Raw genomic sequence first — 71,225 nt, forward strand, 5'->3', positions numbered from 1 at the left:
CATATCTGTCATAAGCCATTAGCACTAAAATAGAGTAGTCGGCTTTTGCATTTGAATATATAACAAAAACTTGCAAAAGGCATCCCACATATGAGATTACCTGAGTATCAGACAGTAAATCAAAGGCAAATTTGGGAAAAAAGCCTGCAGTACCATAAAGTCCATTGATGCACAAAGAACACAAAAATATGTACATGGGTTCATGTAAGTTTTGATCAGATATTATAGTTAAAATAAGAGACATGTTTATAACCAGAATTAGAAAATAACACAGCAAAGTGAGAGAGAAGAGAATGGCTCTGTAGTTCAGTATTGCCCTGAAACCTGTCAGAGAAAAGACAGCTATAGTAGAAGTATTCATTTTGCTGTCTAAGTACTTAAAAACATCCTTAACTGATATGTTGGCACCTTTACTCTATGTGCACTTGTTGTAGTGAGCTGCAAAATTTAAGACAGGATCTTTAAGGACCCCCCCCCCCCCCCCCCCCCCCCCCCCCCTTCTCTGTTGCAGCTGTGCCATTGGCTGAAAGTTCAAATGTTTTAAAATCAATGGAAGTGCAAACTCAACAGACTTGCAAAGAAGATGATGTGGAAAAAAACTCAACAATACCTTTGAAGGGACAATCTTAACAAAATGAATTAAGATAATTTTTCTGGGGAAAAAAAAATGTTCTCTTTTAAATGTGGGAAAAGGTGGCATTTAGATAATTTTTCATAAATGAATGGATTCTTGCATGGAAAAAATAGGTGTTTGATGGACACTGATGAAACACCAGTTTACACAACAAATGGTACAGAACTTGTTATGTGAGAAAAATATGCAACTGTAATAAGAAGCTTTTTTCCCCTCTACAATAACTCCAATTACACTTCTATGATGCTGTAAATGTTTGGCCACAGTGGCTTTATTGACAATTTGGAGTGATAGGAAAGCAGGAGGAGAGATGGGGGAAGCCACACAGTGAAGAATGACGGGTTGGGACTCGAACCTGCGCTGCTGGCTTCTTGCCTCATGGCATATACATATTCACCTGCTCTATATACCCCTGCTCTTATATACCCCTGTGATGCTGGTCGTATGGATGCTTTTTCTGCCCTTTGTGATCAGTTCTTGATACACTGTTAATAAAATCTCCTCTTTACGGTCTTCACACTCACAGACTGTTTTCAATCAAGACTCACCTTCTAAATGCTCAGCTGTTTTTTTAGCAGTTTGAGCAGGTGAATTTTTTAGTTTTAAAACAAATGGTGTCTCATCTAAGGCCTTCTCATTCCCCTCTAGATATTGTCCCCTCTTGCTTGCTCAAAGAAACTCTTCACATTATTGGGCCTAGTATTTTGCTTATACTAATTGCCTCACTTTTATCAGGCTGTGTACCAGTTGCCTTCAAGCATGCTGTTGTGCAGCCTATTATTAAAAAGAAAAATCTTGAGCCAAATGTTCTTTCCAATTATAGGCCAATTTCTAAACTACCTTTTATGTCCAAAATTTTGGAAAGGGTTGTTTTTAATCAACTTCAAACCTTTTTAAATACTCGTGGTATTTGTGAAGAGTTTTAGTCTGGTTTTAGATCCCATCACAGCACCGAGACAGCACTTTTAAGATTTTTTAATGACCTCCTTTTAACTGTTGACTCGGGTTGTACTGCTGTTTTGGTTCTTTTAGACTTGACTGCTGTCTTTGACACGGTGAATCACAACATTCTCTTGTTGAGACTTGAACATGTTGTTGGTCTTAAAGGCACAGTTTTGTCATGGTTTAGATCATATATGTGTGAGAGGTCTTTTTCTGTAGCCCTGGGGGAATATTCCTCCTCCTCAGCCCCTATTTGTTGTGGTGTGCCTCAGGGGTCCATTTTGGGTCCAGTCTTGTTTTCATTATACAGTATATGCTGCCTTAGGGAGAGATTTTTAGGACGTACAATATTCCCTTTCATTGTTATGCAGACGACATCCAAATTTATCTCCCCATTAAATTGGATGCTTCTGTCCCGCTGCAGCCTCTGTTTAACTGTCTTCATAATGTCAAAAACTGGTTAACACAGAATTTTCTTACTTTAAATGAAAACAAGACAGAAACTATTGTTTGGAAGTCATATTCCTGTGGACAAGTTAGCTGATATCCTTGGCCCTCCTGCTTCTTACTGCTCCTCGACTGTCAGAAACCTTGGAGTGTTTTTTGATAATTCCTTTAAATTAGAGAAGCAAGTGAACACAGTTGTAAAGACCAGTTTCTATCAGTTACGAATAACTGCCAAAGCTAAATCCTATCTTCCTCCCAAGGAAGGACCTTGAAAAACTTATTCATGCTTTCATCACCTCTAGATTGGACTACTGTAGTTCTCTGTATTTGAGTCTCGAATGATCATCTCTCCATCATTTGCAGGTAGTCCAAAATGCTGCTGCATGTCTTTCAACAGGTACTAGAAAGCATGAACACATCACTCCAGTTTTAGCAGGTTTACACTGGCTCCCTGTCCAGTCTCGTATCGATTTTAAGATTCTTTTACTTACTTTTAAAGTCTTAAATGGAATGGCACCCAGCTATTTGGCTAAGCTGCTCAAACTACACTGCTCAAAAAAATAAAGGGAACACTTAAACAACACAATATAACTCCAAGTAAATCAAACTTCTGTGAAATGAAACTGTCCATTTTGGAAGCAACACTGACTGACAATCAATTTCACATGCTGTTGTGCAAATGTAATAGACAACAGGTGGAAATTATTGGCAATTAGTAAGACACACTCAATAAAGGAGTGGTTCTGCAGGTGGGGACTACAGACCACTTCTCAGTACCTATGCTTTATGGCTGATGTTTTGGTCACTTTTGAATGTTGGTGGTGCTTTCACACTTGTGGTAGTATGAGACGGACTCTACAACGCACACAAGTGGCTCAGGTAGTGCAGCTCATCCAGGATGGCACATGAATGCGAGCTGTGGCAAGAAGGTTTGCTGTGTCTGTCAGCGTAGTGTCCAGAGGCTGGAGAGGCTCTACCAGGCGGCAGAGGCGCTACCAGGAGACAGGCCAGTACACCAGGAGACGTGGAGGAGGCTGTAGGAGGGCAACAACTCAGCAGCAGGACCGCTACCTCCGCCTTTGTGCAAGGAGGAACAGGAGGAGCACTGCCAGAGCCCTGCAAAATGACCTCCAGCAGGCCACAAATGTGCATGTGTCTGCACAAACGGTTAGAAACCGACTCCATGAGGATGGTATGAGAGCCCGACGTCCACAGATGGGGGTTGTGCTCACAGCCCAACACCGTGCAGGATGCTTGGCATTTGCCAGAGAACACCAGGATTGGCAAATTAGCCACTGGCGCCCTGTGCTCTTCACAGATGAAAGCAGGTTCACACTGAGCACATGTGACAGACGTGACAGAGTCTGGAGATGCCATGGAGAGCGATCTACTGCCTGCAACATCCTTCAGCATGACCAGTTTGGCAGTGGGTCAGTAATGTGTGGGGTGGCATTTCTTTGGAGGGCCGCACAGCCCTCCATGTGCTCGCCAGACGGAGCATGGCTGCCATTAGGTACCGAGATGAGATCCTCAGACCCCTTGTGAGACCATATGCTGGTGCGGTTGGCCCTGGGTTCCTCCTAATGCAGGACAATGCTAGACCTCATGTGGCTGGACTGTGTGTGAAGTTCCTGCAAGATGAAGGCATTGAAGCTATGGACTGGCCCGCCCGTTTCCCAGACCTGAATCCGATTGAGCACATCTGGGACATCATGTCTCGCTCCATCCACCAATGTCACGTTGCACCACAGACTGTCCAGGAGTTGGCGGATGCTTTAGTCCACGTCTGGGAGGAGATCCCTCAGGAGACCATCCGCCACTTGTGTGTGACTCCAAATCCAGGCCGCCATTGGTTAATAAATTTGATTTCCATTGATGATTTTTGTGTGATTTTGTTGTCAGCACATTCAACTTTGTACAGAACAAAGTATTCTATGAGAATATTTCATTCATTCAGATCTAGGATATGTTATTTAAGTGTTCCTTTTATTTTTTTGAGCAGTGTATATGACCCCAAAAGAGCACTGAGATCATCTAGCCAGATGTGCAACTGAGGTCTTGTTTTAAACATAGAGGGGATTGGGCTTTTGCAGTCACAGCCCCTAGACTGTGAGTCCATACAGTCATTTAAATCCTTACTTAAAACTTACCTTTTTACCTTGGCTTTTAATTCAAGTTCAGTTGAGTCCCATCAGGTTTTATGTTGTGGTGTCTCTTGTTTTACATTGTTAGTTTTTATTGCATCATATTTATTGTATTTCTTTGTTTTTATGTTCTATGTTTTTGTTCACCTATGGAGTTATCTTGCTTATTTTTGTAGTTGATTTTGTAAAGCACTTTGTAAAGCAACAATGTTTTTTTTAAATGTGCTCTAGAAATCAAGAATCAAGAAGACTTTATTGTCATATATATGTAAACATATAATGAAAACATATAATGAAATTTGCGTTCCAGAACACCCATCCAAGAGAAATACAAACAACAGAAGCAAACAGGGGGGACAGGTGTCTGAGGTCGTGCAGCCGTTGCCGGCGCTACCTTTATCAGTCCCAGAAAAGGAAACAACACACATCATGGGGTAGTTAGGTTAAAAAAAGAGTCATCTGGTATGGTGCTCGACATCGACCAGGGTCCAAAAAACCACCTTAGCAAAGCATATTTGCACATTTAAAGCCAGGATAGCAATATGGTCGGGGAAGGGAGGGGGCAGGAGGGGATGCAGACGGAGACGAAAGGGTCAGGGCATTGTGGAGCCAGATGCCAGCTCCTAGCCAAAACAGTTCACTGATAGTGATGGAAGTTCATCAGCGGCCAATGTACACCAGATCCAGCTTCACAAATCACAAAGAGGGCTGAGGGGGAGAGCGACCGTCACACATAGCCCTGGAGAGATATGATTGCCAGCCCAAGGCCGGCTAGGGAGCCGAATTCCTGATAATGCAGATGTTGTTTTTGGAACAGGCTGCTTGTTTTTTTCCAACAGCCTTCAGTCTCACTGGGGAACCCATTGAGTAATCCAATATTCCAAATTCGTTAGTTACCGTCCTCACCGTGCAGAACCGAACCTTATCTCCAGATCGAACCCCTCTCGCCTGCGAGCACGTTCTCAGCTGGGCTACTCGCCCGCTTTACAGCTCAGGTCCAACAGGCTTTGAGTCTGAGTTTGTACGGCCCTGGACAGCCCATCCACCTGGGTCGGCAGCCTCTGCAGATGTCGAACTGCTGCCCAGATTTTCTTGATTTCCTGGTAAATCAGGTATCCTCCGAGCCCAAACAGAAAAGATACCGCTACCAAATAGCTGAATATGTAGACATCTTCCACGTCTTCCACCTCGAGGGCTGAGAAGCACACAGGTCTCCACGAGCTCCAAGAATCGATTACGTATCCAACCGGATCTGTTCCACTTGGACACGCAAGCTCCCCTTTCCCCAATCTCATAGTGGAAAAAATTTGATCAATGGTGTTTAGGGCCCAGTTTGGCAGATCCATGTTGCTCTCAATCTTATTCTCATTCGGACAGTGTGTAAGAGACGCTCTCACAGCAAGCAGCAAGCAGGAGAGATAGGGAGGGCAAGGAGAGAGAGATAGAATGCGACCGTCTCTGTCAAGAGCAGGATAGGAATTAAATAAAATTGACTGTGTTCTAGTGTCTGTTTTGTCCCTCCATGTCATGTCCCTTGCCTTGTGTTTGTATTTCATTTAAGATTCAAGATTCAAGATTCAAGATTCAAGAAGTTTATTGTCATGTACACTGCAAAACACTGTGGTTATGCTGAGCAATGAAATTCTTACTTGCGACTGCTTTACAAACAATTGAAATAAGCAACTAAGTTAAAATAAAATTTAAGAACTAGTATATTAGGAAAGTAAAAGTAGAAAATAAAAATAAATAAATAATAAAGCAAGTGCAATATATACAGATATATACAGATGAAAGCAAGGCAGGTAATCACAGTTTGGTAATCAGTCAGTGGTTCAGTAGCCTGATGGCCTGTGGATAGAAACTGTTTTTTAGTCTGGTTGTTCTTGCTTTTACACTCCTGTAACGTCTGCCAGACGGCAGGAGTGTGAACAGTGTGTGCTGTGGGTGGGTACGGTCCTTGATGATGTTGTGTGCCCTCTTTATTACCCGGGTATTATAAGTGTCCTGTAGTGATGGGAAGGCAGCTCCACAGATGAATTGTGCTGTTTTGCTGACACGCTGGAGAGCCTTCCTGTCCTGACTGGTGCAGTTTCCATACCACACCGTGATGGAGTTTGTCAGGATGCTCTCCACAGTGCATCTGTAAAAGTTGCTGAGGAGCTTGGGGTATAATCCGAATTTCCTCAGTTTCCTTAAGAAGAAGAGTCTCTGCTGAGCTTTCTTGACAGTCTGTGCTGTGTTGTAGGTCCAGGTGAGGTCTTCACTGATGTGGGTGCCAAGGAATTTGAAGGTCTTCACTCTCTCCACCTGAGTCCCGTTGATGAATAATGGAGCATGCTGGTCTCTTCTCTTCCTCGGGTCAATAATCATCTCCTTAGTCTTCTCTGTATTTAAGGAGAGATTATTTTCCTGGCACCAGGACACCAGCTGGGCCACCTCTTCCCTGTAAGCTGCTTCCTCTCCCCCAGTAATCAGCCCAATGACGGTGGTGTCGTCAGCAAACTTGACGATGGAGGTGTTGCTTTGGGAGGGGATGCAGTCGTAGGTGAAGAGGGTGTACAGGAGAGGACTGAGCACACAGCCTTGTGGGGTCCCAGTGCTCACTGTCTTTGTTTCTGATGTCCTGGTACCAACTCTGACTGCCTGAGGTCTGTCTGTAAGGAAGTCCAAGACCCAGCGGCAGAGGGAGGGTGGTATTCCGAGGGTGAACAGCTTTTCAACCAGCCTGCTTGGGATGACGGTGTTGAAAGCTGAACTGTAGTCTATAAACAGCATTCGAACATAAGTGTCCTTATTTTCAAGGTGTGAGAGGGCTGTATGGATGGCTGCATTAACAGCATCATCAGTTGAACGGTTCTGACGGTATGCAAATTGCAGGGGATCTAATGTGTCCGGAATGGATCCTTTAATATGGGACATGACCATCCTCTCAAAGCACTTCATTACAAGTGAAGTGAGTGCAATGGGACGATAGTCATTCAAAGAGGTTGTGTTGGTTTTCTTGGGGAGGGGCACTATAGTGGTGGACTTGAAGCATGTGGGCACAGATGATTGGGAGAGGGACAAATTAAAAATATCTGTAAAAACCTCGGCCAGCTCTGAAGAGCAGACCCTCAGAGCACGGCCAGGGATGTTGTCGGGGCCAGGTGCTTTTCGGGGGTTGGTCCTCCTCAGGGCCTTGCACACCTCAGTCGATGTTACAGTGGGTGAAGAGCTCTGTGTTGCCTCCGGTAGTAGAATCTCTCTACGTTGGATGGAGTTGAGGGTGTCAAAGCGAGCATAGAACTGGTTCAACTCATCTGGTAGGGCGTTGTTGCAGGCTGTGATCCTGCTGTTCCTCTGCTGAAAGTCAGTGATGTGTTGCAAGCCCTGCCACATGCGTCGGGAATCAGAGTGTTTGTAATATCCCTCCAGCTTCAGTCTGTACTGCCTCTTGGCTTCCCTGATGGATCTACGTAGGTCATATCTGGTCTTTCTGTGGCCCTCCGTGTCACCAGAGGCAAATGCAGTTGAGCGTGCATGCAGCATGGAGCGTACCTCACAGTTCATCCATGGTTTCTGGTTGGGATATATCTTGCAGCATTTGGTGGGGACAATATCATCAACGCTGATATAACTGGTAACCACTGATGCATATTCCTCTAAATCCACAGAACTGTCCTCTCTCAGAGCAGCATTCTTAAACACATCCCAGTTTGTGGCATTAAAGCAGTTCTGAAGCAGCAGATCAGTCTCTTCACTCCAAACTTTAATGCTTTTAATTGCTGGGGGGGCTTGTTTGAGGAGCTGCCTGTACTTTGGATAGAGGAACACAGAAATATGGTCGGACTGTCCAAAATGTGGGCGGGGCACAGCCTTGTATGCATCCTTCACATTGCTGTACACGTGATCCAGAATGTTGTTATTCCTTGTGGGAAAGCTCACATGTTGATGGAACTTAGGGAGAACAGTCCTGAGGCTGCAATTGTTAAAATCCCCGGCAACAACAAACACAGCATCTGGGTGGGCGGTCTCATGTTTGCTGATGATGTCGTGCAGTACTCCTAGCGCTGTGGTCCGATCGGCTCGCGGCGGGATATAAACAGCCAGCATTAACACAGCACTGAACTCCCTCGGTAAATAAAAGGGTCTGCACTTCACCATCAACACTTCGATGTCAGTACAACAGTGTTTCTCCACCACCTGAACATCCACACACCATCGCTTGTTGACATAAACACATACACCGCCACCTTTGTTTTTACCCGAGGCAGATGTGCGGTCTCCGCGGTGCACTGAGTGGGTCTGTAGTTGAATGGCCGAGTCCGGCGTAGTTGCAGTGATCCAGGTTTCCGTGAAGATCAGAGCACAGCACTCCCTGATCTCCCGCTGAGCTATTGTCCTAGCTCTCAGCTCGTCCATCTTGTTTTCGAGAGAGCGGACATTAGCTACCAAAAGGCTAGGCAATGGTGGTCGTGTGGCTCTAGCCTTTAGTTTAGCATGTAGCCCTCCTCTCTTGCCACGCTTCCGTCTTGGATGCGCTCCTTGTCGGCTGCTCTGCCTGCCTGAGCGTGATCGTGGTGTTACGGCCTGCTGGCTGGAGCTGGCATGATCCAAACACAGAAGAAGGCTATGGTCCAAAAGGTCTAAGCTAAGCCCATGGGAAACTTTTCCAATATCCAATAGTGTTTCTCTGCTGTACGTGATCCTTGAGTACAAGCACTGAATATTAGCCACACAAACTAGCACTAGAATAAACAACAAATACAATTGGTGTAGGGAGCGCGTCGCAAACACGTCTGCCACGGAGGGCGCCATGTTAGAAATGTTTAATTCCCAGTGTTGTGACAAGTTGGCCTCTCTGTCCCATGCCTACTCGTTTCCTGTTTTACTTTAACAGTCTTAGTCTCATCCACCTTGTATTTAGTTTTATTTTCTGGTCTTGTCTTTGTTTAATTAATCCCAGCTCTTTCTCCACCTGCTCTCGATCCTCTCATTTTCCTGTGTTTGTGTATATTGTCTGTGTTTTCAATAGTCCTTTGTGGTGTTGCCATCACTGTGTATATTGTTGTGTGTCACCCCACTCCATACAGTAGTTTTATGTTTAGTTCAGACACCTGTCCAGCCCCAGTTTAGCTGTGTTTATTCTTTCTTGTCCCCTTTCTAATAAACCATGTTTAAGTTAAGTTTTGTCTGATTCTGGGTCCAACCTCGCCTGCCACACAGATCCCTATGACACGGCCTCCATCTTGGATCTATAAGTTGGAGTTGGTGGTGTAGCTCCGACCTTCCGGGTTGGAAGTCTGAATTAAGGGGGCGTTCCAGTTGACAATTCTGGCTGGGAACTTGGAACAAGAGTGTATAGACATAGACATTATATAGACGCTTCCTGGTCTGAAAAGTGAAGTTCCTTTTGAAGGCCATCAGGAGGCAATATTTGTGGTTGTAAAAAGAGTGAATGCTCCATATGAGAAATCAGTGCTTGGATTTGACCTATGTCTGTGGTCTGCTGGGGAGGAAGTCCAGGACCCAGCTGTGTGTTGAGACCCAGGAGAACCAGCTTGGTGGTGAGTCTTTGGGGGAAGATAGTGTTGAAGGAATAGCTATAATCAGTGAATAGCATCTGCACATAGCTATCCCACTGGTCTAAGTGGGTCAGGGCACAGTGGAGAGCCAGTAACACATCCTCAAAGGTCAACACTGTAGCAGTTTGCCCTGTAGGCAAACTGGTGCTGGTCTAAGGAGAAGGGGATGCTGTCCTTCAAGTGTCCCAGGATGAGTCGCTCGAAGCACTTCATCACCACCAGTGTCAGGGCCACTGGCCAAAAGTCATTGAGAGACCTGATGGCTGATTGTTTTGGCAGAGGGATGATTGGCGCTGACTTGAGGCACATGGGGACAAAGCCTGCTCCAGGGAGATGTTAAACAGGTATGTGAGCACTGCTGTCAGCGCCACTGCAAAGTGCTTCAGAACCTGTCCTGATATTCCGTCAGGTCCAGTAGCCTTTTTGGGGTTGATGTGCTGCAGGGTCCGTCTCACCTCATGGGGGCTCTGCACCAGTGGTGAGAGTCCCTGCTGTTCCCATGTGTTTTGTAGATTGTGCTGACAATCAAACCTGGTAAAGAAGCAGTTGAGGTTGTGTGGGAGGATAGAGTGGGTGGAGCTGGTGTGGGTGCTGTTGTAGCCAGTGATGTTTTTGATGCCCTGCCACACGTTTCAGGAGTCAGCGCTGTTGAAGTGTTCCTCTATGCACTTCTTATAGCAGTGCTTTGCTTCCTCAGTTTGGACCGAGCTGTTCTGTGGGCCTTTTGATTGCCTGAGCGGAAAGCAGCATCTCAGGCCCTCTAGAGACTGATAACAGCACCATTCATGGCTTATGGTTGGGGAGTGTCTGTACTTTCCTCTGTGTGGTCACACTGTCCATGCAGAAGGTGATGCAATTCAGTACAGATGAGGTGTAGCTGTTAATTCAATTCAATTCAATTCAATTTTATTTATATAGCGCCAAATCACAACAAACTGTCGCCTCAAGGCGCTGTTTTATTGTGGGTAAAGACCCTACAATAATAAAGAGAAAACCCAACAGTCAAAAACGACCCCCTATGAGCAAGCACTTGGCAACAGTGGAAAGGAAAAACTCCCTTTTAACAGGAAGAAACCTCCAGCAGAACCAGGCTCAGGGAGGGGCAGTCATCTGCCGCGACCAGTTGGGCTGAGGGGAGAGAAAGACATGCTGTGGAAGAGAGCCAGAGATTAATATCAATTAATGATTAAATGCAGAGTGGAGTATAAACAAAGTAAATAAGGTGAATGAGAAGAAACAGTGCATTATGTGAACTAGGGTTTAATATTTTTCCCGAAAATGACATGAATCAAATCCCGGGAAATGGCTCGTCATTTCCCGGGAATCCCGGGAAAAAGTTTATTTATTTTTTTATTTTAATTAGGCCTTCTGTAGCCTGTGTCGGCCTTAACCTATTGTGATATTGTAGAGGTAGCTTTCCAGCTATGTCCTGTTATGCCCAGTAGGGGGTAACGTCGGCTTGATTAACGCAATAAAACCTACATCTGGACATTTGAGTGCTCGAGCTATGCGGTGTTGTGTCGTTCCTCAACACTCCCTTAACAAATATAATTCGAATATTCCTCCATTGTACATGGAATTATACCAAGATATTTTACAACTGCTGGTGCAAAACAATACGGTTCATCTCCACACAGCATTGATAAAGGCTCAGCCACGCTGTCGTGGCGACATCTGTTGCGCTATATCTCCACCAGTGGAACGCTGTAATAGTCATTGAAAAGTTAACTACCGTACTACACTATAATATGACATAACACAGGGCCTCGAGTAATGCACTACGACTTGGTCATTGCCATTCTGGCAACAGCAAATTTATAACACCGTGTCTGAGGGTTAAAGTAGGTTCGCTGTGAATCGTCTATTGAAAAACTGGCCAATCCTTATAGCCTAAAAAATATACATTTTACTCAACTCCATTTAAAAAGCAAAATATGTTAAAGCAATCTATTTCATGATAATTTCTTCACACATTAGGCCCGTATCCTAATTCATGATTGTTAGTAAGCGGCTGCAAACGAGGAAAAGAAACACTCGAAGTTAAACAGATATTTCTTTATTGTTCAGGGCAGGCATATTTTATAGGCTATATAATGCAATATAACAATATATAATAATATAAAATTATATAATACAAAATACCTTAGGGTAAACACATTGCCTACGATTTCAACAAATTAAAGAGGAAAAAAGTACAACTGTGTAATACCTCTATTAAAACGCTTGAGATGAATTATCCGTTAGAGACCTTGCCTTTTAAGATTGTCAAGCATAGTTTCCTCTATTTAGGTATTCTTGTAACCTCCAAATTTAGGGACCTTTATGCAGCAAACTTTGCCACCCTTTTGACTCGTACAAAGATGGACTTTGAACGCTGGTCTTTACTAAATTTATCTATCGCAGCCCGTATCAACACTGTTAAAATGATTATTCTCCCCAAATTTTTGTATCTCTTTCAATGTGTTCCTATTTTCTTACCACAAACTTTCTTCTTAAATCTGGATGGCTGCATATGTGACTTTATTTGGAGTAAAAAGCCTCCACGGATGCGTAAGCAGCTATTGCAAAGACCTAAATCCTTAGGTGGTATGGCTCTTCCTAACCTTAGATACTACTATTGGGCAGCTAATCTTAAAATATTACAGTTTTGGCTTCACCCAAATTTAGGTGCTTCCATCCCAATATGGCTATCAATGGAGGCCAGTACTTGCCGACCAGTATCTCTGTCGGCTCTGGTTCACTCCCCTATTAAATCTGCCACTGACCTGTATACGAAGAATATAATTGTTAAGACATCTTTGAAGATTTGGAAACAATTCAGACGTTTTTTTGGGCTTCAGTCATATTCGTTGCAGGCCCCAATAACATCAAACCACATCTTTTCCCCATCTCTAGTAGATGGCGCTTTCACCGTTTGGTCCAACTTAGGCATCAGATCATTTAATGATTTATATATGAATAATGTCTTTGCTTCCTTTGAGCAATTATCCCAAAAATTTCTCCTCCCAAAGCAACATTTTTTTAGATACTTGCAGATTCGTAGCTTCGTCAATAACAGATTTCCTGGTTTTCCTGCTGAGCCCCCAGTTTCTTCTTTAGATTTTTTTTTTAGACCAGTCCCATCTTTGAAGGGTATGATCTCATACATTTATATTCAGATTTACTCTTTGGATCTGACTCCTGTGACTCCTCTCAGGAGGCTGTGGGAGGAAGACCTGAAGGAGCAGATAACTGACGATATGTGGAATAAAGCGCTTAGAAAAGTGCATGAATCTTCTATTTGTGCTAAGCATGCATTTGTTCAATGTAAAATAGTACATCGTGCACACCTAACGAAAGCCAGGTTGTCAAAAATGTTTCCAGATGTGGACTCTGCCTGTGACCGCTGTGGTCTGACGCCCGCAACCCATGCTCACATGATGTGGTCTTGTCCTAACCTGAGATCATACTGGGGAGAGATATTTGACTCGCTAACTAAGACTGCCGGAAAACAAATTATGCCTGCTGCTAGTATCGCAGTATTTGGGGTACCACCTCCTTACATACACCTGTCTCCTCAGGAAGAAGCTTTTGCAGCCTTTGTCTGCTTATTGGCCCGACGCCTAATTCTAACAAAATGGAAATCTTCATCACCACCATCACATACCCACTGGGTCAGAGAAGTCCTTTACTTTGCTAAATTGGAGAAAATAAGATTTATGCTAATGGGCAGAGAGAATAAATTGAGTGCAATGTGGGATCGTTTCTATGATCATGTAGGGAGACTTGTTCTCCCTGATGTCCCGGATTGATGCATCTCACACTGTAATGTTGAAACGACAGGCAACCTGAAAAAGTATTTTATTTGTTTGTCTTTTGTTTTGTTGAGGGTATTTGCTTTGTTCCTGAGTTTGTTCTATTTGTTTTATGTTATGTTTTGGGTTTTCTTTCTGTTTGTTAGGCCAGGTTTGAATCTTTATGACACTTATTCTGTTATGCTTACATGTTGGCTATTTTCTTGTAAAAAACAATAAAAGTTGTTGGAAAAAAAAAAAAAAAAAAAAAAAAAAAAAAAACGCTTGAGATGAAGGGTGAAGCCTTAAACGGAGGCTGAACGTGCCTGAAATGAAGAGTAATGCTTTTCGCATTAAACGAACCCTTCTCTCAATATTTCCTTAAATTTAACATTCTGAAGCTTTCTTTTCTTTCTGAAAGTCAAATCGACGCGCGCGACTTTTTTCCCGGTTTCCCGTCTAACGTTTCCCGGGAAACGGGAAATGGTTCTGATCGCATTTCCCGGGAATCCCGGATCCCGGGATTAAACCCTAATGTGAACCCCCCAGCAGACTAGGCCTATAGCAGCATAACTAAGGGATGGTTCAGGGTCACCTGATCCAGCCCTAACTATAAGCTTTATCATAAAGGAAAGTTTTAAGCCTAATCTTAAAAATAGAGAGGGTGTCTGTCTCCTGAATCCAAGCTGGAAGCTGGTTCCACAGAAGAGGCGCCTGAAAGCTGAAGGCTCTGCCTCCCATTCTACTCTTAAGTATCCTAGGAACCACAAGTAAGCCAGCAGTCTGAGAGCGAAGTGCTCTATTGGGGTGATATGGGACTATGAGGTCTTTGAGATAAGATGGTGCCTGATTATTCAAGACCTTGTATGTGAGGAGAAGAATTTTAAATTCTATTCTAGATTTAACAGGGAGCCAATGAAGAGAAGCCAATATGGGAGAAATCTGCTCTCTCTTTCTAGTCCCTGTCAGTACTCTAGCTGCAGCATTTTGGATCAGCTGAAGGCTTTTCAGGGAGCTTTTAGGACAGCCTGATAATAATGAATTACAATAGTCCAGCCTAGAAGTAATAAATGCATGAATTAGCTTTTCAGCATCACTCTGAGAAAGGATGTTTCTAATTTTAGAAATATTGCGCAAATGCAAAAAAGCGGTCCTACATATTTGTTTAATATGTGCATTGAAGGACATATCCTGGTCAAAAATGACTCCAAGATTTCTCACAGTGTTACTGGAGGCCAAAGTAATGCCATCCAGAGTAAGTATCTGGTTAGACACCATGTTTCTAAGATTTGTGGGGCCGAGAACAAGAATTTCAGTTTTATCTGAATTTAGAAGCAGGAAATTAGAGGTCATCCAGGCCTTAATGTCTTTAAGACATTCCTGCAGTTTAACTAATTGATGTGTGTCATCTGGCTTCATTGATAGGTAAAGCTGAGTATCATCTGTGTAACAATGAAAATTGATGCAGTGCTTTCTAATAATACTGCCTAAGGGAAGCATGTATAATGTAAATAAAATTGGTCCTAGCACAGAACCCTGTGGAACTCCATAATTAACCTTAGTGTGTGAAGAAGACTCCCCATTTACATGAACAAATTGGAGTCTATGAAATAAATATGATTCAAACCACTGCAGTGCAGTACCTTTAATACCTATAGCAAGCTCTAATCTCTGTAATAAAATGTTATGGTCAACAGTATCAAAAGCTGCACTGAGGTCCAACAGGACAAGAACAGAGATGAGTCCACTGTCAGAGGCTCTAAGAAGATCATTTGTAACCTTCACTAATGCTGTTTCTGTACTGTGATGAATTCTGAAACCTGACTGAAACTCTTCAAATAAACCATTCCTCTGCAGATGATCAGTTAGCTGTTTTACAACTACTCTTTCAAGAATCTTTGAGAGAAAAGGAAGGTTGGAGATTGGCCTATAATTAGCTAAGACAGCTGGGTCAAGTGATGGCTTTTTAAGTAGAGGTTTAATTACAGCCACCTTGAAGGTCTGTGGTACATAGCCAACTAATAAAGACTGATTGATCATTTTTAAGGTTAAGGTCTGTGTGGTTGTTGTGAGTGGTACAGTATTTAAAATTCACATAGCATATGTGAAAGGTGAAATGAGTCCTTTAGGATGGCACACGTGCAGGCAGCATTTATAAGGTCAAAGCAGCTGTAGCAAACATGTCTGTCTAAACCACCAGTTCCCTTCTCCTGGTTTATATTTGTATGATTTCCTCAAACAATAAAACAGTGAAAAAAACACTTGTGCCAACATTACAACAATATAATGATGGGTCCAATAATGTTAATCACTGTTATTTAGCTTGAAAGGTTGGCCAAAAAATCAGGTTGCTTTTATCTTAAGAACAAGCTCTGTGAATTTTTTAAATTTCTACTCCTTTGATTTGCACTTCATAAATATGAGTTCTGTCAGGTCTTTTTTCTGTGTGATGCTTTTTTAAATCCAAAGGTTGTTTTCTTCCTGTTACAGTAGCTGATAGTCATATTTGAGAAAGACACCAACATTATCTGGGTAGATATCAGACTTTGCTTTTTAATCCTTGACATGCTAGTCTACACAAATATGTCATTCGCTTTCGAATTTTAGTCAGGATCAATCCGTAACAAACAGGATTTAAAATAGGTGGGATAATGAGGAACTGAATGGACATGAAGTTCTTTAAGTGCTGTGATACAGATGCTGATCCATACCTCGAGTACATAACATCAAAAAGCAAAGCAGTTGAGACATTAAGGAGACAAAATAAATGTGGCACACATGTCTGTGTGAACTTTCTCCTGCCTTCTCTGGATTTTAAAGCTGACTTTACAAGCTGCACATATGAACATGCAATACAGAGAGCATGACAACAATAAAAAGAGATGCCAATCAGCCCGACAACATCGTTTGCTTTTGTTGAACCACAAGCTAGTTTGACAATTGACCAGTTCTCACAGTAAAGTTTGTTTATGTTGGAGCCACATAACTTCAGTGTTGATGTTAAGATCAAAACAATAGTCTGACAGCAGACAGGAACAAGCCAGGACAGAGTAACTAACACAGCAGTCCTTCGCACAGACATTACAGTGTGATACTCCAGTGGCCTACATATGGCCACATATCTGTCATAAGCCATTAGGACTAAAATAGAGTAGTCGGCTTTTGCATTTGAATATATAACAAAAACTTGCAAAAGGCATCCCACATATGAGATTACCTGAGTATCAGACAGTAAATCAAAGGCAAATTTGGGAAAAAAGCCTGCAGTACCATAAAGTCCATTGATGCACAAAGAACACAAAAATATGTACATGGGTTCATGTAAGTTTTGATCAGATATTATAGTTAAAATAAGAGACATGTTTATAACCAGAATTAGAAAATAACACAGCAAAGTGAGAGAGAAGAGAATGGCTCTGTAGTTCAGTATTGCACTGAAACCTGTCAGAGAAAAGACAACTATACTAGAAGTATTCATTTTGCTGTCTAAGTACTTAAAAACATCCTTAACTGATATGTTGGCACCTTTATTCTATGTGCACTTGTTGTAGTGAGCTGCAAAATTTAAGACAGGATCTTGGAGGAGGCTCCCTCTTCTCTGTTGCAGCTGTGCCATTGGCTGAAAGTTAAAATGTTTTGTAAAATCAATTTAAGTCCAAAATCAACAGAATTACAAAGAAGACTCTGTTCAAAAAAAAAATCCATCCTTTTTTGTTAGACCACATTATTTTTGTCAGGACCAGGGGTATAATAGTTTTGGATTTTACATTATAGTTTAGTTTTAGTTAGTTTTTACTTTTTTTTCTCTAATTCAGTTAGTTTTAATTAGTTTTCAGAGTGGTTTTGCTCGTTTTTATTAGTTTTTATTTTTGGTTTTATGCTTAGTTTTAGTTAGTTTCAGTATTAGTTTTAGTATTTTCATACTTAATCAGGTACGCTTTAAAGATACCCTTTAAAGAAATATATTCAGCAACCAACTGTTCACAGACAGCAGAACTACATGCTAAATGTGTGTAATATTAAGGACACACATGAACATCAACAGGGAGAAACAAAGAACAATATGAACTCCAAAACTCGATAAATTCTACAATAAACTCCCAATAAAGTTCAGCCTCAGGGCAGCAGATTAATAACAGCTACATGTGGTGTTTGACAAAAACAAACTCCTTGAAGGAGTCAAAGCTCAAATCCAGCTGCATCCTGATGTTCTCTCCACCTGATGCTGCTTCTGTTTTGGAGCTAGCTTGGTTAGATGCTCGCTGATTAGACTTGCAGGGTCTTTGCGGCCTCTGTAGCCTACGGAAGTGTCCGACCTCATGTCCGCATTTATGCATGTATAGCTGGATTGCGTGTGTTAATTACCTTGTGGTTGTGTGCTGGGGGTTTTTTGGTCCTTGCTCTTTGTGCTCAGTTTTTAGGGTGCAAACATATTTGTCCCTGTTTTTTCACTTTCTTCATTTCTTCACGTCCATTCCCATAGTTTCAGCAGCTCCCTCCAGGAATTTGCTGACATTTGTGAGTCCTTATATTGATGCTTTGATTATTAGTCCTGATTGTTATTATCTGACTGATAAAGTTGCCGGAAACGCACAAGGACTAAACACAACGTTGTGGCTGCGTTGACCCGACGAGTAGTCACGTTTCTCTGGAGGTGGAGGCCAGGTTGCCTTGTAGGATGAGAGCGGTTTCCGTAGCTGCCTTGTGTGCGCTTCTCAGGTCTACTTTGATGTTGGTGTTTTTTTTCCTGACTAAGAAGTGTTCCGTACATCATCCACAACATCATCCACAACAAGACACTCGCTGCTATCTGTGCTATCATAGTAAAAAAAAACAAAAAAAAACACTCCACATGGGACTCTCTGAGGAGCAGCGCGGTGTGCGCACGCACGCACATGCGCACCCATTTGCCCGACGGCGTTCCGCGCTTAAACTCGGAGAGAGGAAAAAAATGATTTCATATCAATCCACAAGACTTTTGAAAAAATAACAATATCTATAATTTCAGTTAGTTTTAGTTAGTTTTGTAAACTCACAATTCAGTTTTAGTTAGTTGTCGTTTCTTCCTTTTAATTTTAGTTTTTATTTATTTCAGTTAACGACAATGTTTTTTCAATTTCAGTTTTCGTTATTTCGTTCGTTTTCGTTAACTATAATAACCCTGGTCAGGACAAACCTGATGTTTGTATATGTAGCAGAAGGGACTTTAATTGGTTGGCTGCTATGATTGGGAGGCTGTGGTATAAAAGGGTGGCGTGCAACAGTATATTGCGATCTTGCTTCCGGTGACGCACACACTTCCGGGTTCTCATTCATGCTTTCTCCTAGCTGTAGCAGAGTACGCTGGTGGTAATCCTGTTGGGAGCCCTCCCTCCATAAGCTTCGGGTAGTAGCTGGGGAAGCCCCGTACCAGCCAATTTGGTTCCCGCAGGCATTGACTGACTGGGTGTTTGGGCCTGGGTCGGCGGCGTGTTGCTTACCGCGGCGCCGCCATCGCTTCCTCAGGATAAAGCTACAGCGTGCTGCTGTTTTGCCTTTCCCCTTTTTTTATATAAGTGTTTTATGTTTGGTTATTTATGCCCGCTGCCTTGTTTTATTATTAGTGTGATAACTTCGATGTTGTGCCGGCAGGAAGACTGCACATTGGAGAGTTTTAGCACTATTGTTATGCGCAGGCGTGTTTTGATTTTGTTTTATTGCACGCCTGCCGGTTTTTGGACAGCGGGTTGTGGGGATTTTATTTGAGAACCTGGGTTTTTAACAATGTGCATGTGTGGTGAGTCACCCCTCACCCACACTGCTTTATTATTTTAATACATGTTGTTTTATTTAGTTGGTGATTTTTTTTAATTAAATTTGATTGAATTGTAATTTGTTTTGTTTTCTTTTATTTAGGAGCTGACGGCTGCCATGAACGTATCTGGGTGCCCCCTGGTGGTGGGATATATTTTTGTGTGCCGTGACTGACTGCATAATACTCCGTGTGGCACTTAGGTTTTGTGTGTGCATGCTGGTGAGGGGTACCAAGTATTCACGTGTGCGTTGTGTCATGGTCATGGTCCTGGGCCAGTGGCCCAGCGTTTTGAGTTTCTGTTGTGTAGCTTTCTTTTGTTGTATTTTCAAGTTGTTTCTTATAGTTTGTTGTTTGAGTGTGTGGTTTTCCTTTGTTGTTTCTTTGTGTAATGCTCAGTTTGTCAGGTTTTCTGTGTTTAGGTCGGTGTCTGTTATGTTTAGTCACTTCCTGCTTTATTCTGTAGTCTCATGTTCCCTGTGTTTTGTGTTTAGTTTTGCTTCCCCTTTGTCATTAGGTTCATTTGGTTCACCTGTTGTCCCCTGTTGTTTCCACTCTCCCTAATTTCCTTGTGTGTATTTAAGCCCTTAGTTTTCCCTCTGTTCCTTGTTCGAGTCCTCGTCATTGTTTATGTCTGTGTGACATTCCTGCTGTTGCTTTTGTGTTTTCGAGTTTTTCTAGTTTGCTGTTTCAAGTTTCGAGTTTTCCAGTTTGTATTTCTAGTTTCAGGTTTTCTTTGTATGGCTGCCTTCGGTTCAGCCTTCTCAGTTTATGACTTATTAAATAAAATCCCAAGTTTCAATCCTGCACTCTCCTGTGTCCTGCTTTGAGGTCCCTCCTGCTTAGTTTGCTGCAGCAGTCGTGACACGTTGGTGATTTTCAGCCTTTCTTCAAGCACCCCATTCACAACGGGTAAGCCGCAGCTCCAAGTTCATTTTACACTTTTATGCGATCGTTGTTTTATTGTCTATTATAAAAATTATTTTTTTATATCTTACAACGTCTCTGTCTTAAGTGAAACGAACCTGAGTGTCCTTCTTGTTTTGGTGAATTGGTATCTGCTGAAGGTATATTTCCCTGGGTGAAATTCCCAGGGTGGCGTTGTCGGTCTTTCCAGGTGACTCAAATTTTAATTGGCATATTTTCTTTTATCGTCACCTGAGTATTATGTACTATATTTGATGTGAGATACAGATAGATCCACCCTACCATCGCCACATATACAGATTATGAAATGAGTTAGTTATTTTTAAGTGTTTAAAAATATGTTTTATATCTACTTATTTCATATTGTAATTCATTGTTAATTCAGGCACTTAATAGTTGTTAGTTATTTTATATGATGGCATCTGCAGTGAGGACCATCTATGCCTTACAAAACATTTACAAATGAAACTGAAAGTTCAGCAGGAGCTCGAGAGTCAAAGTCTCAGCTAGCTTCACACCAGAAAAAGAAAACAGACAAAACACACAGTTATACAGAACTTACAAATGTTTATTGCAAGATATAAACAAAACTCTTAATGTTTGCAAAATACTGAAATGTATGTCAAACAGAGGACTGCTGATGACAGGTTTCCCATGGGAGACAAGGAATATGTTATGGATGCGCATGTTATGAGGCAACTTGAGGCAAACAGAGACGGGATTGACCACGGAGTTGATCTCTATTGGGCTGATAAAGGTGGGAGACAGCTTCTTAGACCTTCCACTTCCAGAAATAGCAGTGGTTGAAAACCCAAAGAGGCCTCAAATGGAGACATTTCTGTAGCCCCGGAGGTCAAGACATTATGCACATTTTCCACCCAAGCTAGCTGGGAGCTCCAAGTGGATTGATTTAATGAAACCACACAGCGAAGAGCGGCCTCCAGTTCCTGATTGGCTCTTTCAGCTGTGAGGTCTCAGATGAAAGCCAGAACAAAGGCTGACCTGTGCTCCAAGCAAGGTACAAAACTACTTTCAGACATGAGAGGTAAACTAGGGACCCCAGTCGGAAACGATGTCCTCAGGGATTCCGTGCAAATGAAAAACATGGTCAATTAATGACTGGGTGGTTTCTAAGGCAGAGGGTAATTTAGGTATCAGTGATAAAGTGGGCAACCTTGGAGAAACAGTCAATTATGGTGAGAATAACTGTGTGTCCATTTGATGGTGGGAGGCTAGCTGCAAAATCCAAGGCGATGTGGAACCAGTGACGGCTTGGAGTGGGCAGTGGTCTCAGTTGTCCTGAGGGAGGTGAGTTGGAGAACTTATCCGTACCCTGGGCTGTAAAGAGACTCAATCTCCCAAGATATTGCCCCAATGACGCAGGAGGCAGGCAGAATGGGGTCTGAGTGAGTGGGAGAACTGGTAAGAGAGAACATCTGGCTTGATATTATGGGACCCCGATCTGTAGGAAATCGAAAAGACAAAATGAGCAAAGAACAGAGCCCACCTAGCCTGTCAAACATTGAGATATTTGTGATCTGTCTACACGATGAACAGATGTTCTGCTCCCTCTAGCCAGTGCCTCCACTCCTCAAGTGCCAGCTTGATGGCCAACAGCTCCCAGTCTCCCACATCATAATTACGTTCAGCATGAGACAACGGGGGGAAAAAGCACAAGGTTGCAGTTTACCTCCTGATTGCTCGGAGAGGACATCACCAACTCCAGAATCCGAGGCATCCACCTCTATGATGAACTGCTTGGAGAGGGCTGGTTGGATGAAAACAGGACCTTAAGCGAAGCAGTCCTTGAGTGTCCAGAAGGCCCTCTCAGCTGTCTGGTTCTACTGAAAGGGGAGCTTAGGAAAAGTCAGAGGAGCAGCAGCAGCAGGCTTGGGGAGCTTGGCTGTGGCTTGGGACATGCTGCTGCTGCAGGCAGTTTGGAGCATTGCTGAAGAGACACTGCAGGCAGTTTGGAGTGTTGCTGAAGAGGCACTGCAGGCAATGGAGACAGAGGCTGAAGAGGCACTGCAGGCTGCATAAGCTGAATCTGGGACAGAGGCTCTGACTGAAGAGAAGCTAAAGACACAAAAGACTGGCGTGAAGGCTTGGACCTGGCTGCCCCCACCCGAGGAACAGGAACGGGTGCAAAGGTCTTTGCAGGAACAAAGCCAACAGTCTTCAAAGCATTGACAGTCTCTGAATTCCCAGTCCTTTCTGTGGCTGATTCCTTAGCAGCCATTTCAGGGGTGTCAGAGTGAATGACTTCTATGATAAAGGCCTTAACTAAAGCAGGAAGAGAGTCCAAAAGCCAGGGATGTACTGACAACAATTTACGTAGCCTCTGTGCTATTGCTTCCCTTTGCCTCTCACAGGGAAGTTTAAGCCACAAATCACACAGCTTATAAACAGAATTACACACATCTGACCGGGACTCCTCAGCAGGGAAGACAGTCTTCGAAGATGAACATGAAATGTCTTTATCCTTGGCTGGCAGTGAAACAGGAACTGTGGGGCCTGATTTTACAGCTGGCTTGAAAAACTCATGTCCTTTAGTGGCCACTTTGTTAGGCACAATGTCAAAAAACTCAGTCTTATTCACAAGTTCTGTGAGTTACTCACAGAACCTGTTGACTGAGTATGAAGCGGTAACGGCTGTGTGGAATCCGGAAGCCGGGGTGACAAAATCTGCGGTGTTAAACCGCTCGGTTCCTGAGGAGATTCCCTCCGCTGCTGCTGGGAGCTTGGCCTCCCTCCCTCAGAAGCAGGCAGCGGTGAAGCGGAAACACTGGACCACCGGCCCAGGACCATGACACCCTGATTATTGAGACTGGTTATCAGGACATGGAGAAGGAGCCTGAGCTGGTGCGTGAGGTTGAGATATAACGGCAAGATATAGTCGGGCTCACCTCAACTCTTGGCCTGGGCTCTGGAACCAGTCTCCTGGAGAAGGGATGGACTCTGTTCCAGTCTGGAGTTGCCGTCAGTGAGAGGTGGTGAACTGGGGAGTGTTTTCTTGTATCCCTTTGGCTTGCTGCCTATATTTTGGAGTTTTCACTGGTGAATAAATGGGTTGCTTCCCTGCACCTTCAAGCTGGAGACCAGGTCCTGACTGTTGTTTGCACTCAATTCAATTCAATTTTATTTATACAGCGCCAAATCACAACCAACAGTCACCTCAAGGCGCATTGTATTGTGTGTAAAGACCCTACAATAATACAGAGAAAACTCAACAGTCAAAATGACCCCCTATGAGCAAGCACTTGGCGACAGTGGGAAGGAAAAAGTCCCCTTTAACAGGAAGAAACCTCCAGCAGAACCAGGCAGGGAGGGGCAGTCATCTGCCGCAACTCCAAATGTTCAGAATACCCACCCTATTTGGAGTTGCTGGGTTGGGGTGCTCAAAGGCACTCCAGCTGGTGACTCCATCTTCCTACTAGGAGAATTCAACATTCACGTTGGCAATGACAATGAGACCTGGAGGAATGGCCTGCCTGATCTGTACCCGAATATGTCATGATCCTGGGCTGGTGGCTCAATGCGCCTTGTGTTCTTTGAGTTGTGTTGTTAGTTATGTATTAGGATTTTAGTTATCATAGTTGTCTGTTTAGTTATATGTGGTTAGTTCCTGTTTCCCTCATGTTGTCTTCAAGAATCAAGAATGCCTTTATTAGTCCCACAAATGGGGAAATTGCAGTTAACAGAACATCCATCCAAAACAAGCATAAACATAACACAGACAGGGGGGGGCAGATGTCTGAGGTCATGCAACAGTTTCTCAACGGCGCTACCTTTAGCAGAAAGACAGAAAGAGATACACTGGGATAGTTAGGTTCAAAAAATCATCTCATACTGTGTTCATAAAGAACACCTTACGAGGTTCCAAAAAACACCTCAGCAAAAGCATATTTGCACATTTAAAGCCGGGATAGCAGTATGGTGGGTAGGGTCAGGGTCAGGAGGGGATGCAGACGGAGACGAGAGGGTGGGGGGTGGGGGGGCATTGTGGAGCCCAGATGCCAGCTCCTAGCCAAAACAGTTTGCTGATAGTGATGGAAGTTCATCAGCGGCCGTGGTACACCAGATACAGCTTCACAAATCACAGAGAGGGCTGAGGGGGAGAGCAGCCGTCACACATAGCTCTGGAGAGATATGATTGCCAGCCAAGGCCAGCTAGGGAGCCGAATTCTGATAATGCAGATGTTGTTTTGGAACAGGCTGCTTGTTTTTTTCCAACAGCCTTCAGTCTCACTGGGAAACCATTCAATTAATCCAATAATCCAAATTCATTAGTTACCGTCCTCACTGTGCAGAACCGTACCTTATCTCCAGACCGAATCCCCTCTCACCTGCTACTCCCCAAGTCTACGGCTCAGGTTCATCAGGCTTTGAGTCTGAGTCTGTACGGTTCTGGTCAGCCCATCCACCTGGGTCGGCAGCCTCTGCAGATGTCGAACTGCCGTCCAGGTTTTCTTGATTTCTCGGTAAATCAGGTATCCTCCAAGCCCAAACAGAAAAGATACCGCTACCAGATAGCCAAATATGTAAGCGTCTTCCACGTCTTCCACCTCGAGGGCCAAGAAGCACACAGGTCTCCACGAGCTCCAAGAATCGATGACGTATCCAACCGGGTCTGTTCCACTCAGACACGCAGGCTCCCCTTTCCCAGATCTCATAGTGGAAAAAATTCGATCAATGGTCGTGAAGGCCCAGTTTGCCAAATCCATATTGCTCTCAATCTTATTCTTATTCGAACAGTATGCAAGAGATGCTCTCACAGCAAGCAGCAAGCAGGAAAGATAGGGAGAGCAGGGAGAGAGATAGAATGTGACCGTCCCCGTCAGAGGCTGGAGCAAGAGCAACATGATCTGTGTTCAGGTGTTTGTGTTATCCCTCTGGTGTCAGGTCTGGTTTGCTTCCCATGTCCTCCTATTCTGTCATTGTTCCTATGTATGTTTTGTTCTCATGTCTTGGTCCCTTGTCGCATGTCTTGTGTTTAGTTTGATGTCCCAGTGTTCTCTGTGTGTTGTATTTAGGTTTCTGTTTAGGTCAAGTTTAGGTTCCCTCTGTGTTAAGTTTACATATGTGTCATGGTTAGTCACTTCCTGTTTTAGTTTGACAGTCTTGTGTTCCTTGTGCTTTGTGTTTAGTTTTGCTTCCCCGTGTCTCCTCACTGTATTGTGTTCAGCTGTATGTTCATGTTTATGTCTAAGTTCTTAGTTCATACTACGTTCAGAACTGATAGTTCTTAGTTCTGTTCTTGCTATGCTTCAAGTCCATGTTACTAGGTTATGCTATGTCTTGCCAAGTCTAAGTTGCTATTAAAAGCTTTAAATTAAAAGAAGCTCCTCGCTTTGAGTCCTGCATTGGGGTCCTCTGCTGGCCACAGCTACAAACCTGATAGAATATTGCTTTGTTATTGGACTTCTGTGCAAAACACAGTTTGTCCATAGCGAACACCATGTTCAAACATAAGGTTATCCATAAGTGTACCTGGCACAGGACACCCTAGGTCACAAGTCAATGATCAATTTTGTAATCATGTCATCAGGTCTGCGGCCATATGTTCTCATATGTTCTGGAAACTCAGGTGAAGAGAGGAAATGAGCTGTCAGCTGTTCACCACCTGGTGGTGAATTCGATCAGTTGGCAGAGGATGCTGGACAGACTTGGCGCACCTAAACGTATTGTGATGGTGCGCTGGAAATGCCTGGTAAAGGCCCCAATGTCCATGAGATCTTCAACTCCCACCTTTGACAGAAATTTGACAGCATTCTGAGGGAGGCTGAGGACAAGTATCTCGGTGTCTTGTTCACGAGCAATAGGAGAAGAGAGCAGGAGATTGAAAGATGGATTGGGGCTGTGATGCAGACGCTGCACCAGTCTGTCATGGTAAAGAGGGAGCTGAGCATGAAAACAAAGCTGTCGATTTACCAGTCAATCTATGTCCCTACCCTCACCTATGGTCATGAGCTTTGAGCGATAGGGTGAGGAGTGCAGCCATTCAGGAGAGGCTCAGAGTAGAGCCACTGCTCCTCCACATTGAAAGGAGCCAGTTGAGGTGGTTCTGGCATTTGACTAGGATGCCTCCTCGGCGCTTCTTGGGTGAGGTGTTCCGGGCATGTCCTACCATGAGGAGGCCCTGGGTCAGACATGTTGGAGAGATTAACTCTCTCAGCTGGCCTGGGAATGCCTTGGGGTCCCTCCAGATGACTTTCTTTGCTTTGTGGCCCACTTTACACTGCAGCAGAGTAAGATTACATAAGACTGGAAACACCAACACAGTTAATATTATCTTTCATTTCTCCATTAAAGACTATTAGCTCTACTGGATTCCTCAAAACACTGCACTGTAGCAAGGTTTTGTAATTAGTCAGACAATAAGTTTCAAGGTGAAAGAAGTTTTCTACACTTTATTTCACTGCAACCTGCTGTTCACACAGAGAATATTTTCATTTATGCAATAAATTCTAGTATATATTATTTCTGACTGTTAAATTTCAATAAAGGTGATTCTTGTGAACAATAGCCTGTGGTTTTTTTAATACAACTCTAAATATAAAAATAGAAATGCCCACAGAAAATATTTTTCTTTGTTCCTTAGTGGCTAAGATTAGTGGACCCAAAGAGTTTGCACACAGTTACATCAGCCTGGAGACTGCTGCTCCCTGGGCATAACATCTATGACAAATTGATGTCCTGGGGATAAAGGAATACACTGGACTAATGACCCTGAGGCTTAATCATCATGTTTACTTGTTAATCTTTTATTATGTTTTTATCTTCTGTTAGCAATAACATGATGATCGCATGTGTATGGAGCTGTCTCATTAGAAAGGTCTCCAGAGATTTTTTTTTCTACATGAACACACAATCATGATTGATGGTTTACTTTATGTTTAATGTATGCTTGCTATTATATTCACTTTAATATAAAGTAACTAAGCAAATTTTTCAGCCATACTTTGTCTAAAATATTTATCTCAAACAAGTTTTCTTTAGTCTACCCTCAAATAATTGATTGTACCTTTATTTTGCAAAATTTTCAGAATTGTGACACACAATGTATATTGTGCATTTGGATTTTGGGGCTGGAAACCACAAGCTTCTTTCATAGAATCGAGACAAAATCATATTGTAATATATCAGTAGAATTTGAAAGTATAACTAGTTTTCCTTATTTTCCTGTCATGCTCATATTAACTTTGGCTAAAGTTTAAAATAATGAAATCAGAATATATACAAGTAAAACCCCGTGAGCCTAAATGTAGTTTTCAACCGGCTGTTACTGCTGTTTTGCACAGCATGTTTTGGGAGGAAGTGACTGGGAGGAAGGGCCTGCCTTATCTGAACCCGAATGGTCTTTTGTTGTTGGACTTGTATGCAAACCACAGTTTGTCCATAACGAACACCATGTTCAAACACAAGGATGCCCATAAGTGCATGTGGCACCAGGACACCCTAGGTCGCAGGTTGATGATCAATTTTGTAATTGTATCGTCAGATCTGCAGCTGTATGTTCTGGAGGAGTGATGAGAGGAGCTGAGCTGTCAACTGATCACGACCTGGTGGTGAGTTGGATCAGGTGACAGAAGAAGAAGAAGAAGAAGAAGAAGAAGAAACAGCCTTTATTGTCCCACAGAGGGAAATTTGGGTGTAACAGCAGCCGCAGTTATTATAAATATAAATAAAGATATAATAATTCACACTATTAAGAAAAGAATATATATAAAATCAACAAACAATATTAACCTTAATAGGCGTAGCCAACAGGAAAGGATGCTGACAGACACATATCCTCACAATACATTTAGGTACAATGGGAACGCCTGGCAGAAGCCCCAGTCCACGAGACTGGGGGTTCTGCCAGGCTTCTGCCAGTTTTCTTCAACTCCCACCTCCGGCAGAATGTCGACAGCATTCCAGGGTGCTGTACGGGAGGGTCCGTCCATTAGTCGAACCTCAGATTAAAGAGGAACAACGCGGTTTTTGTCCTGGTTGTGGAACGCTGGACCAGCTCTTCATCCTCTCGAGGATATTCGAGTGTGTGTGGGAGCTTGCCCATCCAGTCTGCATGTGTTTTGTGGACTTGGAGAAGGCATTCAACCGCGTCCCTCAGGGTGTCTTGTGGGAGGTCGAGTGCAAGTGTAACCCTTCGAGAATGCAGCAGTCCAGGCTGCAAGAATCTATTAGTCTGATTTGTTGGAATAGCCAAAGCATACACAATCAGTTACTTCTCTTAGATCCGCAGGAGATTGGTGATGGCAGCTGTATAAATTTCAAAGGAAAACCCTTTAACCACAATAAACACACTCAATGTTCTTAGATAAGAAAACAGTCTATTTTTAGAACAACAAAACAATAATTAAATTTTTTCAGTTTTTTTCCTTGATTCCATTCCTATACTGTCCTCTGGACACACTGTCCATGCCAGTTTATACGCTTAAAGTTCACTTGTGCCAGAGTGTTTGTAGAGTTCAGTTACTCCCAGTTTTCTGATGCATCAGTTAGTTATGGAATAAGTTCTGACCCAAAGAAAAGTAGTAAATAAAATTTCTGAGATCTCAGGTAAAATAAAGGAAAATTAACAAATCCTCTGAGGAAGGGGGGGGAAAAAAGAAAATCCTTTCAGGTCCTACCACCCTCCTGGGAACAGGTGGCCTTGGTATGAAACGTCCCGGGTAGATATCTCCAGCATCCAGTCCTCAGGCTTCTCAGCTCAGTCCTTAGAAGTGGATTCTTTCAGCAAAAAAACCCAGCCAGGAAATTCTTCATAACTTAATCCACCCTTGGTGGCATTTACGCATCACTGGACCAACTATATGGTTTCTGTGCTTACAAAATGACAACTAAATTCCTCAAATCACTAAGTTTCACAGCTGTTCTGCTGTCCCGACCATGAGAAAAAAAAAGTTGTTTTTTTTTCCTCTGTTGACCAGAGGTACCGTGGCAACGAAAATGGTGCATTCATGGAACATGGGAAAACAAAACTTATCAAGCAATGATACATTCACTGGAAGGACCTATACAATGGCAAAAAAACAACCCGGGTTACACAAGTATGGGGTGTCTGGCCCGTTGTTGCGGGCCATTCAGTTCCTGTACAACCGCAATGAGAGCTTGGTCCGTATTGCCAGCAGTAAGTCGGACTTGTTTCCTGTGGGTGTTGGACTTCGCCAGGGCTGCTATGTGTAATTGATTCTGTTCATAATTTTTATGGATAGAATTTCTAGGCGTAGCCAAGTGATGAAAGGCTTCTGCATTGGTGGCCTCAGAATCTCAACTCTGCTCTTTGTGGATGATGCAGTCCTGTTGGCTTCATCAGGTGGTAGCCTCCAGCTCGCAGTGGAATGGTTCGCAGCAGAGTGTGAAGTGGCTGGCATGACAATTAGCACATCTAAATCTGAGGCCATGGTCTTCAGCCGGAAAAGGTTGGCGTTCCCACTCTACCTCAAGGACAAGTTGCTGCCCCGGATGGAGGAGTTCAAGTATCTTGGGGTCTTGATCACAAGTGATGGGAGACGGCAACAGGAGATCGGGGCTGTGTCTGCAGTGATGTGGACACTCCACCGGTCTAAGCGTGAAATCAAAGCTGTTAGTGTATGTCCTTACTTTCACCTATGGTCACGAGGTTTAGGTAGTGACTGAAAGAATGAGATCGCAAGTAAAAGCGACAGAAATGAGCTTCCTTTGAGGGGCGGCTGGCCTCTCTCTTAGAGATAGGGTGAGGAGTGCAGCCATGCAGGAGAGGGTCAGAGTAGAGCTGCTGCTCCTCCACATCGAAAGCAGCCAGTTGAGGTAGTTCAGGCATCTTACTAGGAAGCCTCCTCGGCTCCTCTTTGGTGAGGTGTTCCGGGCATGTCCTACTGGTAGGAGGCCCCAGGGGCAGACCCAGGACATACTGGAGATATTATATCTTTCGGCTTGCCTGGGAAACCCTTGGGGTCCCCCTGGATGAGCTGGTGGAGGTGGCTGGGGAGAGGGAGGTCTGGACTTTTCTGCTTAGGCTGCTGCTCCCATGACCACGCCCCGGATAAGCATAAGAAAATGGATGGATGGAAAATTAGTTTCAGCTTCATCTGATGAAAATTCCAGTTGGGTAAATGATGATAGCAGACATTATACAATAAATTACATATTTTATGACTTTTATTCTGTCTATGATGATGAAGGATTAAAATGACTTGTCATGCACCACACTGACATGTATATTCCTCGATCTACTGAGTTAAAACGGAGGCTCAGCTCTTTATTTACCATGGTGAATCCTGATCTCGAAGGTCCATTGATGTTTGCTTTCTTTCCTTATTCACGCACGCACTCAGGGTGAATATACTCAGAATTGATTGACCCAACTTAGATCAGCTGTTCTGGAGCAGGAAACTCGGAGTTGCTGATTTCAGACTTGATCAACTCAGAGTATGTTTTTAAACTAAGATTTTGTTGAACCTGCTTCCTGGACAGGACCTGGCATCGAATTGGTTAGGGAAATGTGTAATCCAATACACTTTTGTGTTACTAAACAAAGGGTTAATATCATTTTGCAAATGATTGCATTTTTAGAAATGTACATCTTACATTGCATCCCATCTTAAAATAGTTGGGATGCAGTGTAAACAGGGTTGAAATCAATTATACCACTAATAAATACATAAAACCTGCAGATCAAATTCAGCTATGTTTGGTATTTTGCCATTCCAAAATTGAGTTTCTCTGAATTCAAATTCAGTTCTTAACCACTAAAGGAACATTTTTAGAGAAAAGCTGGGTTAGCTATTTTAAGTATACAGCATTATAAAATTATAAAATCAACTCAGGTTGCATCAAACAAAAGTCACAGGAAAAGAATGTCTCTAATCTTGGCCCTCAAGTTTAGCCCAGCCCACGTCATTTCTTCTCTGTGCTGTAGTTATAAATGTTAACAAAGGCTTCTGTCTTGTTCAGTGGGGGAATCAGCTGAGCTGTTGTGTTCTTGATGTGATGAATTTCTGAGCTTAAACCTTGTAAAGTATGAAAAATGTCTGCTGTTTTTTTTTTTTTTTTTATTACTGATGGTCACATTTTATTACAGGTGTCACAGCTGGTGGGAAGGAATATGTCATAATGTGGTAACGTGTTTGTAAAATAGCATTTGAATAATATAAACCGACACTGGGATGTGGCGCTTTCATTAATTTCTAAAAGGACCATTCATAAAATTATAACTGATCTCTCCTGTTCACTGTGGGATATTACACAGAAAATGGAAAACTCAAGTGAGATTGTGTCATTTGTGCTGGCTGCTTATGGAAACATTGGAGAGTTAAAATACCTGTATTTTAGCATAATACTGTTGTGGTACCTCTCTATATGTGTGGCCAACACACTTCTTATTGTGGTCATACATGTGGACAGAAGGCTGCATGAGCCAATGTATATACTGCTTTGCAATTTATGTGTGAATGAAATAAATGTCAGCACATCGCTGTATCCTCTTCTGCTCTCACAGATGTTTTCAGACAGCCATGAAGTGACCCTGCCGTGGTGTTTTCTGCAGATGTGTTGTATGTATACAAGTGCTTCTGCTGGGTTTTGTAGTTTAGCAGCCATGGCCTATGACAGATATATCGCCATCTGTCATCCATTACACTATGATGTGATTATGAACACAGAGAGAGTGTTTGTGATGATTCTGCTTGTGTGGATTTATTCTTTTCTTAGTTTTATTCTCTCATTTTCATTTATCTTCAGTTTGAAGTTTTGTGCAAATATTATTGACAATGTGTATTGTGACCACCAATTATTGATAAAACTTTCATGTTCAGTTTCAGTCCATAGCTATGTAGCTGACATATTCTTTGCCACTGTGAGTATTTTCATACCGTTCAGTCTCATTTCAGTCTCTTACAAGAAGATTTTGAAAGTTTGTCAAAAAACATCAAAAGAAAACAAGCAGAAAGCCGTGACTACTTGCACACCTCAGATCGTCTCTGTGTCAAACCTGTTTGTTGGCTGCATTTTTCACTCTATTGACTCCAGCTTTTTAGTTGCTCACGTACCAGATGAAGTACGTATAATTTTATCTGTATATCTCGTCATCTTTCAACCAGTGCTCACCCCATTTATGTATGGATTTAATTTGCCAATGATAAGGCAATCATATAAAAGGTTTCTGTTTAACAGAAAATAAATTGTTTTGTTCAGCAAGAGACTGTATTAGAGCATCTCTGCCCTTTGGGAGAGTAACATTCAACAATCTTATGGTCTGTAGACATGAAGAAAATAAAATTTACATTTAAAATTTTAAAAGGGCTGTGCCATTAAAGCAGTTCATATTTATTTTTTATTTTATTTTATTTTTTGCAAAATCTATTTTGCAACACCTAATTTCCTCCTGGGATCATCAGCGAAAGGCAAAGGGTATTATTCCGCCAAGCAAAACAATGTATAAAGCATACAAGTATGAATACAATGTTTTCTTTTAATAAGGAAAAACTACATTTCTGGATATTAAATTGTTCTTAAAATTGTTGTTAAGGTGCTTCTCTGCTACAACAAACTTGATTCAATTGATCACCTAGTGATCAGGCAGCTGCAGCATGAAATACTCAACTGATCATTTGACTCAGGGATGTTTGAACAAGGACTGGGCTCCTCAGGAGAACCTCTCTGCTAACATTTTGAGAGCACTGAGTTGGGATATGTAAGCAGTTAAATTAATCACTAACTTGAACCAACTTACAGAAAATGGGCACAAGAACTTTTTATTAGAGAAAGGAATGCCATTGACATTTAGGAAAGTGAACTTGATAAGAGTGACAGTGAGTAAGAGCAGACCCCAGAATCAGGTTTGAGGAACAATTGAGAGATCAGGGGTGGGTAATCAATTGTGTGTGTGTCCTATGTGTGTCAGAAGCTTGGTGAGCACTTTGTGCAGAGAGATGTAAGGCAGGGGTCTAGCCAGTGGTTGATCACCTTGCTCAGGTGCCGTCGTGCCGTGCTGAGAATTTCAGCAGTTAGCTACCAGAACGGATTGCTGTTGTAACAGTTAGGTAGCAATGCGGCCATTAGCATTAGCAAGCGATGGTTTGCAGCCCAATCGGTGATATCCACCTTTTTTTCGTTAAGTCCCACACAGAATAGTCTGTGTCATACACATTCAGACACGGAGAAACACAGGCTGACATTTGCACGTACAGACTAACCCATGCATGCATGAATACACACACACACACACACACACACACACACACACACACACACACACACACACACACACACACACACACAGATAAAGCTTGTACAACAAGCTGTCCATACCTGAGGCCTCACAAACTGCCAATCAAAGACTGACAACCTTGGCTACCACTTAAAGAGGTATGCTAGAGACATTGAAGCAAGGAGAATAAGCCAGATGTTTTCCACTGAACCCTCCAATGTGTATGCTTAGTGGCAGGGGAACAATATAAAAACAGCCCCGCCCTCCAGACTGTTTAACCTACTGACTACCTGAATTGATTAAAAGAAAGCCTAAGACTCAGTGGCACACACACGGCTCCTGAAATGTCTAGAACAAGATCAACAGGATCCTAAGAGCCTTCATCTGGAATTCAGTGGGCATGTGGAGAAGAACACTAGAGGCCAACTTAAAGCCAATTGCACAAGTCACCATCAAGTGTGGGATGTTCCAAGGAGATGCTCTGTCCCTTCTGCTGTTCTGCATAGGCCTGAACACCTTCAGCCAGATAATGAACAATACTAGCTACAGTTTCTGACTATGGATTGGAGCAAACATTAGCCACCTCCTCTACATGGATGACATTGAGCTGTATGTCAGGAGTAAATGAGACATTTATTCCTTTCATCTCAAAAATTCTTGAAAGAGTAGTGGTAAAACAGCTACTGTAACTGATTATATCCAGAGGAATGGTTTATTTGAAGACTTTTTCAGGTTTCAGAATGCATCACAGTACAGAAACAGAATTAGTGAACATTACAAATGATCTTCATATGGCCACTGACAGTGGACTAATATCTGTGCTTGTCCTGCTAGACCTCAGTGCAGCATTCAATACTGTTGACCATAATATTTCATTACAGAGATTAGAGCATGCCATAGATATTAAATGTACTGCACTGCAGGTTAATTATGGAGTTCCACAGGGTTCTGTGCTAGGAGCAATTTTGTTTATAATATGCGTGCACCTCTTAGGCAGTATTATTAGGAAGCATTGCATACATTTTCATTGTTATGCAGATGATACCCAGCTTTATCTGTTCATGAAGCCAGATGACACACGTCAGTTAATTAAACTGCAGGAATATCTTAAAGACGTAAAGGCTTGGATGAACTATACTTTCCTGTTTCTAAATTCAGGTAAAACTGAAGTTATTGTACTCGACCCCGCAGGTCTTAGAGGCATGGTGAATAACCAGATACTTACTTTTGATGACATTACCTTGGCCTCCAGTAACACTGTGAGGAATCTTGGAGTCATTTTTGACAGGATATGTCCTTCAGTGCACATATTAAATAAATATGTGGGACTGCTTTTTTGCATTTATACAGTAGCTATCAAATTAGAAACATCCTGTCTTAGCGTGATCATGAACAGCTAATTCATGCTTTTATTAATTCTAGGCTGGACTATTGTAATTCATTACTATCAGACTGTCCTAAAAGCTTCCTGAAAAGCCTTCAGCTGATCCAAAATGCTGCAGTTAGAGGACTGACAGGGACTAGAAAGAGAGAGCAGATTTCTCCCATATTGGCTTCTCTTCATTGGCTCCGTGTTAAATCCAGAACTGAATTTAAAATCCTTTTTCTCACATAGAAGGTCTTGAATAATCAGGCCCCACCTTATCTTAATGACCTCATAGTACCATATCACCCCAACAGAGCACTTCACTGTAGGACTGCTGGCTTACTTGTGGTTCCTAGGATACTTAAGAGTAGAATGGGAGGAGGGCCTTCAGCTTTCAGGCCCCTCTTCTGTGGAACCAGCTCCCAGCTTGGATTTGAGAGACAGACACCTTCTCTAATTTTAACATTAGGCTTAAAACTGTTTGATAAAGTTAGGGCTGGATCAGGTGACCCTGGACCATCCCTCAGCACTGAGCATTTCATTTTCATTCACCTCTTTTTTTTTCTATTTATACATCACTCTGCATTTAGTCACTAGTTATTATTAATCTCTGTGTTTAGGCTGTCATTTTCAGCATTTAAATGGATGTTAAAATCACCCATTCTAATTATTTTATTTGACTTGAGCACTAAATCAGATGACCTGATCTGTCAAAGGAAAAGAAGACCAGTGTCTCAAAGTTTAGCCTTAAAGTTCAGCCCAGCCCACCTCATTTCTCCTCTGTGCTGCAGCTATAAATGTTAACAGAGGCTTTAGTCTTGTTCAACTGGGAGGAAAGCAGCTGAGTTTAATGTTATGCGTTCTTGACATCTGATGAATCTCTGGGCTTGAATCTTGAATCTTGTTAAGTATAAAACTGTTTGCAGTTTGTTTGTTGATTGCTGACGTGCACATTTTATCACAGGTGTCACTGCAGCAGAGAAGGAATTTGTCATAATGAGATAACATGAATTTGTAAAACAGCATTTGAACAAATATAATATAATATATCTAAAGGACCATTTATCTTGTTCACTGTGGGATATTACACAGAAAATGGAAAACTCAAGTGTGATTGTGTCATTTGTGCTGGCTGCTTATGGAAACACTGGAGAGTTAAAATACTTGTACTTTAGCATAATACTGTTTTGGTACCTCTCTATATGTGTGGCCAATGCAGTTCTTGTTATGATCATACATGTGGACAGAAGGCTGCATGAGCCAATGTATATACTGCTTTGCAATTTATGTGTGAATGAAATAAATGTCAGCACATCTCTCTATCCTCTTCTGCTCTCACAGATGTTTTCAGACAGCCATGAAGTGACCCTGCCGTGGTGTTTTCTGCAGATGTGTTGTATGTATACAAGTGCTCCTGCTGAGTTTTGTAGTTTAGCAGCCATGGCCTATGACAGATATATCGCCATCTGTCATCCATTACACTATGATGTGATTATGAACACAGAGAGGGTGTTTGTGATGATTCTGCTTGTGTGGATTTATTCATTTCTTAGTTTTATTCTCTCATTTTCATTTATCTTCAGTTTGAAGTTTTGTGCAAATATTATTGACAATGTGTATTGTGACCACCAATTATTGATAAAACTTTCATGTTCAGTTTCAGTCCATAGCTATGTAGCTGACATATTCTTTGCCACTGTGAGTATTTTCATACCGTTCAGTCTCATTTCAGTCTCTTACAAGAAGATTTTGAAAGTTTGTCAAAAAACATCAAAAGAAAACAAGCAGAAAGCCGTGACTACTTGCACACCTCAGATCGTCTCTGTGTCAAACCTGTTTGTTGGCTGCATTTTTCACTCTATTGACTCCAGCTTTTTAGTTGCTCACGTACCAGATGAAGTACGTATAATTTTATCTGTATATCTCGTCATCTTTCAACCAGTGCTCACCCCATTTATGTATGGATTTAATTTGCCAATGATAAGGCAATCATATAAAAGGTTTCTGTTTAACAGAAAATAAATTGTTTTGTTCAGCAAGAGACTGTATTAGAGCATCTCTGCCCTTTGGGAGAGTGACATTCAACAATCTTATGGTCTGTAGACATGAAGAAAATAAAATTTACATTTAAAATTTTAAAAGGGCTGTGCCATTAAAGCAGTTCATATTTATTTTTTATTTTATTTTATTTTTTGCAAAATCTATTTTGCAACACCTAATTTCCTCCTGGGATCATCAGCGAAAGGCAAAGGGTATTATTCTGGCAAGCAAAACAATGTATAAAGCATACAAGTATGAATACAGTGTTTTCTTTTAATAAGGAAAAACTACATTTCTGGATATTAAATTGTTCTTAAAATTGTTGTTAAGGTGCTTCTCTGCTACAACAAACTTGATTCAATTGATCACCTAGTGATCAGGCAGCTGCAGCATGAAATACTCAACTGATCATTTGACTCAGGGATGTTTGAACAAGGACTGGGCTCCTCAGGAGAACCTCTCTGCTAACATTTTGAGAGCACTGAGTTGGGATATGTAAGCAGTTAAATTAATCACTAACTTGAACCAACTTACAGAAAATGGGCACAAGAACTTTTTATTGGAGGAAGGAATGCCATTGACATTTAGGAAAGTGAACTTGATAAGAGTGACAGTGAGTAAGAGCAGACCCCAGAATCAGGTTTGAGGAACAATTAAGAGATCAGGGGTGGGTAATCAATTGTGTGTGTGTCCTATGTGTGTCAGAAGCTTGGTGAGCACTTTGTGAAGAGGGATGTAAGGCAGGGGTCTAGCCAGCGGTTGATCACCTTGCTCAGGTGCCGTCGTGCCGTGCTGAGAATTTCAGCAGTTAGCTACCAGAACGGATTGCTGTTGTAACAGTTAGGTAGCAATGCGGCCATTAGCATTAGCAAGCGATGGTTTGCAGCCCAATCGGTGATATCCACCTTTTTTTCGTTAAGTCCCACACAGAATAGTCTGTGTCATACACATTCAGACACAGAGAAACACAGGCTGACATTTGCACGTACAGACTAACCCATGCATGCATGAATACACACACACACACACACACACACACACACACACACACACACACACACACACACACACACACACACACACACACACACACACACACACACACACACACACACACACAGATAAAGCTTGTACAACAAGCTGTCCATACCTGACGCCTCACAAACTGCCAATCAAAGACTGACAACCTTGGCTACCACTTAAAGAGGTATGCTAGAGACATCGAAGCAAGGAGAATAAGCCAGATGTTTTCCACTGAACCCTCCAATGTGTATGCTTAGTGGCAGGGGAACAATATAAAAACAGCCCCGCCCTCCAGACTGTTTAACCTACTGACTACCTGAATTGATTAAAAGAAAGCCTAAGACTCAGTGGCACACACACGGCTCCTGAAATGTCTAGAACAAGATCAACAGGATCCTAAGAGCCTTCATCTGGAATTCAGTGGGCATGTGGAGAAGAACACTAGAGGCCAACTTAAAGCCAATTGCACAAGTCACCATCAAGTGTGGGATGTTCCAAGGAGATGCTCTGTCCCTTCTGCTGTTCTGCATAGGCCTGAACACCTTCAGCCAGATAATGAACAATACTAGCTACAGTTTCTGACTATGGATTGGAGCAAACATTAGCCACCTCCTCTACATGGATGACATTGAGCTGTATGTCAGGAGTAAATGAGACATTTATTCATTTCATCTCAAAAATTCTTGAAAGAGTAGTGGTAAAACAGCTACTGTAACTGATTATATCCAGAGGAATGGTTTATTTGAAGACTTTTTCAGGTTTCAGAATGCATCACAGTACAGAAACAGAATTAGTGAACATTACAAATGATCTTCATATGGCCACTGACAGTGGACTAATATCTGTGCTTGTCCTGCTAGACCTCAGTGCAGCATTCAATACTGTTGACCATAATATTTTATTACAGAGATTAGAGCATGCCATAGATATTAAATGTAAAGCACTGCAGGTTAATTATGGAGTTCCACAGGGTTCTGTGCTAGGAGCAATTTTGTTTACAATATGCGTGCACCTCTTAGGCAGTATTATTAGGAAGCATTGCATACATTTTCATTGTTATGCAGATGATACCCAGCTTTATCTGTTCATGAAGCCAGATGACACACGTCAGTTAATTAAACTGCAGGAATATCTTAAAGACGTAAAGGCTTGGATGAACTATACTTTCCTGTTTCTAAATTCAGGTAAAACTGAAGTTATTGTACTCGACCCCGCAGGTCTTAGAGGCATGGTGAATAACCAGATACTTACTTTTGATGACATTACCTTGGCCTCCAGTAACACTGTGAGGAATCTTGGAGTCATTTTTGACAGGATATGTCCTTCAGTGCACATATTAAATAAATATGTGGGACTGCTTTTTTGCATTTATACAGTAGCTATCAAATTAGAAACATCCTGTCTTAGCGTGATCATGAACAGCTAATTCATGCTTTTATTAATTCTAGGCTGGACTATTGTAATTCATTACTATCAGACTGTCCTAAAAGCTTCCCGAAAAGCCTTCAGCTGATCCAAAATGCTGCAGTTAGAGGACTGACAGGGACTAGAAAGAGAGAGCAGATTTCTCCCATATTGGCTTCTCTTCATTGGCTCCGTGTTAAATCCAGAACTGAATTTAAAATCCTTTTTCTCACATAGAAGGTCTTGAATAATCAAGCCCCACCTTATCTTAATGACCTCATAGTACCATATCACCCCAACAGAGCACTTCACTGTAGGACTGCTGGCTTACTTGTGGTTCCTAGGATACTTAAGAGTAGAATGGGAGGAGGGCCTTCAGCTTTCAGGCCCCTCTTCTGTGGAACCAGCTCCCAGCTTGGATTTGAGAGACAGACACCTTCTCTAATTTTAACATTAGGCTTAAAACTGTTTGATAAAGTTAGGGCTGGATCAGGTGACCCTGGACCATCCCTCAGCACTGAGCATTTCATTTTCATTCACCTCTTTTTTTTTCTGTTTATACATCACTCTGCATTTAGTCACTAGTTATTATTAATCTCTGTGTTTATGCTGTCATTTTCAGCATTTAAATGGATGTTAAAATCACCCATTCAAATTATTTTATTTGACTTGAGCACTAAATCAGATGACCTGATCTGTCAAAGGAAAAGAAGACCAGTGTCTCAAAGTTTAGCCTTAAAGTTCAGCCCAGCCCACCTCATTTCTCCTCTGTGCTGCAGCTATAAATGTTAACAGAGGCTTTGGTCTTGTTCAACTGGGAGGAAAGCAGCTGAGTTTAATGTTATGCGTTCTTGACATCTGATGAATCTCTGGGCTTGAATCTTGAATCTTGTTAAGTATAAAACTGTTTGCAGTTTGTTTGTTGATTGCTGACGTGCACATTTTATCACAGGTGTCACTGCAGCAGAGAAGGAATTTGTCATAATGAGATAACATGAATTTGTAAAACAGCATTTGAACAAATATAATATAATATAATATATCTAAAGGACCATTTATCTTGTTCACTGTGGGATATTACACAGAAAATGGAAAACTCAAGTGTGATTGTGTCATTTGTGCTGGCTGCTTATGGAAACACTGGAGAGTTAAAATACTTGTACTTTAGCATAATACTGTTGTGGTACCTCTCTATATGTGTGGCAAATGCAGTTCTTATTGTGGTCATACATGTGGACAGAAGGCTGCATGAGCCAATGTATATACTGCTTTGCAATTTATGTGTGAATGAAATAAATGTCAGCACATCTCTGTATCCTCTTCTGCTCTCACAGATGTTTTCAGACAGCCATGAAGTGACCCTGCCGTGGTGTTTTCTGCAGATGTGTTTTATGTATACAAGTGCTCCTGCTGAGTTTTGTAGTTTAGCAGCCATGGCCTATGACAGATATATCGCCATCTGTCATCCATTACACTATGATGTCATTATGAACACAGAGAGAGTGTTTGTGATGATTCTGCTTGTGTGGACTTATTCAGTTCTTGTTTTTATTCTCTCGTTTTCATTTATCTTCAGTTTGAAATTTTGTGCAAATATTATTGACAATGTGTATTGTGACCACCAATTAATGATTAAACTTTCATGTTCAGTTTCAGTCCATAGCTATGTAGCTGACATATTCTTTGCCATGATGAGTGTTTTCATACCATTCAGTCTCATTTCACTCTCTTACATGAAAATTTTGTCAGTTTGTCAGAAAACATCAAAAGAAAACAAGCAGAAAGCCGTGACTACTTGCACACCTCAGATCGTCTCTGTGTCAAACTTGTTTGTTGGCTGCATTTTTTACTTTACTGACTTCAGGATTTTAGTCACTCATGTACCAGATGAAATCCGCATAATTTTACCTATGTATCTTGTCATTTGTCAACCAATGCTCACACCATTTATGTATGGATTTAATTTTCCAAAGATAATACAATCATGTAAAAGGTTTCTGTTTAACAGAAAATAAATAGCTTTGTTCAGCAAGAGACTGTTTTAGAGCAGATGATTTTGTCCTGGTTGTGGAAACCTGCTTTTCTCCTAACCTTGGTGTAGCTGGAGGACGTAGCTGGGGAGAAGAAAGTCTGGGTTTCTCTGCTTAAGCTGCTGGCCCCAGGACCTGCCCCTGGATAAATGGCTGAAAATGGATGGAACATTTTACTTGATGTTTATCAAAATAAAAATGAAAATTTTGAATAAATTGCTTGCTTCCTCATAAATCTACTACATGTCTATATCGAGAAAATTGTTGCCCTGAGACAACAAACCAATTTCTGGTGAGGTGGGGGGACAGATTTGTAGATTGTGATATCAAGAGGGACTCCCAAGCTCCCAAAAAGTAGGGTGAATTTTTTTTCCTCCAAAAATTTTAATTGATGCCATACAGGGTTTACATAATCCTCGCCACTGAAAACATTCACCAGTATATCATGCAATCGTGTCGAAAATCTAACTTTTTGCTATTTTGTAAGTATAAACATTTTTTAAAAAAAGTTTTATTTGGTTTTTGAACATAAGTATTCTGGCACTTCCATAATGATTAGAGATTCATGAGTCACTGGCAAGTTCAAAACAATAGTCTGCCTGGAAAGATGTTAAGACTTTTTTTTTCAGATCTCTGAAAAAAAATTCTTCCCTCTCTTTAGATTTCAAGATGTTGTCAGTTTTAGCACCAGCCCTCAATGATTTTGAAATACTTATTGCCCTTTCATTACTGTGTAAAGTACTGCTGTTGCAATGCTCTCATTTGTCATTTTCATGTCCAAAGTGAAGGACCTACCAAAGAGAATCTGTCAAAAAAAAAAAAAAAAATTTCACATGTGAAACTGACTAAAAAAAGGTGTCATGTTTGCGGCATAAACTGGATCCAAAAGCAGATCCAGACAACCAGTAGTTTAGAAATTTTGAGGATCAGGGAGAATGATCTCAACAGATGTGGAGCAGTAGTAGCTGTAATCCATTCAGAACTGGTGAATGAGAATGGCTGTGTTCCTCAGACTCCTCGGGGTGTCTCGGGCACCTGAGGCCCTAGGGCCCTGCTGCCAGGCTGACCTCTGGGGAGGTGGGGATGGCTTCCCATTGCCTCGGGTTCTCTGGGGGCTTACCCCTCAGCTGGAGGAGCTCCATCTGGGGCCTCCCTCTCCCCTCTGCTGTGGTGGGCATGCGGTTGTCGTTGAAATGTGTGGCCATGGGTCTTCAATGCTCTTGGTGGGCTGTGGGTGGCCAGGGTCTCATCGGTCTTTATCTGTCTCTGGGTGTTGGTGGGCACAGCTGCTGCTTTCCACCCTCATTAGTAAGTACATTTCATGACATAGACAGTTATTCACGGTCTTACTCATGCAGACACAACACAACAAAACTGTAGGTTTGTGTAGCTATGCTTTGTTTTTGTTTTGTTTTTCCAAGTACTGTTTGTTTATTGTATGTTTTTTTGTTTTTTTTTACACAGGTGCAGCAGTTGATGAACCATTGTGGTTTTTCACCTGTGCTCTGTCCTCTCTGTCCCCTTTTTCTATTTTCTCCCCTTTCTCTTTTTTCTTTCTTGCTTTTTTCTCAGCCTGTCAACTTTGGCATTACTACAACACATATATGTATGTGAAAAATAACACAAATAAATAAATAAAATAAAAGGACAAACTCTAACAAGAGGAGCCTATAGAGAACCTATAGAGCTCATCTTGGAAGAGCAAATATGTTTGGCACAACAGTGCATTCAGATCACACTTCTGCTTGCAAAATCTGCCAGATAAAGCGGGCGTAAAAAATAAATAAATAAAAAGAACAAATCAATGAGAGTGACAACAATCTAACAGAGAACAGCACTGGCCAGTCCTTAAATAGCACACACTGATTAGGCAATGCACAACAGGTGTGTAAGTGCAAGCCAAGAAAACTGTCAGCCCACTTCTCCACCTGAGAACAAAGAGACAGAAAGCAGGACACAGGCTTAAAGCTTTGTGTACCACCTAGAATGAAATCTACAAACACTGTTATAAAGCATCACTGAGCTTATTGCCTGCTTTTATAAAGGTCTATATAATATTACATAGAGGGTACTGGATGAGACTGGCTTTATTTGAGAGACTTGGAAGGTTGGGTGAATTTTCACTGATGAAGGTAACTTAAAGCACATTGTAGATGATCATTTTATCTATTTCAAAAGGACCGAGGATTTGAGTAGTGAGTTTCCCTGACCAACACTTCAAAGGACTGTCTTAATGAAAGACAAACTTTTTGCCCTGAACACACTGGGGGGCCCAGGGTCCTCCTCCCATCTGCAAGGCCACAATTTTGCTCAACAGTCCACAAAAGGTGGATGCTCATGATCTTCGGTGCCTCAAGTAGTACTGCATTAGAAACAAAGAAACTTATTGTGCAGTTTTTATAATTAAAAACAACAGTTTAGAAAACTCCCACAAAACTACAACAGGACCAGCGACATGATTTTGACAAAACAAAAACAAAAAAAAGGATGTCTCTCATTTGCCATAATGCGTCTGGCAGTTCTGAGATTACAGTGTTCATGGAGTATCTTGTTTGTTTCACAACATTCTGTAACCTTTGCCTGACTCTGAAATCTCCCTTAATTATGTTGCAATACGCCTAGGTTGCTGGGGGTTTCCCACAATCCACTGAGTGTTTTGCCTTCACTCTGTCTATGTTTACACACCACTCCTGAACCAACTCAATAACTATTTTGGACGGTTTGAGGCCCTTAACAACATGCCTGCGGTGAAGGCCACTCCACATGACGAGGAACAGGTACGTTGTCTTGACCCAGCTGAAGTTCTCCGGACCCTAAAGGGAGTCGATCCAAGAAAAGCTGCTGGTCCTGACCAGATTGCAGGCCTTGTCCTGAGGAGGTGTGCAGAACAACTGATGCATGTCCTGACAGACATATTCAACATCTCCCTGCATCAAGCAGTTGTACCATCTTGCTACAAAGCCTCAGCAATCATCCTGGTTCCTAAGAAACCCACAGTAACATCTCTGAATGACTATCACCCAGTAGCACTAACACCCGTAATTATGAAGTGCTTTGAAAGGCTGGTCAAAGGTCACATCATCTCCAGCCTTCCCCCTTCACTTGATCCATTTCAATTTGCATACCGCCCAAACCGCTCAAATGAAGATGCCATATCCACTGCACTCCATCTGACCCTGAGACACCTGGCAAAGAAGAATGCATTGGTCCGGATGCTGTTCGTGGATTTTAGCTCAGCATTTAATACTATAATTCCACAGCATCTGATTAACAAACTGGGCCAACTTGGATTGTCCACTCCCCTGCGAAACTGGATACTGGACTTTTTAACAGACAGGCCCCAATTCGTACAGGGAGGAAATAACAGGTTGGACACAATTATGCTGAGCACAGGCTCCCCTCAGGGATGTGTTCTCAGTCCCCTACTTTACACCTTGATGACCTACGACTGCTGTGCCAAGTACAATACAAATTACATTATTAAGTATGCGAATGACACATCAGTGGTGGGAAGTGAAGAGAAGTACTACAGAGAGGAGGTGAAACTTTTTGTAGACTGGAGCAGCAACAACAACTTGTTTCTGAATGTGGAAAAAAACAAAAGAACTGATAATCGACTTCAGGAGGAAATGGTATGTGCATACCCCACTCTACATCAAGAACACTGCTGTGGAGATAGTCCCACACATCAAATTCCTTGGGGTCCACATGGCAGACTCTCTCACCTGGTCGCTGCACATCAACTCCACTGTCAAAAAGGCCCAACAGCACCTGCACTTCCTGCACAGGCTAAAGAGAGCACACCTTAGCCCATCAATCCTCGCTGCCTTCTACAGGGGTACCATTGAGAGTGTGCTCACCACTAGCATCTCTCTGTGGCCTGAAAGCAGCAGTACCTCAGACAGGAAGGCACTGAGAAGAGTGGTTAGATCAGCGGAAAAAATTACTGGGGTCACGCTGCCACCCATTGGAGACCTGGCAAATCAACGCCACCTATCGAGAGCAACAGGAATTATCAGAGACCCCCACTCATCCCTGCCATGAACTGTTCTCTCTCCTACCCTCAGGCAGAAGATAGTGCAGCCTGTCATGTAAAACAGTGAGGTTTGGTTACAGCTTCTACCCATTAGCCATCAGACTCTTGAATACTGCAAATAATATCAGACTATAACTTAATATTATGTCTGCCTGTTTCCGATTATTCTTTACATCCCATTCTATTTCTATACATTTCTGCACAAATTGCAAAAGTTGCACTTATATTTATATGGCCATCCCTCTTTTTTGACTTGGTTTTATTCTATTTTATTTTATGATATTTTTATGCTTTATATTTTATCTGGTTTATCCAGCTGTTTTATGTTGCAACCTAACATGCATCATAATTTCGTTCTGCAGTGCATCATTGATGTTGTGTGAAAAGGCAATAAAAATTATCTATCTATCTATCTATCTATCTATCTATCTATCTATCTATCTATCTATCTATCTATCTATCTATCTATCTATCTATCTATCTATCTATCTAAAAGTCTTCTCTGTGATATATGGGGGTGCACTACTGTTTATGGAATTGGCAGCTCGCACGTCTGAAAGGGCACAATTACTGTTGAGAGCTAAATTCAGGTTTATGCTCCCATTCAGATGAGTTTTTTTTTTCAGGGAAGGCCAGGACTGATGAGCAGTTAAAAGCCAATATTAGACCTAATATTTTTCTAAAGAAATTGTACATTTTCAGCCACACAACAACAAACTCGGCCCTAAAGTTCAGCCCATCCCACTTCAGTTTTCCTCCTTTGTGCTGCAACTATAAATGTTAACAGAGGCTTTGGTCTTGTTCAGCTGGGCGGTAAGCAGCTGAATTTAATGTTGTGTTTTTGACTTCTGATGAATCTCTGGTCTCAAATCTTGAAATTTGTTAAGTACAACACTGTGTGCTGTTTGTTCAATTGGCACATTTTATTACAGGTGTCACAGCTGCAGAGAAGGATATGTCATAATGAAGTAACAAGTTTGTAAAACAGCATTTGAAAAGTATAATAGAAACTTTGTTCGGGCATTGGTATCTGGTACTCATATCTAAATGGATCGTTCTTAATGTTATTACTGATCTCTCTCGTTCACTGTGGGATATTACACAGAAAATGGAAAACTCAAGCCAGATTGTGTCATTTGTGTTGGCTGCTTATGGAAACATTGGAGAGCTAAAATACCTGTATTTTAGCATAATACTGTTGTGGTACCTCTCTATATGTGTGGCCAACACACTTCTTATTGTGGTCATACATGTGGACAGAAGGCTGCATGAGCCAATGTATATACTGCTTTGCAATTTATGTGTGAATGAAATAAATGTCAACACATCGCTGTATCCTCTTCTGCTCTCACAGATGTTTTCAGACAGCCATGAAGTGACCCTGCCGTGGTGTTTTCTGCAGATGTGTTGTATGTATACAAGTGCTCCTGCTGAGTTTTGTAGTTTAGCAGCCATGGCCTATGACAGATATATCGCCATCTGTCATCCATTACACTATGATGTCTTTATGAACACAGAGAGAGTGTTTGTGATGATTCTGCTTCTGTGGATTTATTCATTTCTTAGTTTTATTCTCTCATATTCATTTATCTTCAGTTTGAAGTTTTGTGCAAATATTATTGACAATGTGTATTGTAACCACCAATTCATGATAAAACTTTCATGTTCAGTTTCAGTCCATAGCTATATACCTATCATATTCTTTGTCATAATGAGTATTTTCATACCGTTCAGTCTCATTTCAACCTCTTACATGAAGATTTTGAAAGTTTGTCGAAAAACATCAAAAGAAAACAAGCAGAAAGCCGTGACTACTTGCACACCTCAGATCGTTTCTGTGTCAAACCTGTTTGTTGGCTGCATCTTTTACTCTATTGACTTCAGGTTGTTTGTTGCTCATGTACCAGATGAAGTCCGCATAATTTTACCTGTATATCTCGTCATTTGTCAACCAGTGCTCACCCCATTTGTGTATGGCTTTAATTTGCCAATGATAAGGCAATCATGTAAAAGGTTTCTGTTTAACAGAAAATAAATAGCTTTGTTCAGCAAGAGACTCTCTGTGGGACAGTAACATTCAGCAATGATCTTATGGTTTGTAGACATAAAGAAAATAAAATCTGCTCATCATATTTACAATTACAAAAGGCCCATGTCATTGATGCATTTCAGATTTTGTTTTATTTATTTATTCATCTAAGTGTAAAATGGAAGTGTACGGCCCCCTTCAGCCAATGTCTCCACTCTTCTGGTGCCAATTTTACAGCTGGCGGCACGTGGTTAACATCATCTTAGTCGATCATAGTTCTCAGCAGGTGTCAAGGGTCAAGAAAAGAAGGCACAGGGTTAGAGGTTTCCATCTGGCTTACACATTGTACATCCTGTATAATGACAATAAAGGCATTCTATTCTATTCTATTCTACATTGTGACAGGATGGCCCCCACCTCAGATGTGTCTGTGTCTGTTTGTTAAATTAAAAAAAAAAAAACTGAAAAACATTTTGAGAATCTGAAGAAATTTCTGTGCAACAGGGAAAAGGCAAAAATATCCATATAGGATGTCCACGATTTTCAGGGCCATAGGTGGCACTGCATTAAAAACAGGCCTGATTCTGTCATGGAAATCACTTGATTTCTACTTTATTGTTTCAAGTAGAGAAAACTGTTACACAGCAGCTTTTATAAATCAAGACAATAATACAAAAAAATAAACATTAAACATAAAATAAAGACATTGGAATGATGCTAGGTCCACCTACAGGATTTTGAAAGAAAAAATATACATCTGTCTATAATTTAAATTCCAGTTAGGTATGACACTAGATGATTCAAAGTAATTTTTATATCTGTTAGTTTTTATCTTTGGGACTTTTGACCTACATCCCATAAGGAAGTACTTAAATTCTTCTTATAAAAGATGGTTTTTAGTGGCTGTAATCAGGGTTATTATAGTTAACAAAAACGAACGAAACAACGAAAACTGAAATTGAAAAAACATTGTCATTAACTGAAATAAATAAAAAAAACCAATACCTAACTAAAACTGTATTGTGAGTTTAAAAAACTAAAACTAACTGAAATTATAGATAAAATTACCTTTCTTTTCTTGTTTGTCATTTATTTAAAAGCCTTGTGCATTGATCATTTTTCCGCTCTCCGAGTTTAAGCTGGGAGCGCCGTCTGGCATCTGTGTGCATGCGTGTGCACGAGAAAGCATCAGAGTCGCTCTGAACCAACGTGATAAGGAATAATAATCAAAGAATCAATATAAGGACTCACAAATGTCAGAAAATTCCTGGAAGGAGACTGCTGAATCTATCGGAGTTTGTTTGTTTGTTTTTGTTTTGTTTTGTTGTTTGGTAATGCAGCTGCCAGCTTACTCACTTATATATTTTATTTTGTATTATGCTGCTTGGTTTGTCTGTATTCTGTTGTTGCTTGTACTTGTATTGTATTGTACGTTGTGTCTGTCTTACCTGCTTTGCAAAAATGTTCAATAAATATATGTTTAAAAAAAACAAAAAAGAAAAACAAACAAACAAAAAACCCAGCAGAGAATGTAAAGTATATTATTTGGACAGAATAGCTCAGGGAGACTAGGAAAGAACAGCTATATATGCAAATATAGTGAAGTTTACTAGTGGTCTGCATGTTTATCCCAGGCCAGGTGTATAAGACCTGATCTCATCCTACGGGATGCAGAGACACCTAGGTAGGTAAGGAATGGATCCCAGGTCTGATAAAATAAAAAGGGCTTATCCTTCAATGCTGTAGAGAACGCTTCATATGGAATGATACTAACCACAGTCTGTTTCCACTGATTGAGGTTGGGGACTTTATTGTGGATCCAAACGGCCAGTATGCATTTCCGCGCACAGTAAAGTAGAACATTTAAAAGGCTGTTGTTGTGAAGGTCAGCAGGAAGTTCCTCAGCCAGTCCCAACAAGCAAGTCCTCGCGCCCAGAAACAAATTGCACTTAAATTTTTTTTTCAAACTGTTGAGCTACTACACCCCAAAACTGTTGGATATCGGGGCAAGACCAGAAACAGTGAATAAATGATCCAACAGTGGATTGGCATTTAATACAGAGTTCAGACAGTGTTGGGTGTCTATCCTGTGTCTGGCCTCAGGAGTAATATATAGCCTGTGCAAGATCTTAAATTGTCTCTCCCAAAAGGAGTTAGACCAGTGGCGGATCTAGGACTTTTCTGAGTAAGGGGCCATCAAGGGGCCACAGTATTCATAGACGGGCCAAGTATTTGTGGTAGATGTGGTGATATACGGACCAATAAAAATTAAAGCCATTACATTAAAGTTATGCTAAATCATCTCACCATGAGGTGTAAGAATTAAGTGAAATTATGTGCCATTTCACTAAATAACATTTCACTAAATAACATTTCATACATTACAGCATTAAATGATGTTGCTTCCCCTAAATGATTTCTGACCTGATGAAAAGGGACTGGAGGTGCCCTGCTCTTGACCAGCCTCTGGTCTACTGTGTTCTGCTGTGTTCCCTCCTCTCACCCTGCTCATTTTCAGCTGGCAGACTCAAAAACTTCTGAATTCCTGCCTGAGACTGACCCTTTCTTTTCATAGTCTTCTCTATCACTGCCAAAAATTATAGCTAAAGTTAACACACAAATGGAAATTACAAAGAAGTACATGAATTAGTGAAATGCTAACATTCATGTCCAAACACAAGTAGGGCCTCAGTTAACATTACTCTTAGCTAACTTTGCTTCTTAATTTAATGTTTATCAGACTTACGCTATGTGACAGCTGTGAGTAAAAAGGGATTTATGACTTATCATTACCAACAAACTCCTCAAAATGTAGACTGGCATCGGTTGTCGGTTAAAAAACTCTCCGCGAGATCGTTCAAATCTTCTTTTTCTTCTGTAAATTTTATAGACCCTTTTACAGCCTACATCATCAAAGGATGCGCACGCATTTTGGCAACGGAAGTGAACTGCTACTCCATTCAAATCAATAAGAACAAGGAGACTGCGCAGCGTTTAAACATGATTTAAAGGTGATAGCATCAAAATATCTGGCTATTGCGTGTTTGACTGTCAGAATTTCTACTCTACCAAAACTGGACTGAAGTTGTACCGAATCCCACGGGATCACGGCTGTTTTTGAGAAAACGGAGGCGTCTGTGGCTGCAAGCCATCAAATGTATTGATAAAAATTGGACTGAGGACACGATCAGGACTGAGGACAAGATCAGAAATGCTCACGTTTGAAGCACCAATTTTATATCAGGTAAAGTTATTTATCTTCCGTTGTTTATACCGGGATGTCAGGTATCTAAAGTAAACAGCATTAGCTGGTAGGTTATTTGGCTTTTAAACTGTAGTGTGGCTGGCTATTTACAGGTGAGGCATCGCTGGACTCAGAGAGTCCTGATTTTTAAATTAATATTTAATCGCATTATAGATTACAATATGCAGTGCCAGTCAAAAGTCTGAGCAGACTCACATATGAATGGTTGAGCGTGTCTCACAGTGTGACTGGAACAGTATATATTTTTTTCATTGTAAATCAATAATATCTGAAGTCAGAAAACTCTTAGCAAGAAAAGCAGTTTGACGAAGTACTCATGCAGGTACAATCTGCTGTGAGGACATAGATCTTTCGTTGATAATCCCTTCTCTAGATTGAAAGGCTATTGAACTCCGCCGTATTTCTGTTTCCAAAATGCGCATCCTACCTATGTCATCATTGTTTACAAACAGTAAAAGGGTCTATTCAGGCTGGACATTCCTATTTGGCTCATTAGCGCTACTGGTGTTTTGGCATGGAATTGCATCCACCTATAACTCGATCCTCGCTCTCGGACTAAGGACAGATGAGTGACAGGACAGGGGCACTTCAGGGGGCCAATCAGATTTCAGATGGGGCCAATGCCCCTGTGGCCCCGCCCCTAGAACCTCCCCTGAGTTAGACACTAGAACCTTTGAGGGTCAGCTGCACAGGGCCTCCCAGTCCTCAGCCTCTATTATACCCATATCGCTTTCATCTTTGTCAAGTTTTTATTACATAATAGTCACTCTTGAATCTTGCACCTGACAAAGTATGAAAATACTAAAACAGCAGCTATTACAACAGCATGGTGTTGTAGTAGAACAGTCTGGGTGCTGAACCAACCCGCCTGCAATCTGGTGTGCCTCAAATTCAGCTATGTTTGATATTTCCCTCTCCAGCATTGAGTATCTATGAATTCAAATTCAGTTCTAAACCACTTAAGAAACATATGTAGAAACATTTGAATTTCTCTTAAGAGCCACATAAAGTTTATCTTCCTACAGTTCTGAGAAGCTGCCGTAACTGATGAAATCTGTATGTTGATTTTAGATTTTGAGAATGCAGCATAGTTTAAACAAATACAAACACAAACCAGCCTGTCAAAGGGAATGAAGTCAGTGCCTCAAGCTGGGCCTTAAAGTTCAACCCAGCCCACCTAATTTTGCTTCCTCTCTGCTGCAGCTATAAATGTTAGCAGATGCTTTTGTCTTGTTCAGCTGGGAGGGAAGCAGCTGAGTTTAATGTTATGCCTTCTTGACATCTGATGAATTTCTGGGCTTGAAACTTGAATCTTGTTAAGTAAAAAACTGTTTACTGTTTGTTTGTTGATGTGCACATTTTATCACAGATGTAGAGAAGGAAAATGTCAGAATGAGGTAATGTGTATTTGTGAAACAGCATTTAAACAATATAATACAAAGTAGTTTTCTCTGGCACTGTGATTTGGTACTCTTATTCATAATTTAAAGGACGGTTCATAACATTATTACTGATCTCTCTTGTTCACTGTGGGATTTTACACAGAAAATGGAAAACTCAAGTGAGATTGTGTCCTTTGTGTTGGCTGCTTATGGAAACATTGGAGAGCTAAAATACCTGTATTTTAGCATAATACTGTTTTGGTACCTCTCTATATGTGTGGCCAACACACTTCTTATTGTGGTCATACATGTGGACAGAAGGCTGCATGAGCCAATGTATATACTGCTTTGCAATTTATGTGTGAATGAAATAAATGTCAGCACATCTCTGTATCCTCTTCTGCTCTCACAGATGTTTTCAGACAGCCATGAAGTGACCCTGCCGTGGTGTTTTCTGCAGATGTGTTGTATGTATACAAGTGCTCCTGCTGAGTTTTGTAGTTTAGCAGCCATGGCCTATGACAGATATATCGCCATCTGTCATCCTTTACACTATGATGTGATTATGAACACAGAGAGAGTGTTTGTGATGATTCTGCTTGTGTGGATTTATTCATTTGTTAGTTTTATTCTCTCATTTTCATTTATCTTCAGTTTGAAGTTTTGTGCAAATATTATTGACAGTGCATTTTGTGACCACCAATTATTGATTAAACTTTCATGTTCAGTTTCAGTCCATAGCAATATATCAGAGATATTCTTTGCCATTGTGAGTATTTTCATACCATTCAGTCTCATTTCAGTCTCTTACATGAAGATTTTGAAAGTGTGTCAACAAGCATCAAAAGAAAACAAGCAGAAAGCCGTGACTACTTGCACACCTCAGATCGTTTCTGTGTCAAACCTGTTTGTCGGCTGCATTTTTTCTTTTATTAATTTCAGGTTGTTAGTTGCTCATGTACCAGATGAAGTCCGTGTAATTTTACCTATGTATCTCGTCATTTGTCAACCAATGCTCACACCATTTGTGTATGGATTTCATTTGCCAAAGATAAGGCAGTCATGTAAAAGGTTTCTGTTTAACAGATATTTTTTGAATAAAGTGTAAGGCTCATTTCACAGCTTAACTGTCAATGACATGGTGTTGCCCTCAAGCAGGAAACCAAATTTGGGGGTATTAAACAGTCCTTAATACTCTTGTTTTAGGTTTTTAGTTGCTTCTCTGCTACAACAAACTTGATTCAACGGCTTATCTAGTTATCGGGCAGTTGCAGCATAAAACACTTAGCTGATCATTTGAGTGGTGGTATATGTGAGCAATCAAATATTCATTAACATGAACTTGAACTTGAACTTACAGACTATGGCTTACTGGGTAAGCCATAGTCTGTGTATGTGTATGTATATGTAAATGAAGATGTAAATGTACGTGTGTATGTGCGTGCATGCCTGTGCATATGTGCATGCATGTGTGTGCATATGTGTAAGGTGCCAGGATACAATGGTACTCCAAAAGTCAAATGACAACAATGTGATATATGGCACGCAGACACACACAAATAGGACCCACTTATTTGGTTGTTGGATTAAATGCTTATTTAAAGGGAGATAGTCTGGTGGCTGAGCCTTAGAGGAGACATGGGCCCGCTTTCTTATGGGCTCACCAGCAACAGGATTTACCATGGGGGTTGGGTGCAATGTGTGTCAGGTAGTGGTTAAAGGTGGAGACCCTGGTAGTCCAATCCCCTGCTATTGAGGCTGGTTACTGGTGGCCTCCAGCTCCCACTGGAGCAGTTCGCAGTCGAGTGTGAAGCAGCGAGAATGAGATTTAGCACCTCTAAGCTTGAGGCCATAGTTCTCAGCTGGAAAAGGGTGGAATGCCCACACTAGGTAGGGACAAGTTGCTGCCCCAAGTGGAGGAGTTCAAGTATCTCAGGGTCTTGTTAACAAGTGAGAGGAGAGGAGAGCAGGAGATTGACAGAGGCAAAGCTGTTAATTTACCAGTTGATCTACATCCCTACCCTCACTTATGGTCATGAGCTTTTGGTAGTGACAAAAAGCAAGAGATCGTGGATACAACTGCCAGAAATAAGCTTTCTCCAAAGGGTGACTGGAGAAAGCTTATTTCTCCAGAGATAGGATAAGGAGTTCAGTCATTTGGGAGGGACTCGAAGTGGAGCTGCTTTGAAAGGAGCCTACTGAAGTTGTTCTGTCATCTGACTAGTATGCCTGCCAGGTGTCCTCCTAGGTCAGGTGTTCCAAGGAAGACCTACTACAACCATCACTGAAACCAACCATCTGCTCTGTACTACAGCAACAGTGATCCTTGAGATGTTAGATATGAACAATAGCTACAAGGAGCGATACTCTCCAGAGAAGACTAGAGGCAAAGACAGCATTGAAGGCAAGTTAGCCAGCTATCAGAGCTGCAGAAAGGTGTGATGAAGAAAGGGGTGCTTAAAAAGTACAACAAGCTGCCCATACCTCAGGCCTCACAAACTGCCAAGCAAAGACTAACAGTCTTGTCTAACTGCTTGAAGAGGTATTGCAGCTAGGAGAATAAACCAGATGTTCTCCACTGAATCATCCAAGGTGTACTCTTAGTGCCAGGGGGACAACAGAAGAACAGCCCCCCCACGAAGGCTGGAGATGACGCAATCCTGGAAGAACATATGGGAGAAGGATACAATACATAACAACAATGCTCAGTGGCTAGCAGATCTAAGAGCAGACCACAACAATCTCCCTGAATAGGATCCAGTAACCATCACAATGTCACAGAGCCAGAAAAGAGTCTCAGATATGAAGAGTTGGTCAGCACCAGGTCCTGACATAATTCATGCCTACTAGCTAAAGTAGCTAGGTACAGTCCACGAGCATCTGACAGCATGAATGAACCAGCTGCTAATGGATAAGACCAAAGCCCGGACAGTCCTTATCCCCAAGAATCCGGAAAAATGACCAGCCAAAAACCTGTCTCAGCACAACTTAAAAGCTCTTGTCAGGCATCATAGCAGCTAAGATGAGCAGGCACACAGTTTAGTACAGGAGTGTGCCCCAGAAAAGAATTGGCAGAAAAACCAGAGGAACAAAATAACAGCTGCTGGTAGATAAAGCGGTCACTTGAGACTGTAAGCCCAAACTAACCAATCTGTGCACCACCTGGATTGACTACAAGAAAGCCTATGACTCAATGCCATACACACACACTGATCCTGGAATGCCTAGAACTGCACAAGGTCAACAGGACCCCAAGAACCTTCATCTGGAATTCAATGGGGATGTGGAGAACAACACTAGAGGCCCACTTCAAGCCAACTGGACAAGTCATCATCAAGTGTGAGATTTACCAAGGAAACGTTCTGTCCCTATTGGTGTTCTGCACAGGCCTGAACCCATTCAGCCAGATCATTAACATGACTGGCTACGGTCAATAACAACAGAATGGAGTAAACATTAGCCACCTCCTCTACATGGATGACATCAAGCTGTATGCCAGGAGTGAACAAGACATTGCGAATGCTATACATGTGAGGTTCTGAAAGGGGAATGTCTCCCTGCCACCCCCTGCAGCTGGCCTCATTAAGGCGCAGAACTCCAAACACTATCTCTCTTCCGTAGCCACAACCAGTAGCTAACTTTCTCCACTTCCATACCATACCATACCATATCATACCATACCATACCATACCATATCATACCATATCATACCATATCATACCATACCATACCATCTTTATTTATAAAGCACTTCAAAACTGCCACAGCTGACACAAACTGCTGTAAATTAAAACACAAATAAATACTTAAATAACTCTTTCAAGTTAAAAAACAAAACAAAACAACACAAAAACAAAAAACAAAGTTTAAAACTATATCCCGCTGGAGTTAAAAGCCAAGGAAATGTCATGTAAGTCTGTGTAGCAGGCAGGTGAGGACCCCAATGCAGGACACTTGACTCCAGAGACAGACTTGAACTCAAAAAAAGCTCAGCTTTATTGCTGGAAACACGGAACTGGGCGAGGCCAGCAGAATAAACTTGAACAAGGGGGCACAAGGAAAAAAACACAGTGACGAAGATGACTACAAGGACGCGACAACATACAGGGGAAGACACAGGACTTAAATACACAAGGGCTGATGAGGGAACAAGACACATCAGGGAAACACAGGTGCACAGTATGACACTAACAACACAGGACCATGACAGGAAAAAAGATGGGTTTTAAGAACTTTAAAAGTGGACAGTAAAGGGGCCTCTCTAACCTGCAAAGGCAGGTTATTCCATAGCTTAGGACCAACTATAGAGAAAGCCCTGTCCCCTCTGAATTTCCTTCTTGATCTCGGTACCTCCAAGAGCAGCTGGTATCCTGACCTGAGAAACTGACAAGGTATGTAGGGGTGACGAAGCTCAGAGAGGTAAGGTGGGGCAAGATTATGCAAAGATTTAAAAACAAACATAAGAATTTTAAAATGAATCCTAAAATATACAGACGAAGTGAGGCCAGGACAGAAGTCATGTGCTCTCTGTTTTGAGTTCTCATCAAAAGTCATGCAGCGGCATTTCGAACCACCTGCAGACGTGAGAGTAGCGACTGACTGACTCCAAAATAAAGTAAATTACAGTAATCCAGTCTAGATGAAATAAAAGCGTGGATCAGTGTTTCAAAGTGCTGCCTAGATAGGAATGCTTTTACTGATGCCAATCTCTTCAAATGATAAAAAGTGGACTTAGCCACGGCTCTTATTTGGCTGTCCAATTTAAAATCACTGTCCACCTTAAAACCAAGATCAGTAATAATAGGTTTAAGGATCCCAAGTCAACAAAGGAGGACTCACAGGAGCCACTGGGTCGAAACACCATCCCCTCTGTTTTCTTTTCATTAAAATTCAAAAGGTTCAAGGCCAACCAAGCTTTAATATCACCTAGACATGCCAGGAGATGTTTTATGGAATGGGCATCCTTCTGCTTCAAAGTCAAATAAATTTGGCAATAATCAGCATAACAATGAAATGAGATTCCATGTTTTCTGAGGATAGAACCCAGAGGCAGTAAATACAGTGAGAAAAGCAGTGGGCCCAGAATTGGGCCCTGCTGGACACCACATGGCAGAGAAGCAGCAGATGATTCAGCATCAAGAATGCTCACAGAAAATGTTCTTTGTGCCAGGTAAGAACTGAACCATTAAAGAACAGTGTCACCAATGCCTACTAAGTGGTGCAATCAAGATATTAAAATGTTGTGGTCTACTGTATCAAAGGCGGCAGTTGGGTCAAGTAAAACCAGAATAACATGGTTCTCAGAATCACATGTGAGAAGGATGTTGTTAAAAACTCTTAATAAAGCAGATTCTGTGCCATGAAGGATTTTAAAACCTGACTGAAAAACCTCCAGGGTGCTATTCGCATCTAAAAACTGTTTCAGCTGACAGTATACAAGTTTTTCTAAAATCTTAGAAAGAAAAGGCAGCTTGAAAAAGGCTGGTAATTAGCCAGCACAGCAGGATCAAGGCCAGGTTTCTTAAGCAGTGGCTGCACTAGTGCGTGTTTAAAAGTCTCACGGACCACACTGTAACGAGGGCTAACTGCGGGTGGAGAGTCTAGCGAGATTAGCTAGGGTTAGCACTAGCCATGCCTGGGTAACTCATAAACATAACCGACAAGATTCCGAATACAGTGCCTTTATTTGGCAGAACTTACGACCATCAAACGCCAGGTCTCCACGGCTCTACATAGCCAGATCATACATGACAATAGGCACAGAGAGTCCCGCGATCAGCTTGTCACAATGTAGAGCTCGAGCTCCAAGATGTCGGCTGGGTGGGCATCAGCGGCGTTCTGCAGTGGTTCTCAGTCCAACACACACAACAAGGAAGAAACACCACCTTGTGGCATCATTCAACCTTGCAACATATCCCGTCCCTGTTGCTCTGGCTGTTACAACACCTGAGAACAGACTGCTACTATTTATAATGGCAAGAACAGGCTGTCCTATACTAGATAAAATTTCTTTTAAAAATCATGGAGGGACAGGATCACAGAGGGAACCTGATGGCTTAAGCACTAGTAACCTGAGCAGCAGTGGAAGGGTTAATAACCCGACAGCGCTGAACAGGAGAGCAAGTTTTAACTGCAGTACGTGTCAAACTAACAGTGAATAAAACAGGCAGGTGATCCGAGAATACAGAATGACAGAATTCCAGGTTAGTCACAGGCAGACCGCAGGAAAGTACCAGGTCCAATGTGTGTCCGTGCTTATGTGTAGGGCTGGGTACAGCCTGTACCAGGTTAAAAGAGTCAAGAATGCTTAAAAAGTCCTTTACCAGCTAAAAAATCAGATAAGTCATTTATGAAGTTTTTGTTGGATTTGGGGGTTGATAAACCACAGCGCAGAAGACCGGGTTGATGTGTTTCATCTCAAACGAGGTAAACTCAAATCTGGAGAATGACGACTTTAGAAAGCACTGCTTACATTTGTAGTCCTGTTTGTAAACAGTCGCAGTGCCTCCCCCTCTCTCTGAAGCATGTGGTGAGTTAAAATATCAACAATCCACTGGTAAAAGCTCAGATAGAGCACTGGCCTCACCAACACTCAGCCACGTCTCAGTCACAAACAGAAAATCCAGGTTACGGGAACTAAAAAAGTCCCGAAGAATAAAAGTTTTATTCACCAGCGACCTGGCATTTACCAGGCCAATCCTGAGCTGGAGCATGGGCTCCAACAAGTCGGGAAACCCGGCACAGTGATCTCAGGTCTCGGAGACATTGTCGGCACGCATTGAGCTGGAGAGGGCATGGGTGGTGGGGCCAAAGGGCTTCAAAGCCGACCACGGGCACCAAGCAGGCATCACAGGATCCAGGAAATGCCGAGGCACAAGAGATCCTAGAAACAATCCATGCACTGATCGGATAGAAGAAGAACAGTGCGTCAGGTAAAACTTCAGCTTCACCAGCTGGTCGCGTCATCTGCGACGACGACAATGATGTCTCCGCCGGGAAGGCAGTGCAGAAACCCACCACAGATGACTTGGAATCTCCAACAGAAGCAGGGGCAAGGATTGCTGTCCACCAGCACCAAATATCACCATGTGCTGGATCGAAGGTTGGCAGTCCAGTAGTGTTTGGTGATCATACACCAGCAGAGACTCAGTTCCATAAATGACATAGGTTAAAAACAACATTAACACAAACAAACATGAGAATGACAGACGAGCAGCCACACACATCGGCACCATCTTGGACTCTGACTCTGCCAGCTCTTTGATAGCCCTCTGCAAATTTGCCCCTGTTGTTCCAGCTGCATGGATAAGCTGGACTGTTGAACTGCCCACAAAGCCCCGGCATCCGATTTCCACTGGGTGGATGATTACAGTCCAACCCAGGTTTCTGCACTCAGCAGTTAGGTCGGAATACTTGAGCCGTTTGAATTTGTGTGCTGCTAACATTTCCTCCTCCCACAGGAAGCTAAGTTCAGTGATGCAGATGTTAGGATTTATTTTATCACCCAATGCTAATATTTAAAGTTATTATTCCCACTTCTGTTTATTTGCAGCTAAACCGCTTTCCACAATGTAATAAATGCATATTGTGTAGCAGGAAAATTTGAGGCCTGTTTGAGTTGCTTTTATTTGTGTTCAGGGCCCTAGAAGCTCTGCTACCCCTCCCTAATAGTCTGCTGTCACCAAGCAGGCACTCTCAGACCATCCTCAGAGCATACTCATCTTCTGCCCTAGCCCCGTGATGAACCTGTTGCTCATTAAATTCATGCTAAGGGGTCTCAACTCATAAAACTGCCCGATTTTGGGTTCGTGTACAGGACACCAGTCATCCTGTTTGCCCATTTTTTGATTTATACTGGATATAGGGATAATTCTGTCCAGTGGACCTAGCCGAGGCTAACTTGCTTGTGTAGCACGGCCAAAAACTTTGGAAATGCAAATCAAGAAAGTATAAATCTGTCCATGCAACAGGTCCGGGGGCAAAATGGGCCTCATTTTCGTCCTCATATCTGGTCCTTCTCCCTCATATCTGGTCAAGCATATGTGTGAGGGGTTGTAAATCCTTCTCCAAGAGTGCCTTGGGATGGCCTCAAGGAGGTTGTGGCTGACAATTACTGTGATGAATTTTTCTTACTGTCTTGTTGATGTATTGAAAATGCTCCGGGATGTTTGTGCCCTTTCAGATAATGACAGTAGTATTAATGACAGTTTCTAATGAATGTTTGTAAATCGCTGACTGTGCACAAAACCTTAGACAAAGAACGGCAGAGAGTATATAAGAGGATGGGTAGCGGTAGTTGGGGCAGTGTACGTGCGGTGTGGGTGCTGTTACTGTCCGTTCTTCTCTTGCTAACTGCTAAGGCACAAACTCCCGGGAGGCTTCTGCTTGCTTTTGCTTTTTTGAAACTTTGTCTATTAATAAACCTTGGTAGCAAAACCTGCTCATCTCCAGTGATTTTTAAGAAGTCTTGCTCTCCAGCTGAGGAGCCATCTCGCTCCATTGGGGTTATTTTTCTCCTGCCAAAAAGGTAACGGGAGTGTCGGCCTCGAATCCAACACAGACACTCTTGGCAGCTGCAAACCACATCACCACATCTGGTCTTAGTGATGTCAGTGTGATCTCTGCTGGAAAGACCAGCTGCCTAAGTGCCTACCTAAGTCAACTCACATCTCCCATCCCTTTCCTGGAGCAACTAGCACAACTGTTTTCCTAACTGCTGGCTTCTGCCAAGCCTCTCCTGGTATGAATGGTAGGGAATGGCCAGGTGGGGGGCTTAAGAAGTTATTTGTATGCCAAAAGTGGACAAGACATTGATTCACTGATCCACACCACTAGGATCTGCAGCAATGATGCAGGAATGTTATTCGGACAGGAGAAGTGTAACTGGATGGTAAAAAAATTAGTGGGAAGGTAGGCAGAACATAGGGGATTGCACTACCAGAGAGCAACATTAGAGACATTAAGGACAGCTACAAGTACTTTGGAATGTCTGAGGCTCTGTAGGAAATCTGGAACTGCAAAATACTTGGAGAGTAAGGCAAGTTCTGAGGAGACAGTTGAATGGGAAGAACAAGATCCAGTCAATCAATACCTAAGCCCTGCCAGTTGTCAGACACCCTGCTGAGAATGGATGGATTAATGGATGGATGGATGGATTAAGACATATTCTTTTGCATCCATATCGAAACTTGGCCACCAAAGTGAATGCTTCATAAGTGAAATGGTGCAGTTTACCCTGGGGTGGCAGGCAAACTTAACAGTGTGGAACCAGAGAATAACCCACAAATGTACATATAAATGAACATAGAAAAAGCTGGGGGCACTGGTGCTGGGGTCAGCCTCGAATTGCTGAGCTCGACAAACAAGGTGCTCAACCTCCCAATAAATAGCCACCAGATGACAGAAGGGTGAGGCGATGGTTTAATTTACAGAAGTCTGTGGAGAACTGTTGGGAGAGAGATTGTGAAGTTGAAACAAACAAAAACAATTACCACTTAACCTGTCTGGAGTTCAAGCATTTAGCATTCAGCAAATTAGACTTTGTGATGTGCCAACACAGTAAAGGGCAACTCAGCCCTCTCCAGCCAATGTCTCTACTCTTCTAGTGCCAGTTTTACAGTAAGTAGCTCCTAGTTAACATTATAATACTTCTCAGCTGAAAAGCAGGCACAGGGTTTACCATCTGATCTACACACTGTCACAGGAGGGCCCCCACCCCACGGTCAGATGTGTCTATCTGTTTAAAGAACTGGAAAAAATTCTGAGAATCTGACAGAATCTCTGTGCAAAAGGGACAAGGCAAAAAAAATCCATATTGGATGTCTGCCATCATCTGGGCCTCAGGTGGCACTGCATTAAAAACAGGCCTGATTCCCAGATGTTTATGGACTGCTGTTAAAAGAAGAGACACTACAGAGTAGTAAACATAGCCCCGTCCCAACTTTTTTGGGATATGTTGCTGCTGATTCAAAATGAGCTCAAAATTTTCTAAAATGCTACCTCTTGGCCACACAGCAGCCTTGGCAGTAAAGTTCAGCCCAGTCCACCTCATTTCTCCTCCTCTGTGCTGCAGCTATAAATGTTAACAGAGGCTTTCATCTTGTTCAGATGGGAGGGAAGCAGCTGAGTTTAATGTTATGTGTTATTTACATCTGATGAATCTCTGGGATCAAACCTTGAATCTTTTTAAGTATAAAACTGTTTCCTGTTTGTTTGTCGATTGCTGATGTGTGAATTGACAACTGCAGAGATGAAATATGTTGTAATAAGGTAATATGTATGTATAACACAGCATTTAAACAATATAATAGAAAACTTAATAGAAATTTTGCTCAAAATCTGATATTCCTTTCTCTCTAAAAGGACCATTCATAACATTATAACGCATAACAAGGAAGATGTCATAATGAGGTAATGAACATAAAACATATACATATAATACAAACTTTGCTCAGGATCTGGTGCTCTCATTCATTTATAAAAAGGACCATTCATAACATTATTACTGATCTCTTTTTCACTGTGGGATATTACGCAGAAAATGGAAAACTCAAGTCAGATTGTGTCCTTTGTGCTGACTGCTTATGGAAACATTGGAGAGCTAAAATACCTGTATTTTAGCATTATCCTTTTTTGGTACCTCTCTATATGTGTGGCCAACACACTTCTTATTGTGGTCATACACGTTGACAGAAGGCTGCATGAGCCAATGTATATACTGCTTTGCAATTTATGTGTGAATGAAATAAAAGTCAGCACATCGCTGTATCCTCTTCTGCTCTCACAGATGTTTTCAAACAGCCATGAAGTGACCCTGCCGTGGTGTTTTCTGCAGATGTGTTTTATGTATACAAGTGCTCCTGCTGAGTTTTGCAGTTTAGCAGCCATGGCCTATGACAGATATATCGCCATCTGTCATCCATTACACTATAATGTCCTTATGAACACAAAGAGGGTGTTTGTGATGATTCTGCTTGTGTGGATTTATTCATTTGTTAGTTTTATTCTCTCATTTTCATTTATCTTCAGTTTGAAGTTTTGTGCAAATAATATTGACAATGTGTATTGTGACCACCAATTAATGATGAAACTTTCATGTTCAGTTTCAGACCATAGCTATACATCTGATATATTCTTTGTTATTGTGAGTTTTTTCATACCATTTAATCTCATTTCAATCTCTTACATGAAGATTTTGAAAGTTTGTCGAAAAACATCAAAAGAAAACAAGCAGAAAGCCGTGACTACTTGCACACCTCAGATTGTCTCTTTGTCTAACCTGTTTGTTGGCTTCATTTTTTACGCTATTGATTTCAGGTTGTTAGTTTCTCATGTACCAGATGAAGTCCGCATTATTTTACCTGTATATCTTGTCATTTGTCAAACAATGCTAACACCGTTTTTGTATGGATTTAATTTACCAAAGATAAGGCAATCATGTAAATGGATTCTGTTTAACAGAAAATAAATACCTTTGTTGAGCAAGCGTCTGTTTTAGAGCATCTCTGCCCTTTGGGAGAGTAACATTAGACATCCATCTTGTGGTTTGCAGTCATGAAAAAATAAAATCTGTTCACATCAGTTATTTAAGGCAATCATCAAAAATGTTTCAGTTTAACAGAATTTATTTACAATAAACCATCAGGCTCATTTCACACCTTCACAGTCTATGGTATGGTGTTTCTCTTCAGTTGAATCAATTGTAAGTAAGTAAGTAAGTAAAACTTTGTTTATATAGCACCTCTTGAGGCAGCTGCCACGAAGTGCTTCACAACAGTAAAACAAAGTACAAAGAAAACATTAAGCAAATGCAATATTAAAAAGATGAGTTTTTAACTGTCCTTTAAAAGATGCCACCGAATCCACCGCTCTCAGGGAGACAGGGAGAGAATTCCACAGACGGGGTGCCACAGAGGCAAAAGCTCTGTCTCCTTTCGTTTTGAGTCTTGAGGGATGTATAGCCAGGAGACCCTGGTCACATGATCTCAATGATCTGATGGGAGTATATGGATGCAGGAGTTCACTGATGTAAGAAGGTGCTTGTCCATGGAGTGCTCTAAAAGTAAGAACTAAAATTTTAAACTGGATTCTGAATTTCACGGGGAGCCAATGAAGCTTGATCAGAAGCGGGGTAATATGAGAATACTTAGAGGATTTCATAAGAAGCCTTGCCGCTGCATTTTGAACAACTTGTAAACGTTCTAAAGAGCTTTTGCTAAGACAGTTAAACAAGGCATTACAATAGTCCAGACGGGAAGATATGAATGCATGAATGACAATCTCAAGTTCCGAGTGTGACACAATGGGACTCAATTTGGCAATGTTCCTTAGGTGGTAGAAACAAGAATGAACCAAAGACTTGACGTGAGTGTCCAAAGTGAAGGCAGAATCAAATGTGACCCCAAGGTTCCTAATGGAGGACTTAGCAAATTTTGCTTATCTGGGGCACAGATAAGTATTTCCGTTTTATCCTCATTTAGTTGGAGAAAATTGTCTGCCAACCATGTTTTAATAGAGTCTAAGCACAAAGTTAGCACCTGTAGCCTAGAAACATGTTCGTGCTTAAAGGAGATATAAAGTTGAATGTCATCAGCGTAACAGTGATATGAAATTCCGTCAAAGGTACCCAGGATGTGCTTTAACGGGAGTAAGTATAAAAGAAACAATAAAGGCCCCAAAACAGAGCCCTGGGGGACACCACAAGAGAGATAAGCACAAGAGGACCTGAAATCAGAAGTAGCCACATGAAAGGATCGTTCAGATAAATAGGAGGCGAACCACTTCAAAGCAGATCCTGATACACCGACCCAGTGTTTCAACCTATCAAGCAGAATTGTATGGTCCACAGTATCAAAGGCAGACGTGAGATCCAACAGCAATAATACAGAACATTCTCCTGCATCACTACTCAACAAAATTGTTAGAATAGATAAACATGTAACTGTTTTTCTATGTATCACAATGTGTTCATCATAAACATGCACATGACCATCAGACTGTAAGCACAAAACATACTCTCATACACCTGGACCCTCCAGGTGAGGAAAGCAGGTAACGCCTGTTTCCTGACGTCACACACACATACACACACCCCCCACACACACTTACGTGATGCTAAAATAAAAGCACCGGCAGGAAGAAGAAAGTCAGACTCTCTTTCAGAGGCACGTGAGTGTTAGCTGACTGAGACTCTCCCTGCAGGTAAAAAGACCAACTACGGGTTTCTGTGTCTTTCTTTATTCAACGGTGGTCCGAACCTAACATTTTTTGGTCCTTCGAGAGCCGGGCGGGCAGTGAGGAGGTTTTCCCAACGACTACGGAGCGACGCCGGCAGACTGTCCGGACAGCCAGCTGCAATAGAGGCGCTGCACAAAAGACCTGGGGCATGACGTTTGTCGCCAGGCCCGGCTTCATAGGTTTCTCCGCGGTCGCTGGGAACGCTTTCCTCGAGACCCGATCCACCAAGTGAAGACGACAGAAACCAGGTAGGACAAAACGTGGACTACTGAGTCGGACCGGGTCCGATTGCCATTATAACTTTAAGGGAAATTTGGCTTTTCAGGGAAAACTGTAGTCTACGTCCTCCGAACCGGGTTCGTGAGGTAACCGGCCGGAGCTTTTCAGGGAAAAGCACAAACAAATCGTACACTACTGAGTCGGACCGGGTCCGATTGCCAGGATAACTTTCAGGGAAAGTTGGCTTTTCAGGGAAAACTGTAGTATACGTCCTCCGAACCGGGTTCGTGAGGTAACCGGCCGTTGTAACTTTCAGGGAAAGTTCGCTTTTCAGGGAAAAGCGCCCTCAGCACAGGGTTCACGAGGGGCACCGGCCGAAGTAACTTTCAGGGAAAGTTAGCTTTTCAGGGAAAAGCAAATAAAGCATAAAACGGTACCGTAGGTGTTCTCGCCGAAAGGAGAAAGTAAATTGGTAACTCCCGCCCAACGGAGAAATTTTAATTTGGCCTTAATTTGGAATTTTGGTGTTCTCACCGTAAACAAAGATTTAAAATAGGCGCCATAAATACGCGTATGTGTGTGTGTGAAAGTGAGCGAGAGTGAAAGCCGCCATTGAAGTGGAAGCAGCAGCATGAAGAAAATCTAACGGTTTTCAACTTCATGGTCTGTTGAAGTACACAGTGAAGGGCGGATTTGGGTTTAGGTCTCAATAAAGACACGTGGTCTGTACGAGACAAAGCACAGGCTGATTGTACGTAGGGAACAATGGGTAAGTCCTCGTCGAAATGCGAGGCCGCCGTATTAGAGGGCGATGTAAAATTTATGGAATGGCATAAACAAGGGTCAACTCAATATATAACTAAATGGAAGAAAAAATATGGGTTTAAGGGAAAGTTGGTAGTGACAGAATGTGAAAACTTAGTAACACAGCTGCAACAAAAAGCAGCATTTTGCAAAAAGGCACAGTTGGAACTGCAGTGTGCTAAGTTGTGGCTGTTACAAGCTAAACGCCGACAGGAACAGCGGAAGGCAAAAGCCACAGCAGCAAAACCACCCACACACGTGCACGCAGCTGTAATAAAGGCAGATGAGGAAACTCACATTGTATGTAGATCCCAGCAAGACCGTAGTGGGCCTGACCCTGCGGCACCCGGAGCCGAGCCATGTTTAGCGGGGGGAGGAGCTAACGGCGTAAAACAAGCCGCGCCATGTTTAGCGGGGGGAGGAGCTAACGGCGTAAAACAAGCCGCGCCATGTTTAGAGGGGGGAGGAGCTAACGGCGTAAAACAAGCCGCGCCATGTTTAGAGGGGGGAGGAGCTAACGGGGGTAAAACAAGCCGCGCCATGTTTACAGGGGGGAGGAGCTAGTGGGACAAAACAACATGAGACCCAAGCAAGGGAAGGCTTAACAGCTGTTTCTCCCGCAGCTTTTTCTCCCATTGCGAGCCGCACCAGAAATGGGGAACTTAAAACACTGGCGCACATAGATGTGCATGCCACACCTAAGCCAGCAGGTTATCCCATTTTATCAGAGTACGGGCATGAAAGGGATTGTTTCAATTGTGGAGGGCCCCCACCCGCACTGGAACCAGTGGCACAAACCTTCCCAATGCTCCAAGTCGCGAACCCAAACATAGGGACAGCGAGCACCCCTCAACCTCCCACTATTTTGGTTTACCGACCTTGGACTGAAACTGAAATGCAAGAGGCCGTTAGAGGCTTAACCCCACACAAAATTGACATAGAGCAATGGGCGACAGATATAAGGGGATTACAAACCTCGTTTAACCTGAATGGGGATGAAATGTTTCGTGTGTTCCGCAACCATTTTAAACACGAGTGGGGAAGAGTAAGGGACACCTTCACAGGAAGAGATGAGGGCGGCAACATTTTAAGGCATAATTCAGAAATCTTACGGCAAGGGATGGAAGGAGTAATTTTGAGAACAAAACAGACCCTAGTGCCACCCCCAAATTATGACAAAATTAACCAATGCAGACAAAAGGAGGGTGAAGATGTGTACGAGTACCAAGGTCGCCTGGAAGCAGTTTTTAAAGCCCACAGCGGCATTCCTGAAAGTACAGAACCAAACAACCCCTACCAACAACACCTAAAACTAGCACTAATGTCAGGATTTCAGCCCAAATATTCTGATTTTATTCGAAAACACTTTGTAAATCACTCAACGGCTAATGTAAATGAAATTATGAACTGGGCAACACACGCAGAGGGAGTGATACAGAGAAAAAAAGGCGAAAAATCTAAATCAGTGGGGGGCAGTAGCGCGTTCATGACCGACACTATGCCACAGGACTCCCAAGTGTTTCTCGTCGCCCCTTCTCAGAGCAGCCAAGGGAAAAGGTTTCAACACCAGAAGGGGAAAGCCAAAAGTGATGAATGTTACAATTGTGGCCGGAGAGGTCACTTCGCCAGGGACTGCCTGAGGGAAAGAAGGGACGGAAGACGGCAAAGGACAGGTCACAGGAAAGGCAGGAGAGACCCCCCATACAATCCTGACTATGACAGCGACCACAACATAGCATGACTAGACCAGGAACCACGAGAACATGGCCAGAAAATCACTGTGGATTTCCAAAGCATACTGGCCATGCTTTCCAAGCCAGGTGAAAAACCCACAATAATACTCACAGTAAATGGCAAAGACTTAGAGTTTTTGTGTGACACAGGGGCAGACCGAACAGTAATTAGAGAACCGTTCCCAAACCGCAAACCAACAAGAGATAAAGTATACGTGAAATCAGCTAATGGACACCTGAGTACTCTGTCACTATCCAGCCCAGTACAAATTTACAATTCTGAACTGGACACGGAGGTCAGAGGGACAGTGGTCTTAAGCCCAGAATGTCCAGTAAATCTACTAGGTAGAGATATGATGGCCAAACTGAAAATAGCTGTTATCCCAACACCCACCGGCATGCAAGCCAAGACTATTAGTGAACTACATCACAATGAAGAAGAAGAAGGAAAACATTATTACTGGAGTCCAGCTTTGCCATTCCCGGACACAGGCGTTGTAGATCAGGCATGATCCTTTGTCAGCTTACAGGACCATCCCGAACTAAAAGACGTTCCAGACCATCTGTGGTCCAAAGGGCCATCCGATGTAGGTCTTCTTAAGACTGCGCGACCAGTAATCATGAAACCCAAAACTGCTTACAGGCCAATTGTGAGGCAATACCCCCTGAAACCAGACGCCCAAGCAGGGATTGAGCCAGTAATAACTGACATGATCAAAGCTGGAATAATAATAGAAATGCCAGACGCTAAATGTAACACTCCAATATTTCCTGTTAAGAAAATAGGAACAGAAAAGTGGAGGCTAGTACAGGACCTGCGTGCTGTCAATGAAGCTGTGCAATCCAGAGCCCCATGTGTCCCAGACCCCCACACATTGTTGAATCAACTCACTCCAGATAAAAAATGGTTCTCAGTGATAGACTTGAGCAATGCTTTCTTTTCAATCCCACTGCATCCAGACTCCCAAGATTGGTTTGCGTTCACTTTCAAAGGGAAAAAATTTGCATACAGTAGGCTTGCGCAAGGCTTCACCGATAGTCCGACCATATTTTCCCAGGAAATTAGTAACTGTCTGTCAGCCATGCCAATCTCACCACACTCTCAAGTTCTGACATACGTGGATGACATTCTAGTAGCATCAGACTCTGAAGAGCACTGCAGACAGCAATCTCTCAGAGTATTACAACACCTAGCTGACACAGGTAACAAAGTCAGCTTGGACAAGTTACAGTGGGTGAAACAGGAGGTAAAGTATTTGGGGCACACACTCACACAAGAAGGGCGGAGACTGCTAGAGACAAGAAAATCATCACTAGCACAAACACCTAAACCAAAAACCAAGAAGCAAATGATGACCTTTTTAGGACTATGTAATTATTGCAGAGCATGGATCCCTAATTATGCCCAACTGACGCAACCATTGCTCTCCCTAATATACGACAACCCCATGGCAATGACAGATGTCATACAATGGACAACAGACGCTGCAGAAGCTTTCACAAGAGTAAAAGAAGCACTGGTAACAGACCTAGTGCTGCCTCTTCCAAATTACAAAAAGATTTTGTCCAGACTGTAGATTGCAAGGATGGCTTTATGACTTCAGCTCTGTTACAGTCTTTTGGAGATAAATTAAGGCCAATCGCGTATTACTCCAAACGCCTAGATGCAGTCTCACGAGCATTACCACATTGCGTGCAAGCAGTATGTGCAGCAGCACTCGCTGTTGAGGCCTCCAGAGAACTGGTGCTTTTCCACTCACTTACACTTAAAGTGCCACATGCAGTATCAGTTTTGCTCTTACAGAGCAAAATGACATTCTTATCTCCAGCCAGACACTTGAGCTGCATAGCTCTCCTGTTATCGCAACCACACATAACTATAGAGCGCTGCACCACTCTAAACCCAGCCACTCTACTACCAACGCCACATGACGGCGACCCTCATGACTGCAAAGTGCTGGCGGAACAAACCAGTAAGCCCAGATTAGACTTGCAAGACGAACCACTGGCGAGAGGCCACGTTGTGTTTGTGGATGGCTCAAGCCGGAAAAAGGATAGAAACAAAACAGACACGGGCTACGCTATAGTCACCAATACCACCATAATCAAAGCTGAGAAACTGCCCTCACACCTCTCTGCTCAAGCAGCCGAGTTAATCGCATTAACCGAAGCATGCAAGCATTATGCAGGTAAAGCAGTCACGATTTACACCGACAGCCAGTATGCCTTTTCTGCCGTACATTTGTTTGCAGCGCAGTGGGCGAGAAGGGGAATGCTGACCTCTACAGGAAAGCCAGTGAAACATGCTGAACTGTTAAAAAACCTATTAGCAGCCATAAAACTGCCATCAGCCCTGGCCATTTGTAAATGCGCGGCACACAAAACAGGCACAGACTTGGTAGTACTGGGAAACAACTACGCTGACAAAGTGGCAAAACTGTCTGCAAGTGGTAAATATGGCACCTCAGATGCTTATACAACAATTGTGGAACCCTTGTGAACCGACGTGCTGCACGACATGCAGCAGCAAGCTCCTAAACCTGAAATAGAGCAATGGCTAAAGGATGGGGCATCTAAACTAAACCAGCTGTACCACATAAATGGAAAACCTGTACTTCCTAGGTCACTGTTCAAAACAGCAGCCATATTGACACATGGTTTAACACATGTGTCAACAGGGGGTATGGTGAATATTATAAATAAGCATTTCTATACTAAAGGCTTCAATAATTACTCAAAACAGTTTTGTAGGGCATGCATCATCTGTTGTAAGAATAACCCCCAAGGCAACATAAGGCCAATGCGAGGGACCTTTCCTACCCCCAGCTACCCATTCCAATTTCTGCACATGGATTTTATAGAGCTAAACCCATGTAAGACCTATAAGTATTGCTTAGTGTTAATAGATCCTCTGACTAAGTGGGTCGAAATAATTCCAGCAGTGAAAGCGGACGCACTCACAGTAGCAAAAACTCTGTGCAAAACTATTGTACCCACGTATGGGGTACCTGAAAAACTGTGGAGCGACAATGGCCCACATTTCGTAAATGAAATAGTGAGCAAAGTATTGCAAAACCTAGGGGTACAGCTAAAAAATCACTGCTCTTATCATCCGCAAAGCGCTGGACTCGTTGAAAGAACAAATGGTACAGTAAAAAACAGACTAAGGAAATGTATGGCAGAAACGGGAAGGCCCTGGGTAGAATGCATAGACTTAGTAAAAACATACATGCATGTGACC

The 71,225-nt window shown here is 42.2% G+C and overlaps 8 protein-coding genes across 8 annotated transcripts in view; 6 read left to right on the forward strand and 2 right to left on the reverse strand.

The window, feature by feature from the left end:
- Window positions 1-361, reverse strand: part of LOC115800654 (olfactory receptor 1F12-like) — a 939-nt gene extending 578 nt beyond the window's left edge. Inside the window, exon 1 of the mRNA XM_030758134.1 lies at window positions 1-361. This exon is cut by the window's left edge and continues 578 nt beyond it. Within this exon, the coding sequence (XP_030613994.1) occupies window positions 1-361 (361 nt within the window).
- Window positions 362-9,833: 9,472 nt separating this feature from the next.
- Window positions 9,834-16,988, reverse strand: LOC115800655 (olfactory receptor 2A12-like). Its single transcript, XM_030758135.1, has 4 exons — window positions 16,082-16,988; window positions 14,447-14,466; window positions 10,030-10,351; window positions 9,834-9,964 (listed from the first exon to the last, which is right to left on the reverse strand). The coding sequence occupies exons 1-4, from the start codon at window positions 16,980-16,982 to the stop codon at window positions 9,834-9,836; spliced, it is 1,374 nt and encodes a 457-aa protein (XP_030613995.1). The 5' UTR covers window positions 16,983-16,988.
- Window positions 16,989-31,461: 14,473 nt separating this feature from the next.
- On the forward strand, window positions 31,462-32,388 carry LOC115801252 (putative gustatory receptor clone PTE01). Its single transcript, XM_030759015.1, has one exon. The coding sequence runs from the start codon at window positions 31,462-31,464 to the stop codon at window positions 32,386-32,388; it is 927 nt and encodes a 308-aa protein (XP_030614875.1).
- Window positions 32,389-35,878: 3,490 nt separating this feature from the next.
- LOC115801236 (putative gustatory receptor clone PTE01) lies at window positions 35,879-36,805 on the forward strand. The gene has a single exon (XM_030758998.1). The coding sequence runs from the start codon at window positions 35,879-35,881 to the stop codon at window positions 36,803-36,805; it is 927 nt and encodes a 308-aa protein (XP_030614858.1).
- Window positions 36,806-40,338: 3,533 nt separating this feature from the next.
- LOC115801200 (putative gustatory receptor clone PTE01) lies at window positions 40,339-41,265 on the forward strand. Its single transcript, XM_030758945.1, has one exon. It carries the CDS (start codon window positions 40,339-40,341, stop codon window positions 41,263-41,265), a length of 927 nt encoding a protein of 308 aa, XP_030614805.1.
- A 5,159-nt stretch (window positions 41,266-46,424) lies between these two features.
- LOC115801244 (putative gustatory receptor clone PTE01) lies at window positions 46,425-47,351 on the forward strand. Its single transcript, XM_030759007.1, has one exon. It carries the CDS (start codon window positions 46,425-46,427, stop codon window positions 47,349-47,351), a length of 927 nt encoding a protein of 308 aa, XP_030614867.1.
- Window positions 47,352-52,158: 4,807 nt separating this feature from the next.
- On the forward strand, window positions 52,159-53,100 carry LOC115800656 (putative gustatory receptor clone PTE01). The gene has a single exon (XM_030758136.1). The coding sequence runs from the start codon at window positions 52,159-52,161 to the stop codon at window positions 53,098-53,100; it is 942 nt and encodes a 313-aa protein (XP_030613996.1).
- A 9,432-nt stretch (window positions 53,101-62,532) lies between these two features.
- LOC115801269 (putative gustatory receptor clone PTE01) lies at window positions 62,533-63,459 on the forward strand. Its single transcript, XM_030759039.1, has one exon. The coding sequence runs from the start codon at window positions 62,533-62,535 to the stop codon at window positions 63,457-63,459; it is 927 nt and encodes a 308-aa protein (XP_030614899.1).
- The last annotated feature ends 7,766 nt before the right edge of the window (window positions 63,460-71,225 follow it).

This window comes from Archocentrus centrarchus, chromosome 21 (assembly GCF_007364275.1).
Source record: "Archocentrus centrarchus isolate MPI-CPG fArcCen1 chromosome 21, fArcCen1, whole genome shotgun sequence".
Lineage (NCBI taxonomy): Eukaryota > Metazoa > Chordata > Actinopteri > Cichliformes > Cichlidae > Archocentrus > Archocentrus centrarchus.

Excerpts from the sequence above, each read along its gene's own strand:
- LOC115800655 (XM_030758135.1), bottom strand. The coding sequence starts at position 16,982 with ATGAATACTTCTAGTATAGTTGTCTTTTCTCTGACAGGTTTCAGTGCA. Across the intron at positions 14,467-16,081 it reads AAAGCGAATGACATATTTGT|GGACTAGAAAGAGAGAGCAG; the intron begins GTAGACTAGCAT and ends GAGTACTGACAG. Across the intron at positions 9,965-10,029 it reads TTTGTCCCCATGTGCCTCAA|TGGCCCTGACACTGGTGGTG; the intron begins GTCAGCGCCAAT and ends ACTTTTGGCCAG.
- LOC115801269 (XM_030759039.1), top strand. The coding sequence starts at position 62,533 with ATGGAAAACTCAAGTCAGATTGTGTCCTTTGTGCTGACTGCTTATGGA.
- LOC115801236 (XM_030758998.1), top strand. The coding sequence starts at position 35,879 with ATGGAAAACTCAAGTGTGATTGTGTCATTTGTGCTGGCTGCTTATGGA.
- LOC115800656 (XM_030758136.1), top strand. The coding sequence starts at position 52,159 with ATGGAAAACTCAAGTGAGATTGTGTCCTTTGTGTTGGCTGCTTATGGA.
- LOC115801200 (XM_030758945.1), top strand. The coding sequence starts at position 40,339 with ATGGAAAACTCAAGTGTGATTGTGTCATTTGTGCTGGCTGCTTATGGA.
- LOC115801244 (XM_030759007.1), top strand. The coding sequence starts at position 46,425 with ATGGAAAACTCAAGCCAGATTGTGTCATTTGTGTTGGCTGCTTATGGA.
- LOC115801252 (XM_030759015.1), top strand. The coding sequence starts at position 31,462 with ATGGAAAACTCAAGTGAGATTGTGTCATTTGTGCTGGCTGCTTATGGA.